Here is a 69,711-nt window from a genome sequence, read left to right on the forward strand (position 1 = left end):
GTCTGGAAGGGAGAGCTTCTTATATAGAATTCACCAGAGCCACAGGGTCTTGTCGCCAACCAAGACAGTCTACAGGTAGGAGTGGTGCGCATTCATTCCAATCAGGCTGGCTGCCATTGTTTCTTAACATACGAGCAGTTAGTTCTTCTGAAAAGCCCTGGTCAGTGCGGCAAAGCTTTCACAGTCTGCTGGGGCAAAGGAAACACAGACCAGACCCCTCAGGTGCTGCTTTTCGGGGTGAAGACGAGGGGTTGCAAGAGAGGGGGAACCTTCAGCCTAGGGCATGCTAGGCCAACAACACACCACCTGGCTGTCCCTTCTTTCCTTTCTTCGCTTTTGATTTTGAGACAGGATCTCACTAAGTTGTCTGAGGCTAGCCTTGGATTCGTCCTCCAGCCTCAGTCTTGAACTTACATTCTATGTAGCCCAGGCTGGCCTTGAATTTGCCATCCTGCACTATTTATGTCTCTTAAGCCTGTTTAGAGATGTCCTGATACCTCATACCTCACACTTGGCTAAATATTTCACATTAAGATTGTGTGCTGCTGTCACCTACGGTCTTACTGCTGGCGAAACAGGTCCTGGGGTCCAACCGTGGTGCTGCTGGGGGCACAGCTCCTGTCCAGACAAATGTACCTCCCACAAGCGTCCATGGCCTCCCCAACTCTCCTGTACACTGAAGTAGCCTACCCACGGAGTGCCAGCGCAGCTTCTGAAAACAACTTTGGGGGCTGGAGAGTTGGCTGTTTTTCCAGAGAATGTGAGTTCGGTTCCCAGCACCTAGATCCAGCCGCCCAGAAGTCCCTGTAACTCCAGCTCTGAGGAATCCAACTGCCTCTGCTGGCTTGTATGCGCACATACCCACATGCTCTCACATATGTACAGTAATTTAAAATAAAAAAAACCCTTTAATAAGTTCTGAAAAGCTTGGCATGCTGACACACACCTTTGATCCTAGCACTCTGGAGGCAGAGCACAGAATGAGTTCCAGGGCAGCCAGGCCGACACAGAGAAACCCTGTCTCCAGCAAGAACAAGAACAAAACAACAGACCCTCTTAGGACCTGAGTTTGGGAGATGGAGGCAGAGGGATGAAGAGTTCAAGGTCATTCTTGGCTACACATCAAGCTCAAGATTAACCTGGGCTATATGAAACCCGTCTCAGAAAAAAAAATCAGGAGAAGGTGGGGGAGGGAAGAAGTAGGGAAGAAGGAAGGGCAGAAAATAAAAGAAATCTCTGTGTTCCTCAAGTGAAGCTGTTTCTAGGAGACGTGCCAGGGGGCGCTCCAGACCTAAGGGATGTAGCGTGGTTTCCAGAGCTCTGACCCTTAAGGTCACAGTCTACTTGTTCAAGCCCCAGATCTGCTACTAAATAGTTGTAGAGCAAATGGCTTAATTCTGTAAGCGCCAGCTTAAGCCTGTGAAAAATGAGAGCTATAAGAATAATTCCTGATCCAAAGAGTCGGGGGTGAAGGTTCAACACGATGCGGTGTAGAAGTCCCCAGGAGTAAATAAATTAATGTACAATCCTTAACATGGTGCCTGCCCTCCACCTCTAGTTACAGTGGTAAGTGGTTGTTATTATTTTCATTGCTATGTGTGCTGGAAATTTTGCAAATCTCCTACTTTGACTAGCCTCCTACACACACACACACACACACACACACACACACACACACATACTCATGCTTTGTGTGTTGTAAAGGGGGGCTTCCTGTTTCAGCATGCCTGTCTCTCAAGGCCATCTGAGCTTGTCCCCTTGGGGCTGACAGCTCCCTGCTCCCCACAGTCTCCAAGGACCCTCTGCTTCCACACACACAAATACACCAGAAACCTCAGTTCCCAGAAGAACGATTTCCTCAAATTAAGTTATCGTGAATTATGTGCACCCAGCCTCTGAGAGCCAAGGCAGACTGGCTGGCTGCCTCATGCCCTTTGCTTCCTGCTTAAAGAGCGATGTCCCCATAAATTTCTTCCCTGTGCTGCATTTGTCCATTTTAAACCACTTTGCCTCTCTTTCTATCTGGAGCAGAGTGCTGTCTTAAGAGAGAGACAAAGTGATGTCTCAGAAGTCTTGGACCTGGGACTCAGACAGACCCAGGCTTGAACATCAGCTTCCTCTTAACCAGATGACTCAGGCCTGAAAACAATGGCTGCCACAGGGTTCTCCTTTGTAAAAGGAGAGTGCTACCAGACTGTGCATCAGAGGATCAAATGAGATGGGAGCTTGGCATAGACTCACCTTTGTAGACTGTCTTTGAAGGTATAAAAGGGGGCCAGCAAGATGGCACAGCAGGAAAAACTGCTTGTTGCACAAGCCTGTTGACTTGAGTTTGAGTCCCAGAACTTATAACAGAAGGAGACTCCTGAATGTCATTCTCTGGTTTTCACATGTGCACAGTGGCACACACACACACACACACACACACACACACACACACACTGGTAGTTTGAAGAATGGCCCCCAAGCCAAGTGTGGTGGTGCAAGCCTTTAATCCCAGCCCTCAAGAGGAAGAGGCAGGTTGATCTCTGTGATTTCAAGGCTAGCCTGGTCTTCAGAGCTTAGTTCCAGCCTAGCCAAGGCTGTTATACAAGGAAACCCTGTCTTAAAAACAAACACAAAAAGAATGTCCCCACAGGCTCACATTTTTGAATGCTTAATCATCAGGGAGTGGTACTAGTTGGCAAGGATGAGGACTGTCCTTGATGGAGTAGGTGTTGTCTTCTTAGAGGAAGGGTGTCACAGGGGCGGGCTTTGAGCTTTCAAAAGCCTAAGCTAGGCCCAGTATCCCTCTCTTCCTGCTGCATGTGGGTCCAGACATGGGTCTCATTACTTCCCCAGCACCGTGTCTGCCTGCACGCCACCATGCTCCTTGCTGTGACCTCTGACCTCTGAAACCCTAAGCCAGCCCCAATAAGTGTTTTCCTTTATAAGAGTTGCTGTGGTAGTGGTGTCTCTTCATAGCAATAGAACCATGACTTAAGTACACACACACAACACACACACAACACACACACAACACACACACACACACACCCAACACACACACACCCAACATATACACCCAACACACACACACAACACACACACAACACACACACAACATACACACAACACACACACCCAACACACACAGAACACACACACAACATACACACAACACACACACACAACACACACACAACACACACACAACACACACACACACAGAGACCGAGAGAGATAGAGAGAGAGACACACACAGAGAGACAGAGAGATAGAGAGAGACACACACAGAGAGACACACACACACACACACAGAGAGAGAGAGAGAGATAGAGAGAGAGACACACACAGAGACCGAGAGAGATAGAGAGAGACACACACAGAGACACACACACACACACACACACACACACACACACAGAGAGAGAGAGAGAGAGAGAGATGCACAGGCATATATGAATATGACCAGAAGGAAGTAAATTTTAAAATTAAAGGGGTGAGAAATTAAAGCCAGGGATGTTGGAGGTGAGAATTCAAGACCACACTGTTATATGAGAACTTGTATTAACAACAAAAAGACTCTAAAGATGGTCTGTCATGAAAATTCCCTCTAGGAGGGGATAGAAACAGTCTCTACTCCCTCCCTATGCCTCCAAGGACAAACCAAAGTTTGAATTTATTGTTCTTACTTACAGAGCATGGGTTGCTTACAGAAGTTTGGGAGACCTCAAATCTTTAGAAAATCGTTTTCCAGCACATTTGATGGCCTTCCCATCGCCACAGAGGTGGAGCCCTCCCTTTTAGTTAACCTCTCTCAGTTTATGCTCTCAAGTTCCTCCAAGACACCCACCCAAAGGCCGTGACAGCTTGGGTGGAAGCCCAGACAGTTGGCTGGGAAGTGTCCGAACCCACCAGAATCTCAGGAAAGAGCTCAGAGACCCTCTTTATTTCTTCTGCTCTGGGAAACGTCAACGGCCTACAGGCCCACTCATGGTTTCCTGCAGCAAGGCGCATCTGACCTGGTGAAGACCGCAGCTCTTATGCTCAGAGGACTACATTCTACACAATGGTCCATCTGACAGAACCCGTGGCTGTTGCTGTGGAAGAAATTAGCGCATCATTTGTCAGTTGTCTTTTTGCTGGGAAAAACCATCAGCTTAGAAAGGAAATGGCTTCTCTTAGTTCCCTGTCTGGACGATTCCAGTCCATGGTGGATGGGCACTATTGCATTTTACATCTGTGAGGACGTGATACACATGGTCTGAGCTGGTGGCAGAGGAGGCTGCTCAAGTCGGCTATGACTAGTAATGGGGAGAGACTGGTGTCCCATTGTCTTCTTTGAGGATATATCCCTAGTGACCTAAATCCTCCCCTAGTTCACACCTCTTCCAGGTATCCACTGCCTTCTAAGTAGCACCAGGCAGAGGACTGAACCTGTAACACATGAGTCTTTGGGCTATTCAGGTCCTAATAGCAGTTAGTATAGGTTGTCAACTTACAGAATCTAGAATCACCTAGGAGACAAGTCTCTAAGCACATCCGTGAGGAAGTTTCTCCACTGGGCTAACTGACATGGGGAGACACACCCTGAGTGTGGGTGACACCATCCCACGGTCTGGGATCCTGGACTGAATTAAAAGGAGAAACAGAGCTGAGTACCATTGTCGTAGCCCTCTGGTTCCTGACTGAGGATGTAATTAATGCATGTGACCAGCCATTTCATGGTCCTGCCACCATGCCTTCCCCGTCGTGATGGACTGTTCCCTTTAACTGTGAGCTGAAGTAAACACTTCCTTAAGTTGCTTTTGTTGTTGTTGTTTTCCCAGAAGCAATGAGGAAAATGACTAATATAGGTGGTGAATAAAATAAATGACTAAAACAGAGGTGGTGGCTTGGGAGTAGGTGACAGAATGTACTGCCTGGTTTTGTGTCAACTCGACACAAGCTGGAGTTACCACAGAGAAAGGAGCCTCAGTTAAGAAAATGCCTCCATGAGATCCAGTTGTAAGACATTTTCTCAACTAGTGATCAAGGGAGGGGAGGGCAGCTGAGCAAACCAGGGGAAGCAAGCCAGTAAGTAACATCCCTCCATGGCCTCTGCATCAGCTCCTGCTTCCTGACCTGCTTGTGTTCCAGTCCTGACTTTCTTTGGTGATGAACAGCAATGTGGAAGTTGAATAAACCCTTCGCTCCCCAATTTGCTTCTTGGTCATGATGTTTGCGCAGGAATAGAAATCCTGACTCAGACACAGAGTGATAACAGGTAGCTACCCTGATCTGGGAGGAGGGGAGAAACATTTTTGGTGAGGAGAGAGGAGCCTGGGAGCAGGGGTCTGGGGAGAGAAGAAGCTGTTTTTTAGTTTATGGTTTCTTCCCTCCACCTCATTAAAACAAGAGGTCATCAGCTAAGGGGGTGAGGACTCACAGACTGAGATGAGAAGATGCCCAGGAGCCTCTTCGTGCTGCCCAGAGCCATGTGGGGCAGAGGTATCGTCCTACTGTGGGGATGTTGTAGTTTGCTCTGGCCCCATTCAGTGCTGGGCTCTGGTCTAAGGAGGGTTGGGAATCCTCCTGCAGTAACAGGGAAGGGAGAGAGCACCGGAGTTGACAATGAAGGAGTAAAGGAGGGATGTACTGGGCAAGATGGGGAGTGAGGTCATGGGGTGGAGCTGGGAGAATGTTGAACTCAAAAGTAGGTCAAAGGGATTAGGGAACTGGAAGGGGGTGTGTCCTTGTGTTCCCGTTTCAGATGTCACAGGGGGAACTAAAAATCTAGGGGCAGTTTGTTCAGTAAATACTGAACTGCTTAAAGCTTGCGGCTAGGGAGATTGGCTTATCAGGGAAAGTGGGGAACTGGGTTCAGTTCCCTGGAACCCACAGAAAAGCTCAGCATGGGGGTGGAGGATGGGGAAAGTAGAAGACAGATGGATTCTGGGAGTGCAGTGGCAAGCCATTGTAGCCAAAGCAACAAGACTCAGTTCAGTGAGAAATGCTATCTCAGAGAATGAGGTGGAGGGAGTGGGGCAAGATGGCTCTGCAGGGAAAGGCACTTGTTAAATAAGTCTGCCGGAAGACATGGTGAAAGGAAAGAACTAACTCTTGAAAGCTACTCTGTCCTCACACGCACACACACCATGTTACATATCTCCCCTACCCACCACTCATAATTAGTAAGGTGGAGAGCAATACAGAAGATTCCAGGCATCAAGTTCTGCCCCCCACCTACACTCACACACACAGGTTCACTTACATATGCACCACATGAACATGAGTATACATACATGGACATGCACACACAAATTGAAAACTTATGATTGAGTTCCTTTTATGTACCCAGTACTGTGCCAAGTGCTCTGTATTTATTGTGCCCAGTGAGCAGCCACTGAAGCTGGTACTGTTGTCCCATTGCATGGAATCCCAGAAAAATCTAGAATCTTATCTGGCTGTATATCCTGAGGTGTAACCTGGTGTCACAGGGTAAACTGAGGAAGGCAGGAGAGGTGTCAGTGATTGCAGGAGCAAAAGTTGCTTACTTTGGCAATTTTTCTCTTTCTTTAACTCTTTGCTATTTTGTGGCCAAAAGTCACTGGCTTCTGGCAATTAACTCTTGCTGATAGCAGCAGGGGTTAAGAAGTTTAGTTATGGGCTGGAAACATAGCTCAGTGGTTAAAAGCATTGACTGCTCTTCCAGAGGTCCTGAGTTCAAATCCTGACAACCACATGGTGGCTCACAACCATCTGTAATATGATCAGATACCTTCTAGTTCCAGTGTTCATATATATAATAAATAAATCTTTTAAAAAAGATTTATTAAAAAAAAGAAATTTAGTTATTTGAGCTCTTATCTCTCTGGCTCAAGGGCCCCTTGCTGGTCAGGCTAGGAGTTCAGAATTTGTTAACTCTTTGTGAGCCCTAGAGAAAAGAAAAGGAAGTCAGGCAAACACACAGGCACCTATATAGACCCACTCATACACACTAACACACACAAACACACTTTGATTGGGCCTGACCACCTGTTTCATCAACATGTATTCGTGCATACTTATATACATACACATATACCTATATACATATGCATGTACATACATATAGACAGACAAACACATGCATATATAAATTTGGTAGATGATGCAGAGCCCCAAATGCCACATTTTATTTCTTCTCTCTGGCAATTTATGCCTTCTAGACGAAATTTCTTTTTTTTAAATTTATTTATTTTATGCTTATGTACATATGTATAAAGACACTGTCGCTGTCTTCAGACACACCAGAAGAGGGCATCAGATCTCATTACAGATGGTTGTGAACCACCATGTGACTGCTGGGAACTGAACTCAGGACCTCTGGAAGAGCAGTCAGTGCTCTTAACTACTGAGCCATCTCTCCAGTCTTACAATATAAAATGACCTCATAGATAAAATGTTACCCAAAAGGGGAGTTACCGAAGGATGTTGATACTAAGTTCAAAACAGTGTTTTATTTTATAAGCTCATTATAAGTTCAAAGCAACAGTTTCACATACACCTGCTGTTTCATCCTTGGACCTAACTTAGAATGATTACTTTTCCTTGATTACAAATCTGTCCCAATCCTGTTTCTCTTCTTAGTGCAATTTATGAAGACCAATGAGAATTTCTTATCTTTCAGCCTTTACTTTCTACTCTATGAAGAAGGGGCACACTCTATTCTTGATTCTAACTTTATTACATTTTTCTGGCAAAACAGCTAAAGCCATCTCCTTAAACTTTTTTCCTAAAATTATTTGAATCAAGTTGGGAATTCTATAAATTCATTCATTCATGAAAGTTTATCTTCATGTTGATCTGGAGGAAATTTGCCTAATAGGGTGGCTTATGCCCAAGAATCATTAAGCTGGGAAATAGTAGCAGGAAAGACAGACACATAGACACACTCACACATACTAATATATCAGCAGTGAGAAGAAATCCTGGGATGAAATCTCTGGGGCTGGGCCTCTCCAGAGTGCACCCATTGCAGCTGTGGAAAATGGAAGACCTTCTCCAGGAAACTCACTTGCTTACTCTTAGATGGTTTCTGACAGATTTACAGCAGCAGAGAGGTCTGTACTACCTCAGTGTTTTTGGTTCATGCTATTGTGGCTCTCAACGAAGTTAGTCCACTGACTTAACCACAGTCACAGGCAAGGACGGACCTCAGCTGCCCAGCGGTTGAGCTGGGTTAGCATGGGGGAGGGGCTGAAAAAGTCTTCCTTTTGTGCTGAGTGGAGTCTCCCTTTAGGGGCAGCTTATCTAAAAGAAGGGAGTATTGCCGAAACTTGGACCTTCACAGAACTCTGATTGAAGAACATTCTTCTCAAGGAGGGGAGAAAGGGACAGAACCAACTCTTTTGGCAACCTGAGCTCTTAAAGTGTCTCTGGTCTCTGTAGCTTCCTGTCACCCTGTGAAACAGACAGCAGCTTTCCAGGAAGCTCCTTTACCTCTAAAGATAGCCGCTCCACCAACCGAGCCACACCTCCAGCTCTGTCCATGGCTTTTTAGACAGTGTTTTTGTTCCATTAATGTATTGATTGCTTTTCTGTCAGGGCATGAGTGTGGAGGTCAGAAGACAATTTGCAGGAATCCGTTCTCTTTTTACAGCACGTGGGTCCACAGAATTGAGCTCAGTTCATTAAGCGCAAAGGAAGCACCTTTAGCCTTTGAGCCATCTTGCTAGGTCCAGCAGTGAGTTTTAAAAGAGCTGATTGATCCTAGACTCACCCAACCTGGAGAAAAAAAACCTCCTTAAATCTCATGCACTAAAGAACCCACAGGCAAAGACCAAAAGAAAACGAATTGAAAGTCCCATAGTGAATGTTCTTGGGAACAGTGAGCACTGAGTATGACCAGGTTCTTAGGAACAGCATGCACTGAGTATGACTAGAACCAGGAGGAGGAAGATGAGGAGCCAGAGACACAAATGTTAAGAAGGCTCTCTCTCAAGGTGGTGTGAGTGCAGGGTCAGCTCTTTAAAGTCACAAACAGTGCTGGAGAATGTCAGGAAGAGTTCTGGGTCATCCTTTGCTACATAGTGACTCTGAGACCAATAGAGTCTCAGAGATCACTGACAAAGGACAAGGCAACTGTCTCTAAGTGAGTGTTCTGTGCCAGTGGAACACTTTCTACCTTCCATGGAGACAATGGTATTCTCCACGTGGTGGCTCTGTCACTACCCTTGCACATCATGGCTATTACAGGGTCAAGGCTGGGTGCGGCCCACAAGGAGGAAGAATAGGGAGGCTGTGCCCATTGACTTCACACCTCAGCCTGAGGTTTCATGCCTTCATGTCTTTGTCACACACGAAGCTGGGAAGTGAGTCATGGGGTAAGGGTGGGGCAGCCATATGACTACAGAAGCCGGGAGAAGGGTCACTGGTGGACAAATGCCACCAAGTCAATGCTGGCAGAAGCCTAATTTCTAGCAGGTTTTATTCTGATATTAAAGGGTACTGAGTAAGTATCCTGGGGGCTCAGGGAAAGAGCGGTGCTGAAGCAACTGAGGAGGCAAAGGGAACAAGGGAATGTTGTCCAAGAGGAGCTGCAGAGCGTCCTGTGCTGCAAGGAAAAGGCCAAGAAACAGGGCCTGGCATCCTTTTATGGGGAGGGGAAGACAAGGGCCAATCTCAGGGCAGGAGGCTCACTGAAGCCCATCATGAAGGGTGGTAGATTGCTCAGCCAGTTGTGTGGGATTTTGTCCTAGTTGTACATGGCCTTGTGCCCTCTGCAGGCTCTAGATGATACAGTGGGAAGTTGGCTGAAGAGGGAGGGTTCTTAACAGTGCAGCTATGGGAACTGGAGTGATGGCTCAGGGGTTGAGAGCGCTGACTGCTCTTCCAGAGGTCCTGAGTTCAATTCCCAGCAACCACATGGTGGCTCACAAATATCTGTAATGGGATCTGATGCCCTCTTCTGCTGTGTCTGAAAGCTACAGTGTACTCATATACATAAAATAAATAAATCTTTTTTAAAAAGAATTATATATAACAGTGCAGCTACGGGAAAGCTTTCCTCTGTGGTGAGACTTTCTGGTGGTGTGGCTGTTGACAGCCCCCACACTTCTACAAATAATCCCTCACCATTGTGCTGGTTAGCTTTTGTCAACTTAACACAAGCTAGGGTCACCTGGGAAGAGGACACCTCAGATGAGAAAATGCTTTCATTAGATTAAGGACTTACAAGCAAGTCTGTGAGGCGTTTCTCAGTTGATGATTGACACGGGAAGGCCCAGCCCACTGTGGACAGCGCCTCTGGGAAGGCGAGCTTGGGTTGTATAAGAAAGTGGGCTGAGCAAGCTATCTGGAGCAAGCCAGTAAGGGCTTCTTCTTGGCCTCTGCTTCTTGGTTGTTGCCTTGAATTCCTGTCCTGGTTTCCCTCAGTTATAGACTGTGGAGGTGTAGGCCAAGTAAACCCTTTCCTCCTCCAGTTGCCTTTGGCCATGATGTTTTAACACAGCAATAGAAAAGCAAACTAAGGCATCCATGTTCTGAAGGTGAGAGCAAGAAACTCATTGGTTCCCCAAGCTGGACTTGATGGAATGCTCTTTGATTTGGCGAATGCCTTATGAGGAGGGGAGATATAGACATGTTTAAATGTTCCCTGCAACCCTGTTTCAAAGTAGACTAGCAAACGAAGAAATCAACAACCCACAACAACGAGGATGCTCACAACATCATGGATAACAATAAATAGTGCGAATCTGATGGGTTCTACAATGGTGATGCAGACAGGTGTGGCTACCCTATGTTCCAGAATAAAGCTGTATCAGAGCATGGCCATATACACTTGTCCACGATGGCTTTCGCTAAAACAAAGACAGAGATCGGCTGGAAGCATGCAGTATGGGAACCTATTGGAAGTGTGACCTGACTGGCTGGCCCCTGCGGTGGCCTTTATTAGCACTGTGACAGTGGGGGGTAACTTTGCTTCTTGGGCACCACCCTGCTAATAAGAATCTGCTTCGATTTGAAGACGTTTGCAGGAGTCGGTGTAACTGTGCCTGTAAAACTGCTTCAAAGACTGTGGAAAGTAGCCATTATTTCATCTTTCTGCTGAGTGTCCGGATTTCTCTATAGAATGGATAACAAAAATGTCGGTCTTCTGGCATTGTCCTAAGGATCCGCTAAGAGAAATGATTAAAAAACAGAATTTGGAATTAAACAGGGAGATAGCGTCTTGCTGTATAGTCACGGGCTGTATAGTTAGTTGGTCCCATAGACCCCTGGTCTTTTTTTTTTTCCCCCTGAACTGGGGAATCGCATACTAGCCCTCCCTACCAGCCTGCTGTGAGCTTTAAGGGAGATGGCAGGAGTGAGTCTTTGGCGCTGTGCCCGGTCTTGTTAGATCCGCAGGTGCAGTGACGAATGCCACCTCCCACGGGTCCCTACCAACAGCACAGCTGAGCTGTACCCCTCTGCCTCTGCTCAGCGCCCACGGTCAGCCCTGGGTGCCGGTATAATTAGCTCCATCTCCGTAGTGAGCAGCCGCGGCTGCTCATAGCCTCTGACACGACTGTCACCTCCCACTCAGTTCCCTAAATCAGCTATTCCCAGCGTAGAGTCGATCAGGTGAGCGTCACCAGAGGACAGCTTGCTCCTTACAACAATGTGTCGCAAGGACCCAGAGCGCGCCCCCTTCCCGCCCCTCCAACCTCCTTCGCCCTGAGGCTGTGTACAGAAATAAAAGAAAAAAAGTTTGGGTGGGAAGCAGCCTCTAGTGTCTGCTGGGAAATCACGTTCCTTCAGACCCAATAGCCTGAAGAAGAAAGGTAGTCTGTCTCTTTAAGAGGCCTCCGCGGAGGGGAGGGGCCGGCCGGCGTCGCTCCAGCCCGCGCCCTCAGTTAGGCCCGCCTCCTATTTAGTGACAGACAAACAACCCAATGGAAGCGAGAATTTTCACCTTGACGGCAAAGCGGAGCAATAGAAGCCCGGGCCAGCCTGCGCGAGGCGGGGCTCTACGAGGGCGGGGCGGACGAGGCCAGAGGAGCGGCGGCGGCAGGACGCGGGCGAGGATCTGGGCCTCGGCAGGCGCCGGGTGAGTGAGGGGCGCTCGGGGTTTGAGGCAGAGGGACTGAGTGTTGAGGGTGGGGAGCCGGGAACCGAGGATGGGATTGAGGCCGAGGGCAGCGTCTGCCCGACCTTCAAGCCCAGGCACGGTGCCGATCCGGTCATCCTCCTGCCGTCGGTACCGGCCCTTTTCTTTCCTTCTCCACTGCCCAGCTTCGGTCCAGGCCGCTCTCATCCGCTTCTTCCCGCAGCGCTGCCTTGCCCGAGGTCCTCCGGTGCTGGACTGCACCCTCTCCTCTTCTCTGGGCCCTGCAGATCTGGTCCTTAGTCGCCGTCCCTGAGCTTAGGCTGCTCACCGGCCTGCTTCTGTCCCTTCTCCATCCCTCGCTCTGGCCACCCTCAGAGTCTAGTAAACTTTTTTTTATTCTCCTAGTCTTCCTTCCGAAGGCTTCTGGGGTCCCGAGTTCTGACCCTGGTGCGGCACTTTGAACACTCTGGTGTACCTACTCATCCGTAGCTTTCCAATTGTTTGAAAGTGTTGATTGACAACTGCCTGTCCCAGCAGATAGGAATGTCCGCTGGGAAGAAGACCTTGCCTGATGTTGCTCCATGCACCCGCAGGTCTCAACAGGGCAGGCACTCTAAATGTTTACTAAATGAATGAACAACGGACTTGGGTTTGTATAGAGGAAGGGGATAGAGCCGCAGCCGCCAGCCCCCATCCCATTTGTTGTGGATGGAAGCCACCCTTCGGAATGCTTCCTGTGTGTCAGGCACTACGCCAGCCTGGGCTCTCCAAAAGAGAAATAATGCAAGTCACATTTGTTAATTAAACTTTTCTAACAGTCACATCTCAGGAATGTAAAATATGCAAGTGAAATAACTTATTAATACTTTAGTTAATACATTTCAGAATATAATTAGTAATCCGTAGAACCAATGTAAAATCGTGTTAATGGAGTTGTTAACTTTTTTCTGTACTAACTTCTTGAACTCTGGTGTTCTTCACACTTGGGACAACCCTTCTTGCTTCGCCAAAGCACGGAAGCACCGTAGCAGCCCTTTGTCAAGTGGCCAGTTAGCAACCACACAGCTAGGGTCGCTACCTTGGCTGTGAAGTGCTTGGTAGTATGCATATGTGGGGGCGTTTAATTCAAGTTATGGTCTTTTGAGGAGACTGTAATTTTTTTACGTACAGATTAAAAATAACAGAGTTCCTAAAAGATTTCACCTGCCCAGATTTATTCTATGGTTTGTTCCCAAAGGAGACTGGGCTAGGGCATGTTTTGGGGGGCGGGTAGTTTGAGAAAGGGTTTTTCTGTGTAGCCTTGGCTGTCCTGAAACTCTCTTTATAGACCAGGCTGGCCTCTGGTTATGGGCATGCTCCACCATGCCCATCTTGTCTGTTGGCTCTTGAGTCTTGTTATTCTTTTTATGTTTTATGCTGCTTCTAAGAGGTGCCAAGAAAGTTTGGGGTGCAGGGTATGAAGACTAGACATCTTAAAAACAATGGTACCAGTATTTAGCATATTCTAGCATGCCCTTCTCCTAGGTCATGTCTTCCTAGGTGGCTCACAAACAAGCATAGTTAAGGAAAAGGGCTAAAGGTGTGCTCTTTTAGCCAGAGCACTGTAGAGGCTAGGGCAGAAGGATCCCCTGAATACAGGGGTTCAAAACCAGCCTGGGCAGTGGTGTGAGACTCTAACTCAAAAAGAAAAGTCCTTCTCTGACCAAGTCACCGGTGATCACTTAGGCCATCTGTGTTAATGCAGCCTGGTCCCAGGGTCAGAGCAGAAATCCTCCTGTGGCCAGTAAGACCTCAGAGATGCTGGGGATCCTGGAAATGGGTTTGCCAGCGAGATGCGTTCGTTACTCAGTCACTTATGGAGTGGCCTCCACGAGGCCAGTACCGTTCTAGCCCCCTTGAGGTGACTGGACAGTGAAGTGACAGCTTTCATCTTCAGGATGTGCAGGGTGGTCTTGGAAAGACGAGATCGAGTCCCGAAGGACGATGAGTGTATGTGCAAGAGCACACATGGCGGAGAGACACAGAATCCATGTCAGAAGTTGCTGAGTGGTGTCTTGGCCCAGCTGCATGAAGTATCCATCTCCCTTGCCCCCGAAACTGAGCTTGAACTTCTATGAAGGAGCATTGCGCTTCTCAGCTTGCTGAGTCCCGGTGTGCAAGCTGCTTGGTTTGTTTCCTTACCTGCCTGGCTTCTTAAGGCACTTGAATTCCTCACCCCTATTGGCTAAGTAACTGTTATGTACACCCATTATGCTGGACTGCTGTGGAGCCAGAACAGGGCCTCCTGGGCAAAGTAGCAACACCACCACATTTTCTGTGGGTTTTCCTCTCCCACTTCCGTTCACGGCATGGCAGGTAGAGCTCCTCCGTGCTGGGCTATGTGTTCCAGTGTTTGTAGCTTCTTCAGTTCGCACCGTTAGAATCCTTCTGACTTTGTGCTCGGTATTGGACAAAGTGCTTGGCAGTCGCCATCCCATTTCACAGTCACATAACTTTCAGAAGGAGCGGTTGGTTCTAATCCCAGGCTCAACTATCATAAGGAGATTGTCAGAACTGCGATCCAAACTCAGGTCTCCAGGATACAAGCCCCTAACCACTCAATGCCACATGCCGTGTGAAAGGGTCAGGGGTGGAAACAGTCTGTTCCTTGCCTCCACATCCAGTCCAGAGACGCTGGTGCTTCGGCAGAGCTGCGTGGCGGGAGAGGACTGATCCAGAAGTGGAGGCTGGGCCTTTTTGTTGTCTTTAACTGGTGTCCCGGCCCTGCCTTGCCAGTTCCTCTGAACCTCAGTTCCCTTCTTTATGAAATGAGAGGAAAGGCTTGGCCTCGTTCTTACAGAACAATGCTGTGCTGTTATGGTCTGTATTGAAGGAGTTGGGCCCATAGCCTGGAGTTTCAGGGCCAGGCCAGGCCACCCAGCCGACTGTGCCCTGCCCTATTCAGGCTCTTCTCCTTGTGTACCAACCATCCTGATCTGTTGGTGAGAACGATTTAAATGTTTAATTCAATTTTATTTTATGTGTATGGGTGCTTTGCTTGCCTGCAGGTATGTGTGTGCACCCTATGCATGCTTGTGGAAGCCAGAAGCTTTGGAAAGCTAGAACTAAAGTTACAGACTGTTGTTAACTGCCATGTGGGGGTGTTGGGAATTGAACCCAAGTCCCATGTGAGAGTGGCCCCTGCTCTCAACCACTGAGCCATCCTTCCAGGCTTAAACAGTTTCTTAGAATTCATCTGTATTTTCTGTCTGTTTCTGTCCCCCCCTAAACCTGACCGTTTGTGAATCAGTTGCATAATGATAGTCTGGGACGTGGATAGTATAGTCACTAATGGTTCATGACTTACACAGTTAGGCCCGGGGGCATTTTGGATGGAATTCTGTAGACACAGCTCTCGGCTGGCTGGGCATCCTGCCACAAACTGAGGGCCAGAAGGTAGGGAGCAGGTATACCATTCAGAGTCTCCGTGTTCAGGCTGTTTCCCTTCCTGGACCAGGGTCTGCTTCTCAGTCTCCCGGAAAATCCATCTGGGGAGGCATCAGTGACCCAGCTAGCTATGAGGGGTACAAACAGCCACCATAGAGAGCCACCGATCTGCAGCAGTGATCTCAACCTTGTTGATGCTGTGACCATTTAATACAGTTCCCCATGTTGTCGTGACCCCCCACCTATATCAGTATTCTCATATTCACCGACCTAGAGCCTTCTTCATGGCCCCGTGGTGCATGTGAACCACCCTGGGTGGCATGTGAAGGCAGGTCCTGATCCAGAGGATGTGGGCTGCAGGGGTACCCATGTGTCCAGTTACCAGGAAGAGGCTTCAGAGACAAGCTTGTAAAAGCTGGAGGCGTGAAGGTGCTTCAAAGACTGGCAGCACATGTGCTGGGTGCTACAGTACCTGATGATTGAGAACGAGGAAGCCAGAGGGGTGGGCTTGTCTGACCTCATACAAGTTGGCCGTTTGGAAAGGGTGCTGAAACTGGGGGACAGCATAGGTGCAGAGTCAGTGTGGTTTTCACACTGACAGGTGAGCGGTATGTGGCATCCACAGGGATAAGTGTAGATACTGGGGAGCTGGCCAGGTTTAAATATCCTGATAAGACCATTAACCCACTGACCCCTAAGAACAGGAGTTCCACAAGATGAGTTCCTTAACACATATTTTATCTCTGCATAGTGGCTCTCAGCCGTACTTGGGTGAGGCCTATGTTCCAGTGTCAATACAGAGATCTTTCAGCTCCTGCGTCTGTTGTCCTCAACTTCAGTCCTGTGGCATATCCTCTCCTGTACCTCTTCTGCACCTCAGGGCCTCACGCTACTTCAGGCAGGGTGAGCCGAGGGAAACTGAGTCATTCTTCAGATGAAAAGATCACAGGGGAAGCCTCCACTGAGACTGTGATCTTGATTAAAAAGAGGGTGTGACCTCCAGTTACCTCCTCAGTGAGGCAGCACACTGTCACAGGAAGCATAAATGACACTCACCAGGCCTCCCCCACTGCGTGGCAGGCAGACTAGAAGAGAAAGCACACAGGGATCCTACGAGCTGGGGGCAGGGAGAGCTGGGAGCCTTCTGGCATCTCTATTCCCTATACCTCCTGGAAAGGATTTTCTTTCCCTTCCAAGGCTGGGCTCCAGTTCTGCTGGTAAGTTCAGCCTGAAGCTTCCCTGCTGGCGTGATGGACCAAACTCCGAGGGGCCTTTCCTGGTGATGGACCCCTTCCAGAAGCTGCTTGGAGACTTCCATTGGAGAGCATACACTACACCGTTCTGCTTCTCCGGCTGTGTCATTGGAGGACAGCATTAATACTGTCCTTGCATGGCTCTTGAATCTGTGTGGGCCTCTCTTCTGTTTGTATTTGTGGTGCTTTCAAGGTGGCTGCAGGGGACTGGGGTCTTGCTTGGTCTCAAAGGCTTGCCCAGCATCCCTGAGGTAGTGAATAAAGAAGTGGGGGTGAGGTGGTGGTGAAGGAGGAGGAGGAAGAGGAGGAGGAAAGTCACTGGGGTTGGAAGGGACTGTGGGCTGGGAGCGGGACTCCAGTGCACTCACGCTGGCCGATCACTATTGAACGGAGTGCAGTACTGTGAATGGTGGAGCTAGTGGCTATTTATAGCCCTGAGAATTTTGCAATGTTATTGAATTGCTTCGACCTAATTTCCCACTTCCTTTCTAAGATGAAAATGGAGAGTAAGCAGACACATGCTAGAGGGCTTCCCTACAAGGGGATCCTTCATCCCTGAGTACTCACTGCCTGGGAAGTCCTGCTGCACTCTCCTCCCTCCTTGGCTTCCAGGGGAGGGAGAAGAGATCGTTTTTCCCTTAACTAGATTCTCCAGTAAGACTTGCTTTAAGTTAGCCCTGAAAACAGAATTGTGTGGTGACACTGTGTTGCAAGGCTTCCGGGCCTAGTGGGAACAGTTCCTGCCTCCCGCCTGTTGGAAGCCAGCTCTGGTTTGTAGGAGTGGAAGAAGCTAGAGTCATGGGGTTTCAGCGTACAGGTCCTTTTCTGCAGGAGGATGTAGTGAAGGCGTTTGTGCTTCTATAAGTGTGCTAGACATACAACAGAATGTGGGAACAGTGTGTGCAGGTGGAAGAATGATACCAGCCCCAGGTGATGTCCAAACTGGGCTTTGATGCCTGAGTAAACTTTCTGACAGCAGGTAATACGGACTTTGCAAAGCTGCAGGAGAAATGAGGGAACTCAGCCTCAAACAGCCAGGAAGAATCTGCCTAAGCTGGCCTGAATACCACCGGAGGGAGTGTGGGTGGCCTTCTTTGCTTTTTGCATACTAAAGAGCTGAAGTCTCTCTCCGTTGAGTAGCTGTGATGGTCATGTATACCAGTCTGCCTTCCTTGATGTGGGTTTCTAACATCCCAGGTGGGTGACTGAGGATGCCTCTGACTTCTCTCATCTAGAGAGCACACACCTACAGGCTTGCTATGTGGGCCACAAGGCACAGGCCTGACACCCCAGCAACTTAGGGGGATGAGGCAGGAGGATTACAAGTTAGACCTGGGCAACTTTTTGAAGCCCCTGCCTTAAAATAAAAATAAAATAACATAAGGTTAAAATAGAGCCGTGTGTGTGTGTGTGTGTGTGTGTGTGTGTGTGTGTGTGTGTGTGTGTATGTGTGTGTGTGTGTGTAGCCCTCTCTTAGCAAGCTCAGAGCCCTAGCTAGCTGAGAACCTCAGTTGTAAATGAAGGAGACAGTAGGGGGTGTGGGAAGAAGGCTTTGAGTGGTGCCTTCAAGTGATGTAACTGTTAATGTTATCCTCATCACAGGAAGGACAGTGTGGAGAGAGACTGAACTCTGGCATCATTGAGACCCAGTCCTGGTGTAATTCACTTCTCTCTTGTCATGCCCCTGCACCCACATGCCTCCTTCTTTCCCTTCCAGTCAGATGATGAGTTTCTCTGAACTTTCACCTCCTTGCTTATAAAAAAGGATGTTTTCAGGGTTCCTGAGGTATGAGCTATAAAATGAGTTAGAGACTGTCTGCTCACAAGTATCTCATCTGAAGACCCCAGTCACCCTGTAAGTGGCCAACTGGTCCTCCCTAAGTGGGTTTTGCTCATGAATCTAGCCAGTGTTAGCTAAGTGTGCACTGGACACATCCGTCACCTCATGCCATGACACCACCATCTATTCTGGCCTCCACTGTAGTTTCTTAAGTTTGGGCTGGCCGCTCTTGAACTATTTCTTTTCAGAGAGCAAAAATGCTGGCTAGCAGGAAATGTCACATGGAATCTGGAAAGGGTCAGGCTCTGCCCATCCCTTGGGATTTTTCTCCTCGCTGGTTTTGGGCCTCCTGTCACCTGTGCAGCATAGCTTCCTCTGGAGGCTCTTGGCTTTTCCTGTGGCTTTGGCCTGTGAGCGGCTCTGGCTTGCCCTGGCTTCTTGAAGCTGACTTTACTTTTCTCATGTCTGTTGTCTTACAGCCTCTTTAGTCAGTGTCTTTCACGTTCAGAGGTGGAATTAGATTTGTTCAACTAAACCCTAGCGTTCCCTTCCTTCCCTCTAGCTGTGGCAGCTGGCTGTCACTTGTCAGGTTGCTTGACTGTGGGAAGACAGTCTGACTGCAGGCCTGGTGCTATCCTTTGGGTGACTAGGGTGGCTGGAGATGTCCCTGCTGTATGTGACAAGGGTAGAGTGTTGAAATGAGTTCCCAGCTGTGATAAATGGTGTGATAACCTAGGGCAGCTATTTGGGACCAAAACAAAGTGACCACACTCAGCTTACCTTCAAAGTGAGTGCTCAGGAAGGAGTTTAGGAAGTGTGTTGTGTTTCCTAGCAACAGAATAAGAGTTAACTTCTTTGAGGACCTGTAACAGTGTCATCCTCATTTGGGCATTTTTATGTTCTGCTTTGGAATCATGAACTTGCCATTCAAAGTGCACCCAGAACACTTTAGAACTAGCACTTAGATTTCAAGAACAGAAGACAGAGACTTGGGTAAAGAAGGGAGTTGCAGAAGCCATGACAGTCAGTCTATCTGATTTCTTCAGTGGGAACATTGTTTTAGCCCAGAGTAATTTTCAAGGTGCCTACTGTATACTGTATGCATGTGTGTACATGTGCATGCATGTATGTACATGTGTGTGCATGTATGTACATGTGTGTGCATGTATACTTTTGCCCACTGAGTCATCTACCCAGCCTTTACTTATTTTGAAAAGTTAAAAACAAACAAGCCCAAAACAACAATGCAGATCGACAAACGCTCTGGAAAGCTGTGCTGCCCCGCTCCTCAGGGGCAGTGAGGTCAGTAGGAATTAGGAGGAGGCTGGCTCATTCTCTGGAGTGGTGAGCATGTTCCCTATCTTGGGTGGAGGCTTAAGGGAGACGTTTGTTGCTATTTTTATAGCTTGCGTACATATGTGTAGATACGCTTACGGTTCATGTACTTCATTGTAGATTACGTTGGTTCTTGTGTCCAGTGACAGCGATGGCCTGCTTCAGATAGGGATGCTCTGCTGTCAGGGTCAGAGCACCACCCTGGCATAGCATACTCTGCCTTGATGTCACTGGAATAGCGCCTTCTCCAGAAGTTAGCCTCATGGGGCCGGTTTCCTTTCTGGGGTTTGTTTTGGGCCTACGTATGTAAAAGCGAATGTAAAAGAGTACATTAAGGTTCTGCCAAGAGCTGCAGAGGCAGCCGCCCACTGCTGTTTCCTTAGGCCTCATGTACAGGAATTCAGACCTGCTCTGGGTACAGGGAAGAACTGGCTGGCTCTAAGTTCTAGCCATCTTTCCGACTTACTACCCAGGTCAACTAGGACTCGACCAAGCGTCACTTTTGACCTCTCTAAGTCTGGTGCTGCCCCGCCTCTTTCTGAGGGCTTCTGGGAAGCAGAAGTAGGTGTATTTTCACAACCTGATGTTCCTGACAGCTGACTTTTGGCACGGCCCACCCTCAGGAAATGGTCCAGTAACCTTCCTTCTTTCCGCCTGGACGTGTAGAGGGCACACTTCACCCCTCCACAGAAGAGAGGTTTGCACCCACCAGGCTGTGAGAACCGGCATCTGTTGGGGCTGGAAAACTGATAGCACACACGATTAACAGCTCAGCCACAGTGGTGTCACACACGCTGACAGAGGCAGGTGGTCCCCATTAGCCAGGCATGAACTGCAGGCGAGTGGCTGAACCTCGAGAAGGCAAAAGGTCTTTTTCATTAAGAGAGCGCCTGCTCCCACACCTGTAGGCAAGGAGTGTAAATATACATTGAAATAATCCATCAGCAGTGTGACTGCCTTCCTCAGACCTTGGAGAGAGCCTCAGCACTGCCCAGAATACCACTAAGCCACCAGAGTTGCCTAGGATACCAGTCACATGAGTCCATCTCCCAGACTTGTCCCCGCTGATTTATTTCCCTTTATTCTGAAGAGCAGTGGGGGTGGGGCTTAGATGCACGTTCACAGCCCCGCCCTGTAGAGGGGCCTTTGTGTGAGTGCATCCCTAGGCCTGCACTTGAGCCCCTGGCAACCCTTGCCCTTGGCACTGGAGACCAAAATAGCATTTCCTGTCTCAGTTCTCTTCCCAGTGTTTGGAACTCCACACCATCCTACATGAAGGAGGCTCCACATTGTGTCCTTTGAAGGGGCAGGAGTGGCAGCTGAGTGTGGGGAGGGGAGAGCATGGCTGGTCCTGCCAACACTGGGATCTGACTGCTGAGCAGAAATGGCCTGGCCCCTTCAGCTAACCACTCAACCAAGAAAAGACTGTCTAGTGTTCTCTGCCCCAGAGCATGTGCTTCTCTATTCCGGGGCCTCAAGATGAGGATTTACACTCAGTGAGCTCTGCCCCCCCCCACCATCCTCTTGACCCTCACACTGTCTGTCACACTGGTGGATCTTGCTGCAGATGATAGAGAGGTTTGTCCCTTTTTTTCTTGCTGATTGAATCTAAGAAGACAGAGAGGCTGTGGCACGAACCTGAGAACTGTGTGCCGAGTAGTTCACATGTCACTTCAGATGCTGTCCTCAGACGTCCAAAGTGCACAGCGAGAATGAACAGGAAGGCGTTCTCTGACCTCTCCTTCTTTTCGGCTCTCTCTCTCCAGGCACCTGTGACTTGAAGTAGGGCCCACTGGGAACAATGCCACCTCCTTCGGACATTGTCAAAGTGGCCATTGAATGGCCAGGTGCTAATGCCCAGCTCCTTGAAATTGACCAGGTATGCTCCTGCTGTGAGAGGCAAGGCTGTAAGAAGGTTGGGTTTATAATGGTGGATGTGTTTAGGCCTGGAAGACCCTGGCATTGTAAGTAAGAGTAGCGACAGGAGGACTGAGCCCTGGTCCTCCCCAGGGAGGTAGTCACTGTGGCTTGGCAGAGGTTCCTCTCACCAGAACCAGATGGTGAAGGATCTCCTCCCCTTTCTTTCAGAAACGGCCGCTGGCATCTGTCGTCAAGGAAGTGTGCGATGGGTAGGTTGGAAGGGCTTCCACAGTGACAGCTAAGACTGCCCAGCCACAGAGGAACCTGTACAGATGGTGTCCAGCCGGGTTGGGTCATTGTCTTACCAAGGAAGGATGGCTGATATGGTCCCTGAGATCCTCGTTTGTTCCTGGGCCTCAGAGTGTCCTTTGGGAGGTCAGGGTAGGATGTGAGAGCCATACCCCTCTGCCTGTACCTCTCTGCCTGTACCCCTCTGCCTGTACCTCCTTCTGTATTGCTGACCCGCTCAGGGACTCAGCCAAAAGCTTTGTTTGGATGCCATTGTGCTCCGGACAGGCTGGCAGGTTCCAGAGAAAAGCATTTCACTGCTGCTCTGGGCAAGCCTGGAGGAGAAGCCAGTGGGGTGTACTGTTTTCTTTCCCACAGGTGGTCACTGCCAAACCCGGAGTACTACACGCTCCGCTATGCTGATGGGCCCCAGCTCTATGTCACCGAGCAGGCAAGTATAGGGTAGCCAAGGGACGGGCGAGCTTTGCTTGTAAGGGACCTGCCTAGGAGATGGCACAGTCTAGCTTCTTACTGTCCAGGGGCTCCAATTCTTGTTCAAAGACGTGCCCTTTAGACAGCGTGGAGCACTAGCTGGCTCCCTGGTGGCTGAGGAGGCTTTTGCTTCAAGATCCGGAGCTTTTGAAGAAAATCTTAGACCCTCTTTGTAAAAAGCAAGTAGGAGGAGGCCTAGCTGCAGAAGAACCTCAGTGTGCTACAGTTGTCCCTCAGTACCCATGGACAGTGGTCCCCAGAAGCCCTGGATACTAAAGTCTGTAAAGGTCCAGATGGCACAGTAGCTGCCTGACACCTGGCACATCCCCTGCACATTAAATCCCCTCTAGATGCAGAATGTGCCTCATGCAGTGGTACCTGTTATCCGGCAGTGCTTAGGGATCAAGACAGGAACAACAGGAGGTACCGTTCAAAGCGAACCCTTTCCCCTGCAGATTCTTCGGTTCACTGCTAGCTGAATCGTCTGCACATGAGGAGAGTCAATTACACTGTGGAAGTGGCCACCAGTCCTTACTGATTCACCCCCATGTACTGTTTTAATATTTGTCTTTTTGTCTTGTTCTGTTTTATTCTTTGCCACCCAGACCCGAAGTGACATTAAGAATGGGACAATCTTACAACTGGCGGTCTCTCCGGTAGGTATTCGAGTCCTCCTGGCACACACGAGTTCCTGAGATGGGATAGACTCTGCTCTACAGGTTTGAGACTCCAGAGATTGTGAAGAAATCCCTCGCTCTCCATCCTGGCTGGCAGCTCATGAGCAAGGGCAGCAGACAGTCTCCTGCTGTGTAGGGAGTCTGAGAGGGATCACCTCCCCAGCATAGGGGTTTCTAGAAAGCTTTTCCAGGGACCCTGAACTTAGAGGTTAAAGCTGGGAGTAACTGAAGGAAGAAGAAACATGTTTCCTAGTGTAGAAACCAGAGCTGTGAGGTGTGCGGGGGCAGGAGTGGGGAGACCAGTCCTGAAGGCATTTGCGCGGCTCAGACTTTACTCAGAAAGAAATGGCATCCATGAGGAGCATGCCCTGTGTGTCCTGTTGAGTGTTAGCAAAGCTACATTCACAGGCAGGCAAGAGAGACTGGTGGGAGAGTGATCTCTCCAATGTAAGGATGACATCCCAGCAAAGGCAGCGGGATGGTGGGATTGACAGACAAAAGGACTTGATGAATGTGTCAGTGCTGGGGGTGGGAGCAGGGGGAGAGTCAGGGAAATCCTCTCATTCTGTATAAGCAACCCTTAAAAGTAAGTAAAGGAAGCAGCCAGAAGGGAAGTGAGAGGCAGGATCCAGGAGCAGTAGAACAGGCCTGTGATCCCAGCATTTGGGAGGTAGAGGCAGAAGGATCATGAATTGTGTTCGAGGGGCTGGTCTAAGCTAATATAACTCCAGAGACCATGTCTCAGGCTGACCGGCAGGAGGCAGGGCATGGCGGTGAGGAAGGGTGCTAAGCCGCTCAGCAGAGCAGGGTAGAGGAAGGGGAGGCCTGCAGTACAGTGAGCACAGAGGGTGGAGTGACATCAAGATTGTCGGTCGGTACAGGCCACCATGATGCCACATCCCCGCTTCCAACAGCAAGTGAGCAGCCAGCAGTCTTGAGTGAAAGTTGAGGGTGCAGTGGAGAATCTGCTACTGTCTTAGGGAGCTCAGTCTCCAAGGGATGAAGACGGGACAGGAACATGGGAGATGTGGGATCCAAAAGATGTTTGTCTGAAACATAGGTATGAAGCGCGTTAATGTTTTCAAAACTTGTGAAGCTGGGCAAAGAAGTGGAAGGTCCTTGTGTCCTACCCTCCATCCTGACCCCTTCTTCTACGTTTTTCGTGTCGCACAGATGAGCTCAGATGGGAGAGAGGGTGAAGGTGCAGGAAAGGGGTAAGGGTTCAGTCTGCATTAGGGCAGGGAGGCAGGCCCGAGACAGACATGATCGCCAGGACTCAGCCTTTGTCACACTTGTAGGAAATTAAGGCCGTGTTTTCTTGCTGAGGGAAGGACCCATTTGTCTGGAGAGATGTGTAGAGAAGTGGCAGCACTTACCTGTGTTTACTAACTCTTCCTGATTGTATCAGTTCAGCCGAGAGGTAGGCGAGGAGACTGAGGACTAAGGTTGAGATCTTGCCACATGTGAAATTGGAAAAGTAGCCAAGCCAGGTTCAGACTCAGGCCTGTGAGTCTCAGCCAGTTTACTTAGCATCTTGTTCATCTCCCTCCTTTCCAGAAGGACCTCAACCTCCCCAGGTTGTTTCCCTACAAACACACCCCAGGCTCTGCTAATTTCATGTGGCAGTCTGAGGAAGGGCAGAGCATTTTATAGACCTCAGTATAAAGCCGAGCAGGGGATAGCAGCTGGCAAAGCTGTCTGTCTCTGGAGGGAGATTGACATTTGGGCTGGAAGTTTCTGAGCTTGATGCAGACCAGTGCTCAAAGCTTGTCTCATGGGTGACCTTTTCTCAGGCACACCCTTCCTCCACTATGGGATTAGGAGGATCTGTGTGTCACCAAGAGGGCTGTGCAGGTGTGGGCCCCTCTTTGTAACAGAGAGAGGTCAGCCCCACTCCCTGGCCTCCAGTCACTTCCCAACTCGGAGCAGACGTGCAGGCCCGGGGCTCTCTGCTTCTCCTGCTTCTTTCTAGAGAGAACATCCCATTCTTGAAACAGTGGAATGGAGTCTGACTGTGTGGTAGTAAGCTCAGCACAGGGAGTGACAGTGGACACTGCTGCAGCACTTTGCTAGGCTGCAGGACGGAGGCACCCTGCTGGGGAAGAGTGGGTGCTGGGAGGCATCTGTCCTCAGCAGCCGTCATGCCCCGGAAGCTATCCATAATCACAGCTTCCGGCTCAGGTCATGAAGGATTGCCTAGCATGATTCTTTTGGGGAAGAGTGATCTAGAATATTGAAAGGTTTGTCAGGCTTATCACCCTTTAGAATTAAAGGGATTCTTCAGGGCCATCAGATTAAATTCTAGGGCAGGGCCCTCAGCATCTGACAGGTGCTGTCAAGTTCCCCTTACTTGCTTCCAGGGGTGGGGCTCAGCTTTTCAGCGGAAACTCCCTTGCTGACAGGTAATGTCCACCAGTAGAAAGCTCAGATTAACTAATGCTCTGATCTTCACACTCAGGGTATAGCACGCACACATACAAAATAAATGAACATAAATTTTGAAATAAAACTAATCCATAGGCTACAAGAATACAGAAAAGTTATAGCTAACTACAGATCAGTCTCGGAATGCTGGAAATTCTCATACTGCTTCGCAAACATTTATTTAGCAGTTCCTAAGCCATGTGAAACCCTAACTGCCTGGGGCTCGGCTGCAAGCCCACAGTAGTAACCTGCTGCAAGAGCAGATGGCATCTCTTTTGTCCCTGGCTTCACAGTCCCGGGCTGCACGCCAGCTGATGGAAAGGACCCAGGCATCTAGTATGGAGACCCGGTTGGATGCCATGAAGGAGCTGGCTAAGCTCTCAGCCGACGTGACTTTTGCCACCGAGTTCATCAACATGGATGGCATCGTTGTACTGACAAGGCTCGTGGAGAGTGGAACCAAGCTCCTGTCCCAGTGAGTATCACCACTGTCATCCAAGCAAAGTCAGAGTCCCGTGACCTGCAGGGCTCCTGTTCTCACTCCCAGGGTGTCACGTTGGACCCAGGTGTCCAGTTTACCTCGCTGCTCACAGCGGGCCAAGCTCAAGTCCACACACAGAGAGGTCCCTGTTGGGGCCTCTCGTGGGTTGAGTGACCCAGCACTGTGCTAGGTGAGTACTGAAAGGAGAGGGGACTTGACGTCACTGCCCAGCAGACCTGGTAAATTACGGGGAGGGCTTGGCCTGAGGAAGGTCAGGGAAGAGATGGGAACTCTTCATGGTCTCCTTTAGTGATACCGTCTGCCCACCCTGGTCCCATCCTCTCTCACTCGATGTGCACACGGGTTTCTCCCATTTGGCATTACCCCTCGGCGCCAACACTGCCCTCCCGGCTTAGGTGGTTGTGGTAGGAAGCCGGGCCTCATATGTGATCAGCAGTGAGTGACAGGTGCCCTGGTCTCCACCTAAGCCTGAAGAGCCTAAGCTGCAGGCAGGGAGTCAGAAATCTCACAGGCCATGAATCAGCTCCTGAAACTGTCAGCCAAGCCAAGCAGCTAATCCTCGGTATTTGTTTTAAAGTCTTGGATCTTCCAGCTGCACCAAAGCTGAAGCCTCTGGCTGCCATTGGGAGAGTTTTGGCTGCAACAGACCAGCCTTAGTCTCCTCTGCTCTGTAATGGGGCTGACGCTCAGCTCAGGGTTCTGTGAGCAGCGTTATTACCTCTGGCAAATGGGGCCTGGCTTGTTAACTGTAGAGCACCGTGCCCTGCCCCTGCATGAATGATTAAACCTATAAGGAGAGACAAAAGGCAGGCGTTAATCCCTACACCACATTATTGTAAGGGCGCTGTGGACCTCTTCAGCTTCCCCTCCCCACAGCCCTGCGAGACTAATGCTGTGAGACTGTCTCCATTTTACAGAGCAGGAAGCTAGAGTTGGCGATGAAATGACACTGCATAATCACACCTGTACCTGTCTCCCTCGCCCTGGGGCCGCTTGGCCTAAAGGTTAATGTGAGATATAAGCTCTCTTTGGTCACTCTGCAAGCACAGTTTGACAAAGGTCTTTGTTTTAGAAGATAGATAACAGACTAAGCCAGGGATGAAGCACACTGGAGAAGACAGGCCTAGGTGACTGCAGCCCACCAGCTTTCTGGTGTAGGGACCTGGGCTACATCTGCTCCACACCTGGCCTGGTGTGCTGCAGGTCCTGACTGTCGCTTCCACAGACGTCCCACTGGTGTTCACTGAGATCTGTCCCTTTTGTAGCTGCCTTCACAGCTGTGCTCCCTGGCTCTGACTCTGTATTTTGTGTGTGTCACACATGTCTCAGCTACAGTGAGATGCTGGCATTCACCCTGACTGCCTTCTTAGAGCTCATGGACCATGGCATTGTCTCCTGGGACATGGTTTCAATCACCTTTATTAAGCAGGTGAGGCTTCCAACGGTCAGTTTGTCCCCTCCCTCTTCCTGTCAGTTCTCTGGGCATAAGGGGAGAGTAGACACTGTAGTCTCTGACAGGAATCAGCTCGGTATTCCCTGGGGCTGGGTGTTCATCCTCGAGCAATGATCTTCACAGGACTCCTGAAGAGTTTACACTTTAACATATGCTCCTCGATTTACAGTAGGTTCTTATTTGATAAACCCATCACACGTTGGAAATGTCAGCAGATTAAAAATGAATTCACTTCCCTAGGCCTCTGAACATCCTCCTTAGCAGTTCATAGTGGCTTCTTTGTTTGCCTCCTGACCACCTACTTGGGAGGTGTGGCTCGGTTTCTACAGCCCCATCTCAAGAGAAGTCCTTGTCATTTGCCCAGGAAAAGATCTCAGTTCACAATTTGCCTTCTCTGAAGGCCTGCACCAAGAACAGGGCTCAGAGCAGAGCTGGTTGTCAGCGACCTGCTCCCTCAGCTCTTCTGAGAGAACTGCACCTCATTTGCAAATGTGCTTCCCTTGTACAAATCTGCCAAGTAGCCTGCTTGCTTCATCAGATTAAATGGAGCGGGTAGAAGGGTCCTTCTCTCTGCTACCAGAAGAGGCAGTCTGAGCTCAGCGAGCTGACTGGGAACCAGTGAGTACCCGGCTGTCCGAGGACCAGCAGTTCTCTCCGAGAACTTCCCACTGCTAGAAACAGCCGGACAGAAGTGAAGTGACCTGTGTGAAGGGCATTATAACAGGAACTGAGAAGAGGGGCTGATCAGAGGGATTCTCCAGGTCTGATGGACTGTGTTGGGAGAGTAGGTGGAGCTAAAATAAAATACAAGAATCAGTAGTTCCACCTCATGTTGAACCCTTATTTGAGAAGGATTAATTTATTACATTGTTACATCTCAAACACAATTGAGTGGATACTGTCACTGAAGGTGGAGGCATCCTGCTGAGGGAATCCCCGCCCACTGGCCATGGCCACAATAAGCCAGATGAGACCCACCTGGGCCACACACAGAATGCGGAGAAGAGCACCAGAGGTTTCCTTGGCTCCACGCTTCCAACCAGTGTGCCTCTCTCTGGGTCTAGATTGCAGGGTACGTGAGCCAGCCCATGGTCGACGTGTCCATTCTCCAGCGCTCCCTGGCCATCCTAGAGAGCATGGTACTAAACAGCCAGAGCCTGTACCAGAAGATAGCAGAGGAGATCACCGTGGGACAGCTCATCTCCCACCTGCAGGTGTGAGTAAGGGCCCCGCCCTCTATTGTCAGTCTGTTCTCTGACCTTTCTGACTGGCCCTGCACATTCCTTCAGTACCTCCTCCTCCGGAAATTGTTCTCATAGTACAGACCCCAGCTGCCAGGCAAGGTTAGACACTCCCTCTTAGTCTTGTTTGTACATGCACATATACATGTATGTGTGTGTGTGCATGTAAGTATGCGCACACACACACACACACACACACACATTCCCATCTGAAGATCTGAGCTCTCAGCCATTTTGAACCCCCTTCCTGATTTAAGTGAGTGATCACTTACCAAGCCAACAGTGTGTTGGCAACACTAAGAAATATGGGCATTGCGAGTTTGGATCCAGGCACTGGTAGCCAGGGTTTGGCCTTAGACTCTCTCCCGGAGACTTTCCTCATTCCCACCTTCTACACCTGTGCTGCTAAAGGAGAGCTAAACACTAGTATGGTGGCTGGCCCAGATTATCACTGACCCAGTGTCTGGGTTTTAGTTTGTTTTGTTTTTTTATTTTTTTAAAGCAATCTTACCTTATCAGGACATTTTTTTTTTTTTTTTTTTTTTTTTTTTTTAGCCTGTAATAAAGCCATGTGCCACATAGGCACACTGGAAGGCGGTAGGGGCCGAACTTCTGCAAAGAAGGATGGTAACGTGGTTGGTTGATTGATGGCAACTCTCACCCCTTCCTGCCTGTTGGACTCGATGGGCCCAGTTCCTCTACAGGGCCCTGAGAATGCAGATCTCCAAGATAGTCTCCCAGATGCAAGGCAGATGTAGCTTCACCCAGGACTACCAGCTCAGGAGGGACAAACCTCACAAATGGGTTGGGTCTCTCAGCGCTCAACACATCAATGGCTAGTTAAGAAAATGCACCACAGGCTTGCTTACATCCTGATCTTATGAAGGCATTTTTTTCAATTGAGGCTCTCTCCTCTAAGATGAGTTTAGCTGTGTTAAATAGACATAAAACTGGCCAGCACAACTGAATCCCTGTCACCTTAAAAGACAAACATCACTGTGAAGCCACCCCTTCTTTTTTGTTCAACCCCAAAATCACACATTAATAAAGACCTCACAATTGAAAACACTTCACAAACTTAAAAGTCCCACAGCCTTACAAAATTCAAACACTTTAAAGTTGGCCCTTTAAAAATATCCAGCCTCTTTAAAAGTCCAAAGTCTATGTAATACTCTCAAATCTTCTTCTTCTTCTTTTTTTTTTTTTTTTAAGTTTAAAGCCTCTCAACTGTGCACGCCTGTAAAAATAAATACTTTCTTACTTCAAGAGGGAAGAATCAGGGCACAGTAACAACCTGAACAAAGCAAAAGCAAACTCTTAACTGTAAATAACCCAGTGGTCAATGTTTGGGCTTCATTCCTTTAGGGACTCCTCTGAGGGATTGGTCAGTTCTCGGCTCCTTCCTCTGCGGCACACACAGCTTGTTTCTCAAGCTCCTGCAGGCTTCACCTTGCTGATAGTGGGGTCACCCATGATCCTGGCATCTCTGAAATGCTGAGCTCTGTAGCTGGGCTGCACTGTCACCAGTAGCTCCTCCTGTGCTCTCTTCATGGTGCTAAACCTCAGCTTCTCTGCCTGACCCTTCGGTCCTGGGGTTTCTGCTGCTGCTCCAGCTACAGCTGGCCTGGCCTCTCACAATGCCGAGCCTCAGCCCTTCTCCATGACCCCTTCATATGTTCAAAATTAATACCACCTCAGCTGCCAGGGGAGGAACAACCTTGGCTGCCTCTGGAACACACTCTGTGTGAGGAGACATTTTCCAGATTTCCCCTCAGTGATGCTGGTGTCTTCTGAATCACTGCTAGTTTTCTCAGCTCCAGCAGACCAGCATCAATTCCCAGTAAGGTAAAAAGGTTTTGCTTTAGCGGTTCTGGTTTCTCAGTAATCATGGCTGTTTCTCCAGCTCCAGCTGACCAGAGTCTTCACACAAATGGACGGCTAGAGTCTTTGCTTTGCTCTGAAACTGCACAAGCCAGGCTCCATCCTCTCAACTTTCTTGCCTTCCAAACTCCCACAGAACAGCTACCCAAGCTTTGAACTTCCAATGGCTTTTCTAGCCCAAAGTTTCAAAGTCCTTCCACAGTCCTCCCAAAAACACATGGCCGAGTCTGTCTCAATACCCCATTCCTGGGACCAGTTTCTGTCCTAGTTACAGTTTGTATTGCTGTGATGAAACACCTACCAAAAGCAAGTTGAGGAGTATGGAGTGCATTTGCCATGCCTACATACCACTGCTCACCATTAAAGGAAGTCAGAACAGGCAATCAAACGGCATAGGAACCGAAGGCAGAAACTGATGCAGAGGCCATTGAGGGATGCTGCTTACTGGCTTGCTCCTCATGGCTTGCTCAGCCTGTTTTCCTATAGAACCCAGGACCAGCAGCCCAGAGATTGCACCACCTACAGCGGGTTGGGCCCACCCCACCAATCATTTACTAAGGAAATGCCCCACGGGCTTCTGTACAGCCGGTCTTCTGGAAGCATTTCTTATTTGAGGGTCCCTCCTGTCCAGTGCTTTAGCTTGTGTCAAGTTGACATAAAACTGGATAGCACAACCCAGAAGTGCTTCCAGCCCATTTCCCTAGTTAATCTGATTTAAAAAAAAAAAAAAAAATGTATGTGACTTCTTTTTGCACTGGTCTCCTCCTGTCACTGTTGGTCTGAGAGGAGGGGAGTATCTCCTGCTGTCCAGACTGGCCTTGACTCTGTCCACCCCTCAGAGTTTGGAATGGCAGGTGTGCAGCACACCTGGCTCACCTTGTCACTTTTAAAGAATTCTTCCCATTTTCCATATTTGAGGTGCCAGGGTGGGAGGGAGATTCTAGACTCCGGATAGGGAGGTTTTGGGTCTTGGTAACTTCTCTGTCCTCATCTCTGAATTGGAGGTGACCTCAGCTGAGAACAGTAGAAGAATGTGACATTTCTTGGGCTTCTCTCATGAATATTTAACCCACACTGTCACCAGTACATATGTTCAGTGAGGGACCTGCCTGACCAGGAAGCTCTTAACCCTCTGGAGGGAGCTACAGGAGGCGCTCACAATATGGCAGATGGAAGCCCCAAGTGCCAGCTATATTAAATTCTGTGGAAATGCTTATGGTTGTTTTATTTGCTTAAAGTAAAATAAATTTGTAGTCAAAACTTTGAAAATATGGAAAAGCATGAATCGGACATTACTTGCTCATCATTGTACTCCAGGCAGAACCACAGCTAAATGTTAACTTGAATGTCCCTCTAGCTTTTTCCTTTGCATATTTTTGCCAACATTTAGATCCTGCTGTACACTCTGATGTGTACTTTGCTTATTACTTTTCTCCTGGCTGAATAATAAATACATCGTGAACATTTTCCCACATCATGCTCATCTACAGAGATGCTCCCAGCCCTTCCCAGATTCCTGTGCGAACCCAGGACCACCTGAGCTTTCCTGTCCTTGAAAATGTCCACGTAGTCAGCTATTTGCTTTTTAGACCTTATCTAGGCTTCACAGATACTCCAAGCCCATCTCTGAGTCCCAGGTTAATAATCTTCACCCCAAAGCATGATTTTTAGGAGACCCTTAGGACTCTCCCATATTAAACAGCCCCTAGCGAGAACATTTGGATTACTTAACATTCTTGTCTGTTTAATAGGACTCCAGTGTAACAGCTTGTCAATAAATCACACATAACTTTCTGATTACCTACCGTCTTGGATAAATCCCTTCCGTGGAATAATGGGGTCAAGTGTGTGCCTGCTCGGAATGCTTTTCTGACTCAATCCAAGGTTGTCGTTTGAGCACAGTGTGTTGTAAGCTGTGTGTGGGCATCATTGTCTTGCTGTTTGGTCCTCTGATTCCCTTGCCTCCATCTCTGTTGACACAGCTCCAACCAGGAGATCCAGACCTACGCCATCGCTCTGATTAATGCGCTGTTCCTGAAGGCCCCTGAAGACAAGAGACAGGTCTGTGGCTGCCTTTCCAACCTTACCTGTGGGTCGTCTAAGACAACTGCCTCAGTGCAGAGGAGGCACTGCGGGGCAGAGTGCAGACATCTGTAGCCCTGCTCCTGGAGCTTCCTCATAACCTTCCCTGGCCAGAACCCAGCAGATTGGTTTTCCTAAGTAAGCCCTAGGAAAGAACTGGGAAGCGGGAGACCTGATGCTTCCTGGATCAGAGTAGAGTTTTGCAGGCTTTCCCTCTGAAGGGTCAGGAAGTAAATGTTTTTCCCTTCTTGTGGCAACTCTTCTGCCTCAGCTGTTGTAGGCAAAAGCAGCTTTGGACAAGAGGTAAACAGTGGTACAGCTGTCCCCAGTCAAACTGCTTACACACAGACAACACAGCAGTATGCCTAGAGTTTGCTAAGTCCTGAGTTAGAGGACTGAGAAGAGGGAGGGAGCCCCTCTACCACTGTTGTGGTCTGAGGGCAATGGGACTTAGGACCAGGCTTCTCCTGTGCAGTCTCTGCCTTCCTCTGGTACCAGCTGTGTGGTACGTGGGGTCCTGGCAAGCTCTCCCTGTCTCAGCTTTAGATCCTCGCCTATAATGTTGGGAGTTGCAGCATCTACCCTGACCACTCACTCATAATGAGGTCATTAGGTCACTTGAGGCCCCTATTTTAACTGTGGGACCTGAATAGAGGACCTGGACAGAGTGCTTGTCCTTCCTCTGGCTGGGCAAGTGTATCAGCCTTCCTGTCTGAGTTCACCTTTCTATGAAGTTAAAGGGCAAAGTAAAACAACCTCTAAGCCTCGTTCCAACCCTACCACACTAGATCTCTGGTTAAAAGCACACGTAGTATATAGAAGTAAGGCTTTCTAATTGTCAATTACAGGCCAACTAAATGAAGTCCATGTGGGGTCATGCACCAGGCTCAGGATTTCCTTTAGTAGAGGGAGGAACAGAAGCATCCATAGTTTGTCTGTCTTACCTGTCTGGATAGTGTGACTCTGTGAGCATCTCCTTCTGTCTGGATGGTGTGGCTCTGTGTGCATCTCCTTCTGTCTGGATGGTGTGGCTCTGTGAGCATCTCCTCTGTCCTTGTTTCACTGTAAGCTGGAAGCTCATCCTGTCTGCTTCTCTCTGTGCCTTTTGCTTTCTGCTGGCAGGACAAGCACCTTAACCCTCTAGACCTGCCCGTCACTGTAAGTAGCACTGCTGTGGTCGAGGGCCTGGCTCTTCCTGGTGGGGAGGTCAAAGCTGGGCAGGAAGTATATGGGCTGGACTGGCTGCTCAGGGAACCAAGGCCCTGGAAAGGTAGCATATGTCTGTTGTATTGGAATGCCAGAAAGACACCATAGGTGAGAGTCATGGAAGGACTGTGGGTGCCTGATCTGGGAGAGTGGCCAGGCTTTTCCTTTATGACGCCTTTGAGGGAGTCAGATTCCAGGCAGCCTGACTTTCTTCAGTGTGATTCCAGTAATGGAGCCTCCTGGGTGCCAAAGCTGGAGTGAGGGTTTCCAGGCCTTTTCTAGACTGTTTCTAAATAGATAATTGGGTAGGGTTGTACAATTTACAAAAGAAAGTTTGGGGCCTGAAGAGATGGCCTGGCTCTTGTTGAGGACCGGGTTCAGGTCCCAGTACCCACATGGAGAGCCACAATAGTCTCTAACTCTAGTTCCAGGGAGTCTTACACCCTGGATCAAAGCACTCATTCACATGAGTTTCTAAGATCACAAAGAATTTGGGTGCTTATTCTTAGGCGGAACATTGGAGAAGAGGCCACTTTTTAAGGACATGAAGGAATGTGTAGCTCCCCACTCCAGCACCAAGGAGAAGCTCAGCAAGAGTTTTCATATCTTAGCTTCTGCTGGCAGGTGCCTGTCTGAGAATTGTCCGTCCAGGGTTTAGTCTCATCCGGTATCTTGTAGCTGCCAAAAAAGCTTCCAGGCACCGTCCTCCTCTTTTATGCTCAGGGCTTCAATAAACCTGGATGCTCCTGCCAGACATTTGTAACATGGATAGAGGTTTAGAAATACAGGAGAGAAGTCACTGGATAGCAGCCACTCCCCCAGGCCCACTCATTTACTGCATCAATGAAGGTGGCTGGAGGCAGTGGCGTAGAGGGAGCCACTGTAACTAACATCACTAAAACACATTGCTGGCATTGGAAGGAAGGGAAGGAAAGATTGAAAAAAGTTATCAGAAAATGAGAAGCTTCCTGATATGGGAACATTTTGTTTAGGTGAAATTTAACAGCCCCTCAGAGGAACAGTGTCATGGCAGAGTGACCCACAGCAGGCTTGGAAAGGACCTGAATGATAATCACTGAAGTCCTTTGTGTGTCTTTTTAAAAGATGCTCAAAATGATGCTGATGGGACCCTTAAATCTTTGTGGAGGGTTCATCTACTAGGTATTTCCTGGATATTTAATAATTAAAATGTTACTATTGAAGTTTGAGCCAAATATGATGGACAGGTGAATCCGCTTGAGATATTAACCCAAAGGCCCACACAGGTGACTGTCAAAGAGGTTTGAGTGCCCAGGCACCCACCCAGGGCTGGACCACGCCCCCATCTCACAGCCCAGCCTGCTGCCCAGGGTTCTTCAGCTGTGGCCATCTGCCCGGACCAGTGCATGTCCTGCTGTGTGCTCTGCGTGCAGTGTCCGTCACCAGCATCATGTAACATATGTGTCTTGTCCTCAAGCAATCCAAGTCATGTGAAGACATGAAGCATATTGTGCCCAGAGGAAGGGAAACTGAGTTCATGAAAAAAAAGCAGGGAAAGTTTTAGAGTAGAACACATTTGATGGTCAGTGAATATTTTTACTTTCCGTTTGAAAGCTGTGAGGACCCCGTCCCCTGACAGCAGTCACAGATGCCACTGCCTTGCCTTACGTTTGTTGGTTTCCCTCCCTAGGACATGGCCAACGCCTTTGCACAGAAGCACCTTCGGTCCATCATCCTGAACGTGAGTTTCCCATGGTTGCCTTTTGTTAACGTTGTTCCTGCTGCTGGTGGTCATTGCCATCCCAAGGAGGGGCTGTGACTCTTGCCATTGAGGGTGTGGGGTACTTCTGAAACCTGAGCTTTTTCTTGGACTCCTGAGCCAAGTTGCCTCCGGGAAACCATCCCCATAGTCCCCAAGAGATTGCAGCCCTCCAGGGAGAAGGTGAAAGCCATCTCTGCTGCTTGTTATAATTCAGAACTGTTAAAGAGCACAAAGGGAGCCAGCAACAGCTCCAACTCAGAGTGGTCTGAGACCTGGATATGCGAGGGGAGTGCACATGTTCCAGAAGGCTTGTGCTCGGCTGGGAAAGGGGGGACCCAGCACAGCCATGGCCAGGAGAGGGAGGGCAGGACCAATGAGATCTGCTTTGCAGGGAGGGTCAGGAAGCCTTTCTAGCTTTCATTTGCCAATCAAATGCTAGGCACCCAGGGAAAACACCCAGGTTAGGCCTTGTTCTCTCTCCTCAGCACAGCCGAGATTCAGGGTGCTGGTACAGGTACAGTTAGATTCTACATCATCACGGACTGTGCTTCAGGAGCTGGGTGCTTGCTGAGGGGCTGGAGAGGAGTCTGGAAAGAAGCCTTCACTGTTCTTACCATAGCACTGATGTGGGTTATGGAAGGCAGCAAGTGGGGGTGGGGACAGGAGCCAAGACCAGAGCTAAAAGAAAAAGAGTTTATTAGTTGTAAAAAACAAAGGAAAGCCCCGAGACAGCAGTGAAGGTAATAGACAAAACATCAGAGTCAAGCGTGAAAGATTGAATGCTGACGGTGGGCTTTGGCCATTTTCCAGTCTGCTTTGATCCTGAGCAGTTGACCCTGCATCCCTGGGCTTTGATTTGCTTAGCTGGGTGGGAAGACTGAAGGAGCTAATACATAGGCCGTGTGTGTGTGTGTGTGTGTGTGCGTGCGCATAGGCCACAGCTGACAGGGTGCATGGCAGGTGTGGGCAGAAGGGGCGTTTTGTATGTGCACTTGGGAGAGACAGAGTATGAGTGTGTGTGTGGTAACAGAGCTGTAGAAGAAAGTTCAAGCAAACCTGCAGAGTCTGATGGCTTTACCTTGTGTGACTTGATCCCCAAGTCACTGCAGCCTCTGCTCACTTCCAACAGATATATTTGGGGGAGTGCCCATTGCTGTGAGCACTCCAGAACAGCGCCTAGGAACCCCTTCTGCATGTGAGCATGAGGAGGCATTTCTGGGGAAATCTATGTCCGAGACTTAGCCTGACGGGTCAGAAGAGGGTCCCACAGAGCAGACAGCTGAGCCTCAGGTCTCGATTGATTTGCCAGGCCGTCCCCGAGCATGCTGTCTGACGAAGCCAGAGAGCCACAGCCATTGCTGCTAGAGCAGTTCACTCCCTCTCACCTGAGAGCCGTGAGCAAACCCCAAGAGCCTGATGTGCCCTCTCTTCATAGCCATCTTATGAATGATGGAGAGATGTGAGGAGGAAGGACTAGGGGTGGACATTCAGGGAGCAGTCGAGAAGGGTTTGGGGCAAGGTGGAAGAGGAGATGGAATGGAGACAGCATGTGGCAGAGCCCGGCTGTGAGAGCAGAGGAGGAGGGCATGAGCATGGGGGGAGGAGGATCCCTGAGCTTGAACTAGCAAGAGATGGGCTGAAGAGGGGTGTATGTCAGCAGGAGCGGAGGGCGGGACCCATCTCAGTTCTGTTCTGAGGGCATCTGGGCGGGTGAGGTTCTGAATGTGTTCTGTTTATAGAAGTTCTGTCCAGAGAGGATGCTGCATGGAAAGACTGGGGGCCTGAATGGGTGACTCATTTCAATGGGATTCGTCCCTGTGTATGGCTTTGGTAAATGTTGTGGGTGGCAGCGATGAACTGAAAGGCCCAAGCTGAAGATGAAGTCTAGGGTAGGTCCAGAGTGCTACAGCTCAAGCCTGGCATGGGTTTGGAGATGGTCCATCGGCAGTGTTAAAGGGATGGGGAGGCAGTGGTTCATCGCAGTGTTAGGAGGTAAGAGGATGAGGGAGGCTGGGTTGCCAGGGCAAAGGGAGCTAGCTGCTGAGCTGACACTGGGAAGATAGAGGGGACAGGATGGCTGAAGGACGGGCAGGGGCTGACATGGGGTGACAGAAAAGGAAGGATGGGGAGGGTGATGTGAGGGTGACCTGGCCTGTCTACCAGTGGTCCTTCCCCACGTGCCTTGGCTTTAGTCCTGTGAGGTGCGAGCCCAGGCAGGTCTAGCTCTGCTGGCCTGTCCTCTCCTTGCCAGTGTGCCCTGCACCACCCCTTCCCACCCCCACCCCTGGTATCTGAGGTTGAGCCTTCATTATTCTTTCCACTTCCCCTGCCCAACAGTGGCGAGGAAGGCCTGCATGAAGCCATTCTGGCTGAGTCTAGCCCCCTTCCTCTCCAGCCCCTTCAAGAGCGTGCAGCTGCTGTGACTGGAAGGAAACGATCCCTGTCCAGTGTGCTTAGATGTGTGTGTGTACTCGCACTCGCACACACACACACCCATGGCTCTTTAAGAAAGCCAGTGCACTGAACCTGTTCCTGCCTTTTTTTCTCTAGCATGTGATCAGAGGGAATCGCCCAATCAAAACAGAGATGGCCCATCAGCTATATGTCCTTCAAGTCTTGACCTTTAACCTTCTGGAAGAAAGAATGATGACCAAGATGGATCCCAATGACCAGGCAGGTGCTAGGGCCCTTTCGTGGTGTAAGCTGTGTTGTTTTTTCATGGCTGTGGTCCTGTGTGTTGGGAATGCTGTGTGAAGTGCTCTCTTAGCCCTGTCCAAACTAGTGTGGGCTACATCTCCTGAACTTGGGACAAAGCCTTCTCCTGTCGTTCCCTCCTCCTGCTGGTCCCTCCCAAGAGACTGGCTTGGGAGCATGTGCCCTGCTGTTTCTCTTCCCTCTTCTCTGGGAAGCCGATTGACCTGCCTGCTGCATTACCCCTCCCAGGCTCAAAGAGACATTATATTTGAACTGAGGAGGATTGCATTCGACGCAGAGTCTGATCCCAGCAGTGTCCCTGGGAGTGGGACGGAGAAGCGCAAAGCCATGTACACCAAGGACTATAAAATGCTGGGCTTCACTGTAAGTCCCAAAGGGCCCTCCCCACCCTGGCAGCTCCCCTCACAGTGAGAGCTTGGAGTAAGACAGGAATTGCTGAGGGCCTGTGTGTTTGGCTTGCCTTAGCAGTGGCCACTTAGTGGGTGTGAACCACCTGGGCATGCAAACCACACCCATCAGTTACAGGCGCAGGAAACCAGGCTTGGCAGAGGGAAGGGGACCATATGCCTGCAGTGGGTAAAGCTTTGGTGGTCTCTTCTCACCTTAATGGTGTGCCTCCCCACCTCTGGTGCTAAGGTGTAGCCTTCACCTTCCTACAGCGGAAAGGAAGGGGTGGCACCCATGCCTGTGGGAATCAACGCAGCTTGCTCTTCACACAGCCGCAGTTACTGCTGTCTGGTAAAACACAGCTCAGCTGGGAGTGAGGGGGTTAACTGTATTGTGCACGCACTTGGTACTGGACTGCATGATGAAGCAGCCTTAGTCCAGTGCTCCAGGAGCTGGACAGGCTAGGGTGGAGCTGAGAGAAAGGGAGCACAGAAGGATGCTCTCCCGGTCATCCCACCTGCGAGGACTCCCAGTTCACACCCAGTCTCCTGTTTTCACCAGAACCATATCAACCCAGCCTTGGACTTCACCCAGACTCCTCCAGGAATGCTGGCTCTTGACAACATGTTGTACCTGGCCAAAGTCCACCAGGACACCTACATCCGGGTAAAGGCCGGGGCAGCCCCTCACTCCTGGTGCCCATCATGCCTGCCTCCCCTCAACCCCACTTCCTGTCTGCTTGTAGATCGTGCTGGAGAACAGCAGCCGGGAGGACAAACACGAGTGTCCATTCGGCCGCAGTGCTATCGAGCTCACCAAGATGCTCTGTGAGATCCTGCAGGTCGGGGAGCTGCGTAAGTCTGCACAGCTAGATGCCAGGAGGGACTGCCTGTCAGGCGGGGGACACTTGTTCTTACTCCATGAGCTCACAGTCCACTTACCCCGTTCATGGTGATCAAAGCTGCTGTTTTGTGGGCCAGTGGTCTGAGTTGTCTCCAAAGCTCCCCGGTGCTGTGTGTAAGGGCTGGCTGAGTTTGTAACAGGGCGGCAAGCTAAGGGCTTGAGGAAAGCTCCTTCTGCTCTTTGATGACTATAGTCATGGTTTGTGTTCTTTGTCCTTGAGACGAGTGCAGAGAACTCAGAGTTTCCAGATGGGTGCCTTGGGTGCCTGAGGGCAGAGCCTTCCTACTTACAGTTTCTTCTCCACAGCAAATGAAGGGCGCAATGACTACCACCCCATGTTCTTCACCCATGACCGAGCATTCGAAGAGCTCTTTGGGATCTGTATCCAGCTGCTGAACAAGACCTGGAAGGAGATGAGGGCAACAGCTGAGGATTTCAACAAGGTCAGTCCTGCCGAGCCACTCAGGCTGCTGGGGGAAAACTGTGAGACAGCCTCTGACAGCTGGCCAGCGTCTGGGGAATCCCTGAGCTGGAAAACCAGCCTGGCCAGCAGTGCTGCGTCACAAGGTCTAGCTGTTCTGACTCCCTTTTGTAACCTTCAACGGGCATCTTCCCCATGACGCCCAAGACCTTTGTTTACCTGGGAAAGGTAGCACTGGCTGCTGCCCTCCATGGGGGTCAGGGAAATAGTGGGGCAGGAGGGCTGGACCTGTCATGGCTACAGTGTTGTGTAAGAGTTCTGTGAGCAGCCAGTGTCAGCAAAGCAGGAAGGGTAGCACGCCGTGTGCATCGTGGTGCTTCTCAGGCCTCGGTGCTCTGAGTGCCCAGAGTGGAGCACTGAGCCAGGCCCTCACAGGCTGACAGTCCAGGAGCCCAGTGTTTTGAGGCTGAACATCCCATTGGGGAAATTTTGGAAGTGAGCTGACAGTGCGCACATGCTCATTAGCTTTTTCTGAGCTTTCTTTCCTCAGTAGGGTCATGCCACATGTACCCTTGGAAGGCAGGCACCTGCTTTCTTCTCTCACAGTTGTTTTAGGGAAGCTGTCACATTGCAGCACCCTGTCTGCTGGGTGCTATGCCTGCCTTCCATGATGCATCTCCTGTTCTTCATGGCGTGGTGTACAGGAAGATTTCTTCTTCTCTGTAGAAATGAGGGGGTTGGAGGCCCGAGCACAGTTAATCTTGCTGAAAGAGACAGTGAAGGATTAAGCATTTAAGAGTTGAGATCAGAATCCATTCCCTGATGTGTGTGAGAAAGAAAACTCCTGTCACCGTCTGTCATGTTACCTGAGTCCCTGTCCACTAGAAGTCAGGACTCTGCTTGAGACACTGGGCAAGGGAGAGCCTTAGTCTCTAGTTGGCCTGACCATGTTCAGAGTGGCCTGTGACTACCTTCTTTGCCCAGGTTATGCAAGTGGTCCGGGAGCAGATCACCCGGGCTCTGCCCTCTAAACCCAACTCTTTGGATCAGTTCAAGAGTAAACTTCGTAGCCTGAGCTACTCAGAAATTCTGCGGTTGCGCCAGTCTGAGAGGATGAGCCAGGATGACTTCCAGTCCCCACCAATTGTGTAAGTGTCAGCTGAGAGAGCCCCTGAAGGAGGCAGCCTCCTGCCAGCTCCACCTCTGAGAGCATCGCTCTCCCAGAGTCTCACACTGGCCTGGGTGAATGTTCCCACAGGGAGCTTCGAGAGAAGATCCAGCCTGAGATCCTGGAACTGATCAAGCAACAGCGCCTGAATCGGCTGTGTGAGGGCAGCAGCTTCCGGAAAATCGGGAACCGTCGGCGGCAAGGTAAGGGGGCAGATGGAGCATCAGGAGTCTGCCTAGAGTGCTGGCCTGGGTACCCGGCTCTGTATGGTGCCCTTTGCCCAGCACTGCCCAGCCTCACCTGCTCGCCGTCCTTGTTTTCCAGAGAGGTTCTGGCACTGCCGCTTGGCACTGAACCACAAGGTTCTGCATTATGGTGACTTGGATGACAACCCTCAAGGGGAGGTGACATTCGAATCCCTGCAGGAGAAAAGTAGGTGCATGTCTGTGTTGCTGTGTCATGATGCCTATACTCAACAGATGTCCCAAGTGCTGGTCCTGGCTCTCGCTCCTTTGTCCTCGTCTGCTAATGATCCTCTCTCTGGCTCACCTCACGGTGGTTGGCAGAGTTACTGAGATCCCAATTGTGGCTGAGTGTAGGTCATGGAGGGCAGGACAAGACTCCACTGAAAGGCAGTGGGTAGACTCTAAAGCTGCAGAGTCTAAATGAAACCCTGGCTTAGCTCCTAGTTAGTTGCTAAGGCTAGCTGTGTTGTGAATTAATCCTCACCTGCTTTCATATCTGGTCCAATGGGATAAATGCCACACTTCTATCCACAGAGGACTGAGAAATGTATACATTCCTATGGGCACCATCTAGCAGGTGGCATCTTGGTGGTTAGCTGTGATGCTGCTTGCTTTGGCCACTTTGTCACCTTTGCTATGGAAGGAGAAGTGGATGAGTGCCCAAGGCTCTACTGCCTGAAGAGAGGAACCCAAGTAGCACCGATGAGCTTTGAGGAGTCAGGGTTTACAGAGGAGCAGGGCAGGCTAACACACGCACACCTCCCTGAGCTGAGAGGACACTCGGGCCTGAGAGCTGCTACATCCTGGTCCTCTGCCCTGGACTTCCTGTCCAGCACTGAGGAGCGCTGACCAGTTTGCAGCATCAGCTTCCAGATACTAATTCCCATTGTTTCTCAGTTCCTGTTGCAGATATTAAGGCCATTGTCACTGGGAAAGACTGTCCTCACATGAAAGAGAAGAGTGCCCTGAAACAGAACAAGGTGAGAAGCGGGCTGTGCTGAGCCCCTGCCCGTGACAGCTGCAGACATGGTTCTGGGCGCACAGGCTCTCTTTCCACTTTAAATTACACAGCCAACATTAAGAACGTTGAGAATAAGAATAAATAGTTCCCAGTGTGCACCTCACCAGCCTCAGCAACCCTGGCAAATTCTGCCACCCACTCCTCCTTACAGCTTTGGGAGACCCCAAGTGGCACACCATTCTTTCATGAGTATCTTCTGCACACCTCTGAAGGATACAGCCATGGAGTCACACTAACACACCTAGCAGAAGATAAAAGACCATTATTTAATATGAAATATTCCATTCACTTTGAAATGTGCACCTGCTGTCTTCTAAGTGTTACATGTACACACACCACACGGCGTACCTGGTTTTCGATCAGCTCCAGTGGGTTTGCTTGCTGCAGTGTGTGCATCTCCAAGTCCTCCATTCATGCCTTTCCCCTCCATCTTTTTTCTGTCTTTACTTTATTAGTTCAATAGACCATGTTGCTTATGTGGTCATTTCGCAGACTCTTGAGTTTTGCTGACTGGGTCTCTGTGCTTTTCTTCTGTCCCAGATCTGCAAATTGGCACAGGGACCTAGAGGTTTGATTTGGTTCACGTTTGATTTTGCCCTGGCTTGGCCATATCCTACATGGTACTGGGGCCTATCCAGAGGCCCCTAATGGCTGGGTAGTGTTCTGCCCTGTCAGCAGACTCTAGATGCTCAGGACTAAGCCTTGTACACTAGGGTGTTCCATTTACTAATGAGTTGAGCCACTTCTCCATGAAGAAATCTGCCTTTATCTACTGTTGGCTTCCTGTGGTACAGTGGATGGAACAAGAGAGGCCAAAGGCTTGACTCCTCTTGCATGCGTCTCCTAAAGCAGTGAGCTGGTTCCTAGTATCACACAATCATGACCAATTTTTATGTCTTTGTTGTATGTTTTAGTGTTTAAGCTGGTCACGTGACTCTCTGAGTACGTGGATGTGAGCCGGTCACGTGTGATGATGCATTGCAGTTATTGTTTTGATGCACAGACTGTCTCAGCTCATCAGTGGTTTATTTTTGCTAGAGGTTTCTTGTTTTTTTTTTTTTTGTTTGTTTTTTTTGTACCAAGTACAGCACCATAGAAAGGGGAAACCACTCATATTGTGATCTAAGATAAAAACACAGGGTGGAAAGAAATGCCCATTAGCCCAAAAAACAAAACAAAACAAAACAAAAAAAAAACAGGGTGGTATATGGTCCTGGCATTTGACGTTCTGAGTGTTGAAAATACTTTGCTACAGTAAATTTTATTTGTTGTTTTCTTGAGGAGGGTGGGTCTTCCTATGTAGCCCAGACTCACCTCAAATCCTCAACCTCTCAATTGCTGGGATCCAGGCAGGCGTCTTCATTAAAGTTCCAAATTTAAAAAACTACCACCACATCCTAGGATGACTGTGGCAGGGAGTGGGTGAGCTAAGGTCAGTTGACACTGGCCTCGGGTTCAGCCACACCTGGGTGCATGCCTAGGGACCTTGGTGACATCAAAACCAGTCATTGCTCCAAGTCACTGCAACTCTTTCTCTGTAGGAGGTGTTAGAATTGGCCTTTTCCATTCTGTACGATCCTGATGAGACACTGAATTTCATTGCTCCTAATAAGTATGAGGTAAGTATGTGCCACACTGCCTTTATTACCAGTGCCCTCACTGTGTCTCTTCAGCTGGAGAGGAGGTGTGGCCAGCACAGCAGTATTTCCCAGAAGCCCACTGGGCTGGACTTTATCACTTTACTTCTCTCTCCTTCTCTCTCTCTCTCTCTCTCTCTCTCTCTCTCTCTCTCATTTGTGTGTCTGTGTGTGTGTGTGCGCGCGCGCATGTGTGATGTGTAGACCAGGCTGGCCTTGAACTCCAGAGGGCTGTCTTCTGTGTCTCCAGAGGGCTGGGATTAAAAATTTGTGCCTTAGGAGCAGCTGACAATTATTAGAAGTTAGGCTGGCATGGGAGGGTTTTCCTCTTTGTAATCTCAAAATCATTTTCCCAGGTGAGTTGAATCCCAGTTACATGGAGCCGGCCTAGTCTAGGCTGTGGAGCCAGATGGATCTGTTCCTCTTAACAAGGGACTAACAAGGGACTCCCAGTTTACCTGTAGCCCAGGAAGATGCTAGTGCCCAACTCAGTTAACACGTTGTTAATTGAGGTCCTGTTGTTGAGCACTTGGGGTCAAGCTTCAAGAGGAATACGACTAGGGCCAGTATAGCTTTGTTGAAGACAGCGCAGTGAACTAGGCACTAACAAAGACAGCAGCAGAGGGCTGGCCCAGCAGAGCTCATGCGCACCCGTGTCTTCTCAGAGCCTCTGCCTCAAGTTTTCTTTTTCTTTTTCTTTTTTTTTTTAAGATTTGTTTATGTATGTGAGTACACTGTAGCTGTCTTCAGACACACCAGAAGAGGGCATAAGATTCCATTTCAGATGGTTGTGAGCCACCATGTGGTTGCTGGGAATTGAACTCAGGACCTCTGGAAGGACTGTCGGTGCTCCTAACCACTGAGCTATCTCTCCAGCCCAAGTTTTGTTTTTCTGAGACAAGGTGTCATGTAACTTGGACCTAATTGCAACCTTACTGTAGCTTAGGCTAGTCTTGAACCCCCGATTCTCCTACCTTTGTCTCCCAAGTGCCTGAATGTTATAAGCATGTTCCAACACGCAGGATGTGCCAGTTTCTCTTGTACTTTCCTCTAAAACATTCTTTAACATTAGTGGAAGTTTTTTTTTCTTTTCTTTTTTTCTTTAACCATATTGCAACCCCTGAGTCCCTGTGTGCTTCGTGCTCATTTCATTGTGTGTTCATTGAGTATGTAGTCATTTAGTGTGTGTTTTCATTGAGTGTATGTGTGATAATTGAGTGTGTGTTCACTGAGTGTGTGTGTTCATTGAGTGTGATTTTGAGTGTGTTCACGGAGTGTGTGTTCAAGCTGCCCTTGCTCTTGTCTGCCATGGGTTTTTGCATATTGTGAATGGTACCCAACAGCATTGCTGTGAGTCCCACTGCAACCCTGGGGCCACTGTGTGACATTTGCAACTTACCCACAGTACTGCATCTGGATTGATGGGCTCAGCGCCCTCCTGGGGAAGGATATGTCCAGCGAGCTAACCAAAAGCGACTTGGATACCCTGCTGAGCATGGAGATGAAGCTGCGGCTTCTGGACTTGGAGAACATTCAGATCCCAGAGGCACCACCTCCAGTCCCCAAGGAGCCCAGCAGCTACGACTTCGTCTATCACTATGGCTGAGCGGGAAGGGATTGGGGCCCAGGAGAGACACTGGCAGCCCATGCCTTGCCCTCCACTTGTACAAACTCTGTAGTGATTGTGGCAACTACTCCTCAGGCCCAGTGGGACACAGAGCTTCGCTCTGTTCCATCCACTAGGAGTCATGAAGTCAGGGCTTGCCGCCCTCCTCAGCACCACAGAGCCTGGTTGGGCTTGGAGGAGTGAACTCAAGATGCTCTTGCCTCCCACCCTGAGTCTGCATCTGCAGCTGGTACTGGACCTAGTGACAGCCAGCCCCTTTTCTTTCAAGCCTACACTGGTTTGCTGGAGAGCCCATGTGGGCTGGAGCTGGTCACAAAAGGCTGCCCATGGGGACGAGAGGCCTGGGGACGGTGAGAGCCTTGGAGTGACTGTCTTCCGATGGCTCAGGCAAGAGCAGGCCTTGAGGTCTTGCTTAATAGATCTCTGAGGGCTTGTTCCAGCCTCATCCTGTGCCAAGATGTTGCTGCCTCTGGGGTTTGGCCCTATCATCTTGACTCTCTAGAGATGCTCATCTTGTCCATGCAGGTATCAGGACAGTTAGTAATTTTTCCCCCAAGCACTCAGTCTCATCCTGGCCAGGCAGAAGCCTGCAGCCGGAGTCCTGCTCTCTTAGGCTCTAGAAACGCTGCAGGGAAAGACAGCCTCTAGCTCACTCCCTCCAGTTCTGTCTTCTCCTTGCTGAGGAAGAATGTTCCCATGCCCCCTTAGTTACAGGCCCTTCTGTTTGCTTCCCTCTTGCCCGCAGACGAGGGGCATTGCCTTCCCTTTCTCTCCTTCCTGGCGCTGTGGTTTCTGCCATTAGCCATGATTTCAAGAAGCGGCTGGGGCCACAGCTGTGCCATGGGCCTTCATTGGTGCTGCCGCACTTGGAGCACGCGCACAGCCTCTTTCCTCGGACGCATGCTGACGTGGTGGCATTCAGCACTGGGAGCCTGGCATGGTGGTCACCGCCCAGTGAAGAGTGTACTATATATTTTCTTTACTATAGGCCATACTTATGCAGACATGTATATATATTTATATAAGATCTTCCTATCCCAGGATAGAGTGTTGAAGGGAAGGTAAAGTTGAGAGCAAAGCTGTAGTGCTCTCAGTGATGAGCTGAGTGTAACCAGAGAGCAGCCGGGGGCTTCCTGTCAGTGACGTGTTTTCAATAAAGACTCTTTCATGTAGACTGGCTCCTATCAACACCTCTTCCTCTGCACTTGTTCCCTGCCCTGAGGGTCAGGAGCCACCTGGCCGCCTTCCTTTCAGTGTGCTGGGGAGCATCTGGAGAGCTCCCAGCCACTTCCCAAGAGCACCCCCCGCTCCCCTCATCTGTCCTGCTCTGTCATGCACAGACTACTCGCACCTGCTGGCTAAGGATGCTCACAGATTGTGGTACAGAACAGAGTGTTTCCTGCTCAGCCCTGCTGGGTACAACGTAGAAAGGCATACTGTACACCCCCAAAGAACCCATCCTCCCTATTTTCCCTGCCAGGGACACAGCCAGGGAACAGCTCAAGTACTTGTGCCTTTCAAAGAAGATATGTTCTGCACCCCGTGTGTTGCCTGTACTTAGTGCCCAGCCTTCCAGCTGGTGCTTTAAGCTGTCGCTCCCATCAGCAGCCTTGGTAGCTTGAATGAGGGCAGTGATGAAAATAGATACTTCCTCTTGCCGCTGTCAGAAGGGGGTGAGGACAGGCGCTTTCAGAAGGCATAGAAAGTGCATGCAACGCAGGCCTTGAGGGCTGAATGAAGCCAAGACCTTGGGCTGCGATGGGCACCACTGTAGGTCTTAGGAAGCATTGAATCAGCTAACGCTTCCATAATGCCAGCTGGCAGCAGCCTACGGCAGCAGTGTGCACAAAGCACAGCTTACACTCTGGCCTTGAGCCTTCTGCTAGGAGCCAGGAGCCCAGCCAAGTCCTGTGCAAGGATCTCTGTTTGCAGCCAGTCCTGGTAGGGCCCGGATGAGCAGAAGCCTAGAACTGGGCCAGCTTGGGTCTACAGCCCTGGCTTGCATGGCTTAGAGGTTATCTTGCTCACATACCTTGTTCCTAAAATGAATCGAATCCGAGTGTGCAAAATTGGTGTGGAGGCCACTGCAACCGGCTTTCCTGGGCTCCGGGTAAGACTAGGTCCTTCTCCCCCCACCCCTTTCTTTCGGGTTCCATTTCCTCTGGGATGAGCTTCCCATACTCAGCTTATTGAATAGTTCTCACAAATTTATAAGCATATGTCACAAGGTGTCCATTATTACTTTGCCAGAACCTTTTACGTCTTTCTAGCTAAAATTGTAATTGTTGTCACATCACTTTCCAGCTGCTTCAGGTCCCAGCAGGAAAAAAAAAAAAGCCCACTACAGAGTTTAGCATCTGATTCGTTCTTGGTGCTTGTTTAGGGGAAAGATACAGAGGGACTGTGTTGATAGAGTTGCTCTGGCTCCGCCCACCAGCTTCCGGCGGAAGTCTCGCCTCTAGTAGCACAGTGCATTTCTCGAGCTTCCAGCAGGAGGCTCCGGGCGGAGGTAAGTGGGCGTGCGGTGGGCGGTCCCCTGCGTTCTCGCTCGGCCTCAGTTTACCCAGTCTTCTTGTGGCTCTGGGCCCGTTCGCCTGGCATTCGCTGAGTACTTACGAGGGGTCGGGGGAGGAACCAGATGGACACTGCCGAGCAGGCGCGGCAGGGACACGTGAGCAAACACATTCGTCACGCGGTGGGAAGGGCCAAGCGCAGTGGGGACCCTGGGGAAGAGGACAGGCACAGGTTGCCGAGCTGGACGCCGGCTGAGGTGCTGGGCACACGGCCGTACGTGGGGTTGCAGCTGGCAGGCAGGATCTAGGGAGGACTTGCGGACCCAGCCCAGGGGTCTTCAGTCTTGAAACCAGCAGGGCGTCGTGAGGAAATCAGGGCAGTAAGTGCGTGAAGCACCAGGTCACATCGTTTCCACAGTCCTAAAGCAGGGAATCTTGAGGGCCATCAATGCTTGCTACTGTCCCTGTCTCCACTTTATGGAGTCCAGGAGTCCCTGCCCACAACTACATGGGTCTCGTCACATCAGTTAACCTGATCAAGTGAATCCCTTCCTGGTATGCTCCGAGGCCCACCTCCCAGGTGAATCTAGATTCCGTCAGGTTGACCACATTAACCATCGCGCCAGTCTCTGGCTCTTTCTGGACTGCAGGCAGTAGGTGAACGGAAACTGGGGTAGACCGTGGTGATGGGAGAAGGGAAGAAGGTCAACGAATAACTAGAGGTGGGCTGGACAGGGTAGGGGGGGATGAGGAATGCCGGGAGACAGCAATAAGTAAACAGTTATTAGCGTGGCTATCTCTGAGTGACTTTAGAGTCAGATGGAGACCTGAGGAATATTAAGATAGGTTCTTGTGGCACCTTGAGGTTGAGCTGTCAGCTGGAGCTACCAGGTTCCTCTGCCTTCACAGATTGGGGTGGTCTTGGTGTCTGGGAATGAAGGCAGAGGGGCTGGGTTTCGTGCCTCAGGCACAGTGCTTACTGGCCGAGTTAGGGAGAAGGCTCTGGCCAAGCAGCTGTGCAGGAAACAGAAGACTCCAGAGACTGTGGCAAGCTGTGTCCACTATGTCTCTGAGGAGGAAGCTGTTAGTTTCACGAGAGGAGCCACAGAAACCCAGGCTCTGGAGAGGTGACAGGGCAGAGTAACTGCCTAGGCAAACAGCCTGACAGACTGAGGTAAGGGAAGCTTGACGATGGGGAGCTTTGCTGTAGGTGATCGAGTGACACCTACCATGGGCCAGTGCCAAGTGCTGTCCTTCTGATAGTGATACCTCTGCCCCCAAACCACGTGGCTAGAGAAACTGAGTCATCTCGGGCCAGATAACTCAGTTGTAGGTGACACAGACCGGTCTCCTCACAGGTTAGAAGTTCAGAGTCTGTGCTTTGAAACACTAAACTGTACACCCAGGGTCCAGCTGAGGAGGCAGAGGGAACCCATGTGCTACCATGTTGCCCTGCCCTGCTCTGAGGTAGCCCATGTTTCTTGGGGAAAGGGATGCTCCTGAATTCCTTTCCTGGGTAGATGTGATGATGTTCTGCTCTCTTACCACAGAGAAAGGGTGAGGCCCTTAGGGGTTTTACCTCTGCTTCCTGGGGTCCCTTCTAGCTGGTCTCTGTTTTTGTGTGTGAGGATAGGTGACTTTCCGTGTGGTGTCCCATAGAGGTTGGGAGCTTGAAAAGCTCTCTGAAGGAAAGGAGAGGCTTGAACAGTAAATGAACTCTTTGGTACAATGACCAAGGAGGAAGTGATCAGAAGTAGATAGGTTAGTAAGTTGAGAGAAAGGGGAACAGGATGCCCTGGTATTAGCATGCTCCGTGAGTCCCTGGGAAGGGGAGGCAGCAGTTCTAAGGGAGCACTGTGTGGGTTGTTCTGGAGAACTGGAGACTCAACCCAGACCCTTCACGTGCTAGGCCAGCACTACCAAGTAATTTCTGGGCACAGTCTGGGTTGTTACAGAATGTGACAATGTGACAGGATGCTTGTGGCATCTGGTGGGTAGCAACAGGATTTGTCAATAGATGACAACGTATAAGACTGGCCTCTCCCAGAAAGTAGTGCCAGGCTGCAGAGGAAGGTGGACCTTGAGGTCTGTTTGAAGGTTTCACCCTAGGTCCCCAACTGTCTAACAGTGTCAACAGGAGCCTGAGATTAGAGGCCCAGGTGACCAAGTCTAGTCAGCAGCTGGATCTGCGTCTGGAGTTCATGGAGAGCTAGATGCATGCTGGAGAAATGTCAGCCTGCAGAAAGTATGTTAAGATACAAGGCTTAGGCGAGTAGGGCAGGGCCTGTCCACCTGGACCCACCATGCGTTTGGTCACAGCCTGTTTATTAACCTGGAAGTCAGTGGTGAAATAAGACACTTCCCCTTGTCCATTTCCGTGGAGTTGGAGTCACAGTGACCACTGGTGAATTCCTCTTGCTGTAGAATCCACAAGTGAGCCCACCATGAGGGGAAGCTCAGAGCCACCATGCTGGCAGCTCCAGAGCCATGAGGGCTGTTGCTGTCAGAGAAGTGGTATTCCTTTTGGGCAGTACACGTGGCATTCTTAACAATTTCAATGTACAGCAGAGCCCTGGAAAACGATGTTTGCAGAAACCTGTGGCCGACCCCCTCTCTCTCTGCCTTTGTGACTGTCGGAGGTGCTCCGAATGCAGAATCCTTTTTAGCTTTTATAGTTTCTGCTCACCAAATGCTGGGTGCCTCCTCCGGGTCGCCACCCAGAGTTCTAAGCTCCTCTACAGATAGCCACAGTCCAGGAGTCCTTTGGACAAAACCCACAGCCAACCCAGTTTGCCCTGAGGGAGGAGGTGTGATAAGAGGTTCCAGAGTGCAGAGCAGTCTGTGCAGCCTGGTCAGGGAGGAGCCTGATCTCATGATTACAGAAGGTTCCCAGAGGAGCTGGTCCTGCAGCACCCCTGAAGAAGCAGGTGTGTAAGAGTGGGCCAGGGCTCACCCACACAGAGCCAGGACCCCTGAGCCAGGCTTGCCCGGGGCTGACTGACAAGTGGGAGTTTGCCTTGGCAGGCACCTCCTCTCTGGGAGTAGCTGTTGGAGGCCAGAGCAAGGTACAGCTTGAGGTCCCACAGACCTGAAATCCTGTACCCACTCTCTGTCAGAGTCATCAGACTAAAAGGGGCTGTGGAGAAGGCCAGGTGTGTGTGAGGCCCTCGTAGAGTGGAACCTTACAAGCATTAGACAAGGGGACAGGAGTGTGGCTCACTGGGAGTATGGCCCCTGAGCGTGAGGCCCTGGGTTCTGTCCACAGCACTGAAAAGAAAAACAGGTCTGTCTTCCTCAAATCTCTTCAAATCACACCCTTCTCGGTTCCTTCCCCCCCCCAAAAAAATAGAGTAATGGGTCACAGACGGGCTCCTGAGGAAGAGTTGTACTGAAGTGGGGCACACTGAGGAGGGAAGGAGGGTGGGCTGGGTGTAGTGTTCCCTCCATCCTTTCTGGCTGGGAACAGACTGGCAGTGACAGACTAGACCAGGTTAGACCTCAGAACTCCAGGCAGGGCTTTGGCCTTCATGAAGGCAGTTGGGAGCTGCTAAAGGCAGGAGCAAGGGTGGACGAGACCACAGTCACCATTGAAAGGTCCCATGTAGTGGGTTCCTGTGGAATTCAGTTAGAATGTGCACTATAGCTTCAAGTCCCTGGGCTGGGGTGGAACCCGTGGCCTCTGCGGTCTCTTGGTGGCCAGAGATGGTCTGTAGCCACACCACCAGACCCCGACTCTCTTCTTTCCAGCAGTAGAGCTTCGGACCTGTGATCTCGTCAGCCTGCTAACCATGGAACAGTTTGGCTCTGGCCACCAGCCCCTTAGGTGAAGACTCCATCAGGGGCCCATTGCCCGTTCCACGTCATGGAGGCTGAGAGGACTCTTCAAGCCAGGGGAGCTGCCTTTTGAAAACAGTGGTCCAGTCCTGCTGGCTCTCCCTGCCAGCCACCTTCAAGACAGGCTCCTGTTCCTGCTGACCCACGGATGGGGAGGTGGGCCCTGGACGTCGCCTTTGTGTGGAAGGCAGCTCTGACCCTGGGCCTGGTCCTTCTGTATTACTGCTTCTCCATAGGAATCACCTTCTACAACAAATGGCTGACAAAGGTAACCAGGCCTCAACAGCGCAGGGACTGACCTGGAGGTGGCCATGGTTGCTACAGTTGTATTGGGTCATGGTGGCTTTTCCTGGACACTGGTCCCAGGCGGACTAAGCAGGTGGCTGGCAGGGGTGGTGGTGATGAGCCTGGGCAGGGATTCAGTACCTGGGCTGCCACTTCTCTGGGTGACCTCCACAGTGGGGTCATGCAGAGCACTGGATTGGCCTCTTTGTCACCAGAGAGAAGAGCCAGTAGAGTGGCCCCTGCCACCATAGGGAGGAGATAGAGGGGCTGCGTGGCATCTCTGTCTGTCTGCTTTGGGCCCCACAGAGCTTCCACTTCCCGCTCTTCATGACCATGCTGCACCTGGCGGTCATCTTCCTCTTCTCTGCCCTGTCCAGGGCACTGGTTCAGTGCTCCAGCCACAGGGCCCGGGTGGTGCTCAGCTGGACTGACTACCTCAGAAGAGTAGCCCCCACAGGTAGGTCCAGTGTGAGGAGGGCTGCCAGAAAGCAGAAGCCCCTGTGGCCACACACGGCCTGCCCTCTCTCCTCCTCACCCCTCTCCCACATCTGCATCTCAGCAAAGCAGGCAGCGTCCTTGTCCATTGCTGGCTCGCGTGGACCTCAGAGCTCCACCAAACACAGAACAGGGCAGCCTCACCATGTGGCCATGCCGGGTTGGGCTAGGACTAGTCTTGAGTGGGCAAGACTTGAAGAGTGGATGGGGACCTCTGGCCCTGGGGATTTGAGGTCAGAGGGGGAGCTGAGAACTCTGCTGGAGCAGGAAATAGGAGGGAAGGGGCTTAGCGAGCTGGGCCAGGGGAGGGCCAGGCGCCCCTCAAGCAGTTTGACAGGATTTGGTCAATTGTCTCATGTGGAACTGTTTACGTTGTTTAGCAGAGGAGACCAACAGGCCTAGCCAGTCAGAATGGGCTCCAGCCCTAAGCAGGTAGACTATTTGGCTAGGGGTTAGCCTTGAGTTGCTTGGTGGAAGGGAAGGCAAGCAGGGCCTCAGGTGTTTCAGCCTCATGCTTGCCAACTGGCTGCCCCGGCTGGATGTCCCTGTTCCCCACAGCACTGGCAACAGCACTTGACGTGGGCCTGTCCAACTGGAGCTTCCTGTACATCACTGTGTCCCTGTGAGTACTGACCACACCCTCCGCCCCCTTCTGGCCACGCTTACTTGCTCTTTCCTGCTGGCAGTCTTCACAGTCAGCAGTGGGCCAGCTCCTCCACCACACCCAGGGGCCAGCCCTCACTCTCTCTCGGCTCCTCCCTGGCACCCTGGCAGCACCCTGGCACCGGGAAGCTTCCAGCTCTTTTGTAAGCCCGGTACAGAGAGCTAGGCTGCACCTGCTGGCCAGGCAGCAAAGGGAAGCTAAGAGACTGGACAGAGCTGCCACAAGTTCTTGGCAGGGTGGGGGAGGGGTTGGGAACCGTGTTTGTGTGAGTGTGTGAGTGAGTGTGTGTGTGTGTGTGTGTGTGTGTGTCAGAGCCCATCCATTTGCAGTCCCAGCTCTGATGTCTTGCTTCAGAGAGTGTAGCTCCTCATTTCTCTTTGTCCAAGTTTCTGTCATCCTTACCTGGTCTCTACCAACAGCCAGGTAAAGACCAGACTGAGTAAGCTTGGCGTTAGACCCGCAGCTCACCCCTCAGTGACAGTCAGCCTCTAAAGACTTCTTAGAGACTTCTTCCCCCAAAAGGTGGCATATCCGCACAAACCCCACTGGCTACTTGGGGCTGGTCGCCCTCAGGTGGGTCTGCAGCCATGCATTGTGGGTCTCTGCTCTGCTCCAGGTACACAATGACCAAATCCTCTGCTGTGCTGTTTATCCTGATCTTCTCTCTGATCTTCAAGCTGGAGGAGCTGGTGAGCCCCACGTCCCTTGTCACTGTGTGGCAGGAGACTGCTGGCTTGTGTCTCTGCTGGCCCGTGTGTCCCCTTCTTGGGGAGGGAACCTAGATATGGGTGACAACTGCAAGTTTAGAAATAATTGTGGCAGGGTCAGAATGGGATTCCCCTGGGGCAGCTGAGTGGTTCCTGTTTGTTAGGAGGGCACTTGGAGCCTGGAATGGCCACTAGTACTTGAGTATTTCATAACAAGTGTGATATTAAGAACATGCCTGCTGCAAATCAGCCTTCAGTCCATCAGTCCTCAGGGGCCTCAGGACCTTTGGAGGCGATGAGGCATAGATGGAAGGCTACTGATCCCCAATCCAGATGTGGCACATGCTGGGCCTGGAGCTCCCAGCGAGCTGTACTGTTGTTCCCCTTCTAGCGTGCAGCCCTGGTCCTGGTGGTCCTGCTCATTGCTGGAGGTCTCTTTATGTTTACCTACAAGTCCACACAGTTCAACGTGGAGGGCTTTGCCTTGGTGCTGGGGGCTTCGTTCATTGGTGGCATCCGCTGGACCCTTACACAGATGCTTCTGCAGAAAGCCGATCTCGGTGAGCCCCTGGGGAGGGATGGGGGCTGGGTAAACACAGGCCAGCAGGCCTGGCCTGACAGAACTTGCCTTGTCCTGTCCTGCAGGTCTCCAGAATCCCATCGACACCATGTTCCATCTGCAGCCACTCATGTTTCTGGGGCTCTTCCCTCTCTTTGCCATCTTTGAAGGTACACTCAGTCTTCTCCCTCTGGGTACCATAGGTCAACAGGTCCCACATTACCGCTCTGAGCTCAGCACAGTGCTAGCCACAGGTTGCCCAGATCCAGAACTCAGACCCTCCCCAGCATCTGTGGTTTGGGAAATGGACAGACACACAGACTGACTAGAATCATGAGACAAGAATGCAGAGGAATTAGGTGTGAGGTACAGGGAGTCAGTGCGGAGGGTCAGAACAGCCCCAGAGGCACCTGAGCTGTTTGTGACTTTTTAGATGCATAGGTTTGTCGTCCCCTTACAACCAGATGTGGAGGACTAATATCATCCCTGTTCAGCGGGAGAAAGAAACCGAGGAAACAGAATGTTGAAAGCTTGTACACAGTCCCATAGCTCTTCAGCAAGCCAGACTAGGTGTCCACAACCTGGCATCAGGAGGCCAGGCCACTGTCACACTGCGGGCATGCCTCTCAGGGGGCAGAGTTCTGTCACAGGTGGGGACGGCAGAGGATGGGCGGTGGGCTGGTGGGTAGATGACATCCAGATGCTCTGGCAAGCAGGGCGGGAGGCTCGGCCGTGGATGTTAGCCAGCACCGGCAGAGTGGCCCCTTCTACAGCTGGGGTTAGGGGACAGCCTGGGCACATGGACGATTGTTCCATCTCCCGTGGCTTTCAGAGAAGAGGCAAGGCCAGGGGTATACAGGTGGAGAGAATGTTGTCACCTTTCTTCCTCCAGTGCTTTGGGATTAGTCTTCGTCCCTTTTTTACCCTCCTTCTCAGAGTCCCAACTGTCCTCAGGGTCATTACAGAAAATTCCATCCCACATCCATTTAAGTTTCAAGCAGCGAAGCATCTCCAGCCTCCGTGAGAAAATTATTCCACAGCCCCGTTGTCCAGGAAACTTGCATGTGGAAGGAGCCTCATGCTTCTCCTTCTAAAAATCTCTCCCCATTCCTTCATTATGCCCCTTGTAGCAAACACCACACTCACCCCCTCCCAGGCCCTCTCACTGTTCCCACTCTGCAAACCTCATCCACAAGCCCCCGGTCGCCACCACTTAGCAAAGCTGCGTGGACTTAGCTCCTTTAATCTTCTCTGGTAAATTAATCCCCCAAGCGCCTTCATTACTTATGTTGCTCTTCCCTGAATTCCCTTCAATTTGCCTTTGCAAGCGCTCTAAGCCCAGCACCAAACAAGATGGCTCAAATCACCAGGCTGCTAGCCTGGGGCACACTGCTGTGAAATTTTGCACTCCCGCCCCTTGGCCCCCCAAAGTTCTTGTCTGCCTTCAGTGCCCTCCTGTGTACACTGTGCCCAATGGATACTGACCTCACCCACTCTTAACACACCCTGGGGCCTTGCTTTGCAAAGAGCCCAGGAGCCTTTTAAGAAGGAAGCCACTGCTTATGAAAATTGAAGCAGAAATTGGTGTGGTGTGCAGTGTGCTCTGGAGCAAGGGGCTGAAGCTTCGTCATGAGTTTGTGGGTGGGGTGTGGGGGGGGTGGCTCTTTTTGGGATGGGTCATGTGTAGCCCAGGCTGGACTTGAGCTTTCTATGCAGCTGGCCAGTCTTCTGCCCTGTCCCCCGTCCCTGCCCCAGATGCTGTGATTACTGGTGTGTGTACCACGCACCCCCAACCATGTCCTGTCACCACGCTCTACCTCCATGCCCCATCACCATGCCCAGCTCGGGTTAAGAGGAGAGGGTGTTTTTGTTTTTTGAGATAAATTCATTAGATGAAACTGCTCGCTGAAGAAATGACAGTTTAGTCGCTGTCCTGTCATTCTGTCAATAGGGAAACCCACAGCCAAAAGGGGCCATCTCCACCATTGTTCACAAACACACACACACATACACATGTACTCCCATGTACATAACCTAACGGTGAGGGGTCCTACAACTGCACACTTTGCATTCCTATATAGTCAGCCTCCACCAGAGCCATAGGTACAATCCTGTTCTGATAATGGACATGTATTGGCCTGGGCTCTGTAGTGCTCACTTGGGTCCCTGGTCTCAGGCAATCTATGGGGGACTGTCGTAAAGCCCCCCATTCTTTTTTCTACCTCAGATAATCAGCATCTCCCACTCCCACCATACCATGCTGAAGAAACACAGTAGCTGTTGAGCAGGCCCTGGCCTCCCACCCTCTCCCTGTTGCTTTTAGGTCTCCATTTGTCCACCTCTGAGAAGATCTTCCGCTTCCAGGACACTGGGCTGCTCCTGAGGGTTCTTGGGAGCCTCCTCCTCGGTGGGATTCTGGCCTTTGGTTTGGGCTTCTCTGAGTTCCTCTTGGTCTCCAGAACATCAAGCCTCACACTCTCCATTGCTGGCATTTTTAAGGTACACACTGGGAAGTGACCCCAGGCCTACTCTGGAAGGCTTCTAGCAGCTCTGCCCGTTTCTGAACCTGAGAGGGTTGGAGAACAGACAGCGGAGTGTGGCCCAGGACATGCTGTGACTTTCCCCCGTGGAGCTGAGCAAGTGCCACTTCTCAGCAGCGCATAGCCCTGAGGATGCGAGCCAGGCCTCACTACCAGGCCTGCCGTGTGCCTACATGCTACCTGACCGGCAGCTTGAGTTGCATGGCAGTAACCCGAACACTGAACGCTGATCTGTGAAAAGTCCCACATTGGGAGCCGGGCACACGGGTCAGGTCTAGGGAGGAGTTTCCGTCTGGCCAGGTAGACTCCATGCTGGAGCAGTGACACCCAAAGCAAACGTTTGGGTGTTAAGTGTCTTCTAGCTATGATGAGGAGAGGCCTGTCTCAAAGCCATGCTGAGAGCTGTCCGTCAGTGGGTGCCTAGCAACAGCAGACTCCCTTATGCCAGGGGCACCTGTGCTGTAGTCTGGGGGTTGGTTGGCAATCTGCTTTCGCTAAGAGTCGTGCATCCGCATCTCAGTAGCACCAGGTCTGCAGGCCAGTGATCTGGGCACAGAGGTCTCAGCTTCTGCCTGTCACACCAGCTGGTCTGGCTTTGGCCTCAGTATACACAGAGCTCTGCCCTCCTGGCCACAGAGTCAGCTTCTGACCCATGTTCTGCCTCTACCCACAGGAAGTCTGCACCCTGCTGTTGGCAGCTCACCTGCTGGGTGACCAGATCAGCCTCCTGAACTGGCTGGGCTTTGCCCTCTGCCTCTCTGGCATCTCCCTGCATGTGGCCCTCAAGGCCCTACATTCCAGAGGTACTGTCCCCTCCCCCACCCCCGTGGCTTAGAATTACTGATTGTCCTGCCATCCAGCCACCTCTTCCCAGCTGTTCCTGTAGCTCAGGACATGTGCCAGATGGTGCTGGCACCCTGGGAGGGTATAGGGCCATCCCCAGAGAAGTTTACAGGTCAGTAACTGGTGTGTCTACCCCAAGGTGATGGTGGCTCTAAGCCCCTGAAGGGCCTGGGCTCCAGTGCTGACCTGGAGCTGCTGCTTCAGAGCAGCCATCAGGAGGAAGAGGACGGTGAAGAGGAGTATTTTATGACCCAGGGACAGCAATGACCAGCCCGGGAGCAGCAGAAGCAGGCCACCGCGGTCAATGCTGCTGGCAAATCTTGGCCTTAGAGCAGCTGCAAGTGGCGGCCTCCGAGTTGTCAGCAGGGGCTCAGAGACTCCTGCTCTTTCCTGCAGAGCTTGCTCCCAAAAAGTGAATGCCAGGGTCACCCAGGACCAGAGGAGCCAGTGTGGCCTGTCTTCCACCATTGCTCTGGCTCTCAGAGCCAGGGTGAACTTAAGCAGTGAGGTAGTATCTCAGATTTGGACTGTGGGGCATCTGGGAAGGAGTCATGGAGAGGCTGGGCCTCATCACCTGGACAGCAGCTTCCGTGGAGAGTAGATTTATTTATAGTTGAAATAATGATTTTCTTCTCCACAGCCCAGTGTTGCCTAAGGCATGAGAGGAAGGAGAGCCCTGGGGCCTGGCCTCTCCTCCATTCCCTGCCTGGGGCCCTGGCCTCTGCCCTGCCTTCTGTAGTTTATGCTCCTGCCTGTGCCCCAGGCCCCATTCTTGGGGCCATACCATGGACCCACCGCAGGAAATAAATGAGTGTTTGCTCAGTACCGACTTCTGGAGACTACCAGTCTTACAGCCCAGATCCACATTCTTGCTCTGTCTTGTACTTGCTGTGTGACCTTAGTTTCTCTGTGCTGTAGGTTGTGTATCTATTTTTAAAAGAGGGGCTAATGTCTATTTCAGGCTATCTGGAAAATGGTACAGATTAGCTGTTACGTATTCTTAAAATACTGTCAAGAACCAAGAGACCAAGACTTGGAAGAATTTGGCAGGAGGGACTCGGTTCTGTAATGTGCGCCAATCAGTGCCCTTCTCTATGGCCGTGCCCCAGGGCTGAGCGGGGCTGAGCCCTCTTGTGGCCTGACACCCAAGCTGATTCTCTGCTTTAGCAGGGGAGCTGCTGTCCCAGGAGGCGAGCTTATAAATTGCTTCAGGCACTCACAGCAGGTGGCGCCATTTGCCCACACTGTGGTTCCAGCCCTGTCTGCTACCACCCCTGCCCAAACCCTGGCAGCAGAGGGTGCCTGACGCAGTGATGTCTGTGTGGCTTTGGGCAGAGACCCAGGAGGGGCTCTGTAGAGTTGGAGCGACTAGAGCTCCATTGGTTATGCCCAGAACGTGAGCCGGACTCCAGACTTGTAGAAGGGACAGATAGTAAATATTTCCATTGAGGACCATATGGCATGTGTTGCAACTTGAAGCAGGAAAGAAGCCTTGCATGGCACAGACACAAAGGGGCGTGGCTACATCCCAGTAAAATCTGGTTTCCAAAAGTGAGTTCTTGCCCGCCCCTGCTGTAGGGGGATCCCTGTGAGTTGAGAGTCTGGCAGGGAGACTGAGGCCCAGGAGCAGCCAACCTTAGAACTGGAACTGTAAACAGCCTGAGTTCTGATTCCCTGCCAATCTCCACACTCCAGAGAGCTACCTTATCTGGCCTCTGCCTGTCTTAGGTTCTGTAAGCTCAGAGGTCAGGATTACAGAATGCTCTTGTTCCAACCCAATGATGTGGGAAGAGCCAGGCCGGGAAGGGCTGAGAAGACTGACTGCCTATGAGGGAGAGAGCCGCACAGCCCCTGGCTCAGGTGGATGAGAGCTTCCTGTCTGCTCTGCACCGCCCCCCTCTCCAGGACACAATCTGGCACCGCTGTCTGGTGCAGTAATTACAGGGTGCGGAGTGGGCCCTCACTGCTCACATGTTGGGTTCAATGACAGCCCCTCACTTAGCAGCAATTACCAGCCAGGCCTAGAGGAGGCCTCCCTTCCCTCCTCCCCCACCCGGTCCACCCAGTTGCCTGGCCTCCTGATCTAGACTGTCCATCCTCAGCCCTGAGCCCTCCAACCACCCATGCTGTCTGCAGCCACTGCATCTTGGGGGGCGGGGGCGGGGGCTACAGCATCACCATGGCAACTCGGCGTTTGCCCAGGTTGAGGGAAGCTGAGGATGTGACTGGTCTCTCTGAGGCTGTACAGTCTGTCCCCAGCTCCAGAGCTGCTGCAGCAGCAGAAGGGGGCAGGGTAACCTAGGTCTGAGTTTTAAGTGCTTACATGCCCACCACCTCTCCCAGGAGCCCACAGCGGGAGGAAGGTTAATGACCTCAATATACTAGGATGCTTGTGGTTGGTGTGCAGACAAGAACAAGCCAGAGGTTTCCTGAGAGCCTGATATACCTGTGTCTTTAATTCTGGTACCCTCTCTACCTTTGGGGGCTCGGGATCATCTCCATCTGTTTGTTCCTGTGCTGTAAAGATCCCAGTGACCTGAGAGAAGTTGCCTGGTACCAGGAGAATTTGCCCCATGGTACCTGCAAGCATCTTATTTATCATGAATTGGCAAAGGCAAAAGACCTGAGGGTGGAGGATCCTGGATCATCCTTCCAGGGGAAGCCGCCCAGGGAGTGCTGGCCGCATGGCAGACTGCTGTACTTGAAGGCAGAGTCCTTTGTCCTAGCCCAGGGAAAGGGACCAGGGGTGGGGAGGACAGGACAGAACAGCCACTCCCTGACCCTCCATGTAATTATTCAATGCCAGGTGGCCCAGTACAGCTAGAATTCATGGACCTATTTCATCTTGGCTGTGGAAACCTCACGGAGACTGAGGATCTAGAAGTCATCCATTTTTGTCTGCTCCCGTGGACATGTTGCAGATGCTCCCCGCCCCCAGCCCCCAGTCAGTTTCTTTACCCATAAATGGAGTAATGCTATCTCCTGAGCCACCGTGGGGACAAAGAGATGTATGAAAATCTACTGACAGTGTTGGACACACAGGAGCTGTTGGTATCCAGATTGAGGATGTCACAACCTACCCAGGTGTCAAGGGAGAGGAGCCCCAACATGTAGGGATTACACCCAAGAGCCTCTTAACGGGTGTTCATTTCACGGAGGAATTTCCAGTAGTGGAGAGATGGCTTTGTCAGCAAAAAAGGGCTTGCCACCAAGCCTGAAACTTGAGTTTGATCCCTGGGCCCCACGTGGTGGAAGGAAACAACATCTACCACAGATTGTCCTCTGAGCACCATAGTGTGGTATGTTATTTATACATACTCCTCCCTACGTGCTATGAAAATGCGTTATTGTTTGCTTTGTTTACTTGTTTAAGTGTGAATGGGCAGTTGTGGTTTTGAAATGATTTGTTCAGTAAAATGGGCAGGTTCCCATCCCCCTCCCACCAGCCTTGAGTTGCCAGTCCAACCTCTGCCTGCCCCCTGGCCACACGGCCCTGACATCAGCCAGGCCCCTCCCCCAGCATTGGAGCAGCCAATGAGCTTGACTTCTGTTCCCATGGTTATTTACAGTTTCGTTGGCAACCTAGTACATTTCCCTGAAGCAGGCCAGCAACCCCCAGGCCCTGGCATCTGGTGGCAGGGCCATCCCTTTCTCTTAATGTCTGAGAAGAACTCTCCTGCTGGGGACCAGGAAATCCAACAGAATACATTCAGGAAATGCTTCTGGAGCGCCAGCGGGCGCCCGGTTAAAACCATACAAATCATGGAAGTCATTAAACACCTGCCCCTCCCTCGAGGAACTTGTGCAGAGCTCTGAACCCAGTGGCCCCTCTGGGGAGTCCACGGAGAGACATGGAAGTCTACTAGAAAGTGACGCTGGGAGAGAGAGAAAGATGGTGAAGTAGCAAGGCAGTCCTGGGGGCTAAGAACTAGAGCTGAGGGCCCATCAGAGTTACCAGGGAGATGAGAGGCACCGCCTCTATCTGGTGCTACTCTCTCACTGACAGTGGGCATACCACTGGAATGAGGCGTGACTCCCAGTAGGTGATTTTCTTCAAATCAAGACAGTCCCCCACTGTGTCCCCATTCTCAGGACAACAACCAAATCCAAGGCCATCAGGGACCTTTTCGGGTCCTGCGGAGAAGATCACCATCTGGCATGTATGTGCACATGTGTATGAACAGTTTTTACCTCCTAAAAAGCTAGAAACTGATGATCTAAGGGTAGCTAGACTTGTCCAGAATTTCAGTAGGCTCAGAGATATACATTAAAGGCATGCAGGAAATATGAGGGGGAGGTGAATGGGTGGTTAGTGCATACATGGGTGGGGGGATGGGTGAGATGGGAGTATGGGTGAGTGGGTGGGTAAATGATTGAGTAGATGAATGGACAGATGAGGAAATGGGTAAGTGGATTGATGGATAAGTAGGTGGGTAGATAGATTGATGCATGGATTGGTAGATAATAGATACATCGATTCATAGGCAGGGGGATAGATAAGGAAATGAGTCAGTACATGGATGGGTGGGTGGGTGGGTGGGTGAGTGGGTGGATGGATGGATGAGTACATGGATGGGTAGGTGGATGGGTGGATGAACAGATGCATATGTAGGTATATGTATATGCATGTAGATGTGTGTATATGCATGTAGGTGTGTGTATATGCATGTAGGTGTGTGTATATGCATGTAGGTATGTGTATATGCATGTAGGTATATGTATGTAGGTGTGTGTATGTGTATGTAGGTGTGTGTATATATATATATATATATATATATATATATATATATATATATACCTATATGTATATATGGATCCATAAATTGGCAGATGGATAGGTTGTTGGAGAGGAGATAAGTAGACAGTTGTAGGATGAGAGACACAAAAGGGCACAACCATTGTCTGGGCCCATGTGGGTCAGGAGAGCCACTTTGAGAAAGGTCAGGCCTTGTGAACTTAGTCCTCAGGACAACGTGGGAGCTTGCAGGGACACAGGGAAAGAAGCATGGCACACAAATGGCGGAGCAGACAAAGGCACAGGTTGGGTGGTGCCAGGATGGTGTTGGGCTTTCAGATCAAGTTCACTGTGGCTAGGTAGAAGTGCACAGGGAAGGGGGTGGGGAGTCACTGGCTTGCTTCAGAAAACTGAGTGGGCCCCAGAAAGGATTCTGACAGGGATTTCCACCTTGTCCTCTTCAAGGAACAGGTGTCTCGCCTCCCTCACTGTTACCTCAGCAGTGTGCGCTCGCAGGTCCTGAAGAGCACCCACACGAAAGCTCCACCATTTGCCCATCTGTGCCAGCCCTGGATGCTTCAGCCTGCACTCTGGAAGTGCTACTTAGAGTCCCAGTTTCCAGATTTCAGAATGGGCAGAGAGGTTTGCCCTCTTGCCTCAGGTCACTGAACAAAGTCCTTCCTCCCAGAGCCCCCTGCCTTCATCTCTCCAGCACTACCACTTTTGAGAAGGGATGCCAGGCAGATTTGATGCCCTCCTGCCAATTAGGCCCCTCTCTGCCTAGGGGCAGCAGGAATAGCTTACCACAGAAGGCTGAGGTCTAGCAGGGCAGGGCCCCCTACTGCTGTCTTTTGGCCCTAAGAGGAATCCCCCACTGAGCCTTGCTATGGTCCTGTTCCCAGCTGCCCCATGAATTAAACATGCCCCCGTGGTTAACTCAGTAATGCTTTTATTAATAGTTAATTACTCAACGTGCACTGGGGAAATGAGACTCACTCAGGCCTCGTAAATTAAGGCAGTGATCTTGCGAAGGAAACCAATGGGAGTTCATTACCCAGCCCTTCCCTCACTACCTCTGGGCTTGCCATTTAGCCATACTAATCGAGACGTGCTGGGTGGCAGGGTGAAGGGACCAGGACTTTCTGCAGGGAGATGGTGCTGGTGGATAGCATCTGGGCAAGAGGAAGGGCCCGGGGACAGGGATGTGTAGGCCAGGATACCTCATTCAGCACTTCAGCTGCTTGTCACCTCCCAGGATTCCCAGACAGGGCAAGGCTGCCTGCCCTGGGCCAGGAGCTCCTTCACTCAGTTTGAAGCATGGACCTGTCTCCGGCTGCTGCCAACACACACACACACACACACACACACACACACACACACACACACACACGCTCGTACACATGCATACACACACACTCACGCACAAACACACTCATGCACACATGCACATACGCACGAGAACGGCTCCCATTAAGGCTCTCTCCATTTCTGCCTTTCTCATTTCACAGGTGTCAAGACTTCCTCGTCTGTGTTTTCGTTGTGGCTGAAGCCAATTTCCCATCCCGAGTCTGCTGCCTGGGTGGATAAGGGTCTAGTCTAACCTGCTTAGCTTTTCTAAATTTAACCCTCTCTCGTGTGTTTTGTTTCCCAGGAGACAGAAACCCTGGGAAAAGCCCATCTCCCAAGAAAAGATGGCCACCGTGTACTCTGAGCCAGCTGAGTGTCAGGCCAATCCTCAAGGGTCCATGTTTATTGATTTCCAGCCAGGAAACCCCTACTTTCCTGTACCTCCTCTTCTGAGTCTGAAAGGGGAAATAAATCCTATTTTTCTAGGGTCATCAAGTCTGTACGCTGTTTGAAACATACAAATTCGATGTGGTTGCTTTGTTTTTTGGGAGATTTTCTGTGTGTCTGTGGGTGAGTTTGGGGGGTCTGGCTTGATAGTCAAAACTGTTCTATGCCTAGGACACATAAAAAATCAAGTCAAATCCAGGCAGTGCAGCCCAGGAAGAGGAAGACAGAGACCTGTGTCTCTCCAAGCCGCATAGTGTGGTCAGGGAAAGATGCCCACAGACCTGCCCTCCACCCTTTGGCACAGACAGGCCAGAGGCACGCAGAGCCCCATCTACCACCATGTCACCCACAGACAAACTTGTCTCCCCTCCCCCCACGCAGGGCACAGTCGGCGGTAGGCGTCTGCTTACCTCTACGCCATGCGGTGCGGATGGAGTCAGGAGCCCACCAACCACACAGCCTGCAGCGGGAGCCAGCACGAGGTGCAAGTGTGTGGTGGTCAGATAGGAGGGAAAGGGAAGAGGGGCAGCTTGGGCATTATGGGATTGGAGAGATGGAATTGGAGACTGGAGGAAGGGTGGGGAGGGAGGGCCACATCTGGGTCCATGGCTACCCATCATCAGAAGTTGGTGTCTATATCCAAGGCTCAAATGACCACTCAAGAACATGGGAATGGCTGGGGCAGCTTCCCAGGGATCATCCTAAGGCTGTGCAGAACCGGCCCCGCCCCTCACTGTTAAGGGCACTCAGGAGAGCTGGCCCCAGCTCTTAATGGCAGTAGTCACAAGAGCAGGCCCTGTCCTCACCCAGGAAGCACAGTGGGACTGGCCCTGGTGGCAAGGGGCGGGGTGAGTGTGGGAGAGCTGACTCTTTGAATAAGAAAGTTGCTTATAGGGTCAGGAGCAAAGGAGAGCTGGCCCTGCCTCTCACTAGCTGCGGTACTCAAGAGAGCAGGCCCTGTACCTCACCTAGGCAGCAGAGCTGAGCCTGGTGGTGGGGGTTGCAGACGAGCTGCACCCCCCAGGGCAAGTTTGTGGGAGAGCTGCCTGGCCAATCATCTGCTTCTAGATGGTGCAGATGCTGAGGTGGTGCCCTTCCCCCTCAATAGCTACAGCACTTGGAAGAGCCAAACCAGAGGGGGTGAGAGCAGGAGAGGGGGCCCAGCCCCTCACAGGCTTCAGCACCCGGGAGAGTGGGCCCCAGGCCTTGACTAGGCAGCACAGTGGAGCTGGCTCTGAAGGTGTGGGTGAGCTGGCCTTGAGAGCAGGCAAGCTAAGCCTGCCTCGTGCCAGCAGCAGCGTTGGGTGGCCGAGCTGGAGCAGTGCTGGAGAGCTTGCCCTGGTGGTGCGGATAGGGGTGAGGCAGCACACTGACCAGCTCACATACCACCCAGGCCCGGGTCCAGGACTCCAGGCCCACTCCAAAATGTATGTCATCTGTGAATGATTGGGACCGTGAGAGGGCCAGTCCTGCTGAGCCAAAGCTGCAGGATCTCCATGACACAGGGCCACAACAGGATAGCCCAGAGGAGTCCAGTGAGGATCCACCATCGATGCTGTCACCAAAGCCAGAGATCTCGAACCAGACCGATGACTCAGTGCAGTGACCGTTTGCAAGGGATGACGTGTGGATGGGAGATACTGCGGGACACATTGTGACACACCACAGCTTCCACGATGAGATGTTTTCTATGCTTTGTTTTGTGTGTGTGTGTGTGTGTGTGTGTGTGTGTGTGTGTGTGTATGCATCTGTAAGTATGTACATGCACGTATGTATGTGTTTTATTTGGGGGGAGGTTGCAAAAGCAAAGGTTGATATGAGGGGACAGGGATATGAGTGTGTTGAGTATATGATGTGAAATAAAAATAAATAAGAAAAACAATGTAGCTGAGGTCATTGAACTCAGGTCTTTATGCTAGCACTGAAAGTTCTTTACCAGCTAAAGTATCTCCCAGTCCTGTTTTAGTTTTGTGGGTTTGTTTGTCTGAGTCCACGTTTTATTCTGTAACCTAGGTTAGCCTTGAACTCACAGCAATCCTCCTGTCTCAGCCTTAGTACTGGAACTACAGGCCTGAGCCATCACATCTGCCTTTCAGAGGCCACTATAATTACTGTCTTCCTCGAGATGATCTGCTGAATATACCCCCACATCATAGCCATTGAAAATTGTGTGTTCTTCAACCTGCCTGGGAACATGGAACCTGGAACAAGTTACCAACCTTACTGTTTTCCTTTGATAGAGGCTAAGTGGGGAGCTGGTCCCCCTAGCAGGGCACACTGCCCAAATATTGCCAAAGATCTGCCACTGGTTATAAAGCCTCCCTGAGGACAGTGTGGGTGAGACACTTATGGGCCCCACCATCTGGTTAGGCTAGCTCAAGCTCTGAGTCCTGCCTCAGCACCTGTCAATTGCCTCAGTGTTTACAGCTGGAAAATGGGCACACAGTGACACCGCTATCTGTGGAAGGACAGTCACAGGGTTTCTGGAGGTAAGACCTGACATCTAGCTTCCTTTTAGACTTCACTGCCACTGGTTTCTTTGTATGACTTGGAGATCAGCAAGCATCCCCTCCCCCTTTTGGCAGAAGTCCCTGAAAGTCTGAACTTCTAGGGTTCAATACTCCCAAGGTGGCCCCTGACCTAATGGGGACTCCTAGGCCAGGCCATGCAGAGGCATGGGGACTGATGGCTGCCTCTGCCCACACCAATTCTCAACCACATTAGCAAGTGGAGGTCAGCCTCTGGAAATGACCCCCAAACTGTCAGAGTGCCTCCCTCACAGGCTTAGAGCCTCCCCGGTTTGGGAGCACAAGCCTCAGCCGAGCGCAGCTTGGGGTTCATATATAATATGTAACGTCAGATTTAAATGTCACAGCTGCAGGCAGCTGACCCGGGTTCCCACACAATGGGCCGTGAGGGGTGCCTCCGCCGCCTCTTCATCTTCCTGGCGGTAGCTGACCAAAGGGAGGGAGATTTGGTTTCTTAAAAAACTAAACAGTTGTTGAGCACTCTGGCGTTGCCTGGGCAACAGCCGAGGGGGAGAGAGAAGCATCTTATTGTTTAAAGTTATTCTTGCTCGATTTCAAAGGTCTGCTCTGAAAAGACCGTATTCTCCAAACAGCCCAGACTCTCCTCTTCAGCACTGGCATTCAGGCAGCTCCTGCTGCCCTCAGCCCCAGCCCTACTCCAGCCCCAGGCTGTGGAAGGCAACTTTCCTGCTGTCTCCTGGGTTTTCGTACTAGGCCAGCGGGGCTCACCTGTGAAGACACAGATTGCATGCTGGGATGCCCCAGCCACTGGCTTCTTTTCCTGTCACTCTGTGACCTGGGCATTTGATCACAATGACAGTGACTTGGGGGATAGCAACACACAAAGGCCTGCACTTAAAGGGGAGATCCACACTGCATTTGAGAGGCAGGCATCTTGATTCTCAACCCAGGGGCTGGATGAGGGTGAGCGTGTCTGGGCATTGCTTGAGAACAGTAGCCCAGAGCAGTCATTGAGATCATTTAAGAAACTGTCAAGCAGCCTGGCATCCACGTCCCTCTGCCCCTCCCACAGCATCGTGTTGGACTTGCTCGCTCTTCTCTCTCTTCCCCACGAGACTGTCAGCTCCCTGGCAGCAGGACCACGTCTATTCATCTCTGCATGCTCTCATAAGCCCGAAACCCTTTCAGGAGCAAAGCAAATGCTGAAAACCCAAACAAGATGTACATATATTTTTAATTAAAAAATGTTTAGCTTGCGAATACATGCCCACGATACAGGACTCAGAAGCTTCAAGGGACAGAGTATTCACGATTCATGGCACCCACTTGGTCTGTATGGGGAGACTCATAGTTCCCTTCTTCCAGAAATGTCTGTCATAACACAAGTGAGCATCAAATAAGATGTGTTACTCATATCTCAGGCCTCAGTATCGAGCACGGGTGTACCACACAGTGACATAAAAAAGAGCCAGGGGGACACGGGGGGGGGGGGAGAGTGGACGCATAGAAGAGTGGTGGAGGTGTGGGAGGGTGGATGGATTTGTGAGTACACTGGTGAGTGTGTGTGTGTGTGTGTGTGTGTGTGTGTGTGTGTGTGTATGGGTGGGTGGGTAGAAGGATGGATGGATGGGTGAGTGGATGGAATGGATGGGTGGTTGGACAGATGGGTGGGTGGATGGGTGGGTGGATAGGTGGGTGGATGGGTGGGTGGATGGATGGATGGATAGGTGGGTGGATGGATGGGTGGTTGAGTGGGTGGGTGGATGAATGGATGGGTGGGTGGATAGGTGGATGGGTGGGTGGATGGATGGGTGGGTGGGTGGATGGGTGGGTGGATGGGTGGATGGATGGGTGGGTGGATGGATGGATAGATGGATGGGTGGATGGATGGGTGGGTGGATGGATGAGTGGATGGGTGGGTGGATGGATGGATAGATGGATGGGTGGATGGGTGGGTAGGTGGGTGGGTGGGTAGGTGGATGAATGGGTGGGTTGATGAATGGGTGGGTAGTTTTAAGAGGGCAGATGGATGGTATCTTAGGACTTCTATTACTATGATAAAAGAACATGACAAAATCAACTTGGGAGAAAAGGATTTGTCTCAGCTTACAGTTCCACATCACAGTCTGTCATTAAAGGAAATCAGGGCAGGGATTCAGCAGGGCAGGAACCTGGAGGCAAGAGCTAAGGCAGAGGCCGTGGAGAAGCACTGCTTGCTGGCTTGCTCTTCATGGCTTACTCAACCTGCCTTTTTATAGCACCCAGGACCACCAGCCCAGCGGTGGTACCACATACCATGATCTGAATCCTCCTACATTGGTTGTTGTCATCATTATCAACAACAAAATGCATCATAGTCTTACCTACAGGCTTGCCCACTGGCCTATAAGATGGGGCATTTTCTCCAATGAGGCTCCCTTTTCTCAAACGACCCTAAGTTATGTCAAGTTGACA

General features: G+C 50.9%; 2 protein-coding genes across 4 annotated transcripts; both read left to right on the top strand.

The window, feature by feature from the left end:
* The first annotated feature begins 11,982 nt into the window (after positions 1–11,982).
* On the top strand, positions 11,983–46,956 carry ELMO2 (engulfment and cell motility 2). Its single transcript, XM_080925793.1, has 21 exons — positions 11,983–12,034; positions 21,595–21,707; positions 21,917–21,957; positions 22,355–22,427; positions 23,074–23,124; positions 25,863–26,044; positions 27,401–27,500; positions 28,589–28,740; positions 32,629–32,707; positions 35,604–35,654; positions 38,226–38,348; positions 38,619–38,753; positions 39,339–39,443; positions 39,523–39,631; positions 39,987–40,123; positions 41,086–41,249; positions 41,360–41,472; positions 41,594–41,701; positions 42,412–42,494; positions 44,077–44,154; positions 45,578–46,956. Exons 2-21 carry the CDS (start codon positions 21,630–21,632, stop codon positions 45,776–45,778), a joined length of 2,163 nt encoding a protein of 720 aa, XP_080781919.1. The 5' UTR covers positions 11,983–12,034; positions 21,595–21,629; the 3' UTR covers positions 45,779–46,956.
* A 1,294-nt stretch (positions 46,957–48,250) lies between these two features.
* On the top strand, positions 48,251–59,061 carry SLC35H1 (solute carrier family 35 member H1). 3 transcript variants are annotated; one of them, XM_080925127.1, is made up of 10 exons: positions 48,251–48,308; positions 52,063–52,414; positions 52,738–52,888; positions 53,485–53,548; positions 54,207–54,279; positions 54,689–54,857; positions 54,943–55,026; positions 57,180–57,355; positions 58,070–58,199; positions 58,379–59,061. In XM_080925127.1, the coding sequence occupies exons 2-10, from the start codon at positions 52,295–52,297 to the stop codon at positions 58,504–58,506; spliced, it is 1,095 nt and encodes a 364-aa protein (XP_080781253.1). In that variant the 5' UTR covers positions 48,251–48,308; positions 52,063–52,294; the 3' UTR covers positions 58,507–59,061. The 3 variants fall into 3 exon arrangements, with proteins under 3 accessions (XP_080781253.1, XP_080781252.1, XP_080781254.1); XM_080925126.1 differs by having other exon boundaries at positions 48,261–48,308; positions 52,060–52,414; XM_080925128.1 differs by lacking the exon at positions 52,738–52,888 and having other exon boundaries at positions 48,261–48,308; positions 52,060–52,414.
* Positions 59,062–69,711: the final 10,650 nt, after the last annotated feature.

Source organism: Micromys minutus, assembly GCF_963924665.1.
Source record: "Micromys minutus genome assembly, chromosome: 11".
In the NCBI taxonomy this organism is placed as follows: domain Eukaryota; kingdom Metazoa; phylum Chordata; class Mammalia; order Rodentia; family Muridae; genus Micromys; species Micromys minutus.

What these genes read in the sequence shown, in the direction of transcription:
- ELMO2 (XM_080925793.1), top strand. Translation starts at nt 21,630, where the DNA reads ATGCCACCTCCTTCGGACATTGTCAAAGTGGCCATTGAATGGCCAGGT. An exon ending in GGAACCAAGCTCCTGTCCCA is followed by an intron (nt 26,045 to 27,400) that starts GTGAGTATCACC and finishes CACATGTCTCAG; the next exon opens with CTACAGTGAGATGCTGGCAT. An exon ending in ACCAGGACACCTACATCCGG is followed by an intron (nt 39,444 to 39,522) that starts GTAAAGGCCGGG and finishes GTCTGCTTGTAG; the next exon opens with ATCGTGCTGGAGAACAGCAG.
- SLC35H1 (XM_080925127.1), top strand. Translation starts at nt 52,295, where the DNA reads ATGGGGAGGTGGGCCCTGGACGTCGCCTTTGTGTGGAAGGCAGCTCTG. An exon ending in ACAACAAATGGCTGACAAAG is followed by an intron (nt 52,415 to 52,737) that starts GTAACCAGGCCT and finishes TGGGCCCCACAG; the next exon opens with AGCTTCCACTTCCCGCTCTT. An exon ending in CCATTGCTGGCATTTTTAAG is followed by an intron (nt 57,356 to 58,069) that starts GTACACACTGGG and finishes CTCTACCCACAG; the next exon opens with GAAGTCTGCACCCTGCTGTT.